The 72,089-nt window shown below is 43.3% G+C and overlaps 1 protein-coding gene across 1 annotated transcript; it reads right to left on the minus strand.

Moving 5' to 3' along the window:
- Positions 1-1,036: 1,036 nt before the first annotated feature.
- Positions 1,037-53,946, minus strand: LOC126355475 (uncharacterized). The gene is made up of 4 exons (XM_050005792.1): positions 53,917-53,946; positions 50,750-50,920; positions 50,455-50,688; positions 1,037-1,162 (listed from the first exon to the last, which is right to left on the minus strand). The coding sequence occupies exons 1-4, from the start codon at positions 53,944-53,946 to the stop codon at positions 1,037-1,039; spliced, it is 561 nt and encodes a 186-aa protein (XP_049861749.1).
- Positions 53,947-72,089: the final 18,143 nt, after the last annotated feature.

Genomic DNA, 72,089 nt, shown 5'->3' on the forward strand with positions numbered 1-72,089 from the left:
TCGGCCAATGTGGTAGCCGCGACGTCTGCAGCCACGTTTTCGGCGTGGAATCTCATTGACCTTGGTTGAATTTGTCTTCAGTGTTGAGTCCCGCTTCGAACTGAGCCCCGACGACCAACGAAGACATGTCGGGATACGCCCAGACAGCGATCTGTTACCAATTTGTTTGTCGTCCCACATACTGTCTGGCAAAAAGTTGAGACGGTTTCGGGTGTCATCTGATTTCATACCAGGACACCTTTGGTTGTCACCCACGGCACTCTTACAACACAGCGGTACGTAGACGATATCGTACGTTCTGCTTTCTTTTCCTTCATTGTAAGCCATCCTCGGCTTACATTTCAGCAAGATAATGCTCACTCGTACACGGCGAGAGTTCGTACGCTTGTCTTAGTGCTCGACAAACCCCGCCTTGGCCAGAAAGGCCGCGAGACCTCTCCGCAGTTGAGAACGTTTGGAGCATTATGGACTGAGCCCTCCAATCATCTCGTGATTCTGACAGTCTGACGCACCTATGTACAGAATTTTTCACGATGTCCCTCAGGAGGACATCCAACAACTGTGTTAATCAATCCCAAGCCGAATAATCGCTTGAGAAGTGCCAGAGGAGGACCAGCGCGTTATTGACTTGCTCAATTTGTAAAGCTTTTTCACTCGAATAAATCATCCAATTTTTTTGAAATTGTGGTCATTCATTTGCATGTTCATGTACCTCACATTTACCGATTGCTGTCCCGTTCGGATAATTCCTTCGTAGTGCGTCCTGCTCTTTCCCATAGAAAGTAAAATGGTAAGAGAAGTAATTGGTAACTATATCGTGGATATATTTTATGAAAACACACAGCGTGCACCACCGTAGCTCCTCAGTTAGTCAGTGCATGTCACAGATATCGATGTGGCCACCGGCAGGATGGGAATCTGCAATATTGACGCCCCAGGTCCTAGTGTAGGTACTGCCCGCATTATGATCATCATTATTGTTATTATTTAGCAGGGACATGTAAACCTCGGACAGCGTCGGTGGGGCATTATTTAATCAAGTGTCAATTTGCATGCCGATGCCGATGCCGGTGCATCTGCTGGCGGCGACTAAGCCTCGGTAATTAGACGCAGCATTGGCGGCGGCGGCGGCGGCGGCGGCGGCGGCGGCGGCAGCTAGCTGCTAGAGCACGCGCCGCTAACGATGTGGTCGTAATTCCCTGAGATCCCGGGAACTCAATTACGCGTCGCCGTATTTTGCGCGCAGCGCTGTCGCCGCCTTCGCCTATGAGGCGGCGCAGCTCGCCGCTTCTCTCCTCAGTGTCTGCCCCGTACATGCAGGACCGTACCACTCTGAAACTGTTTAACCCCAGAGAGCAGAGATATCAGCGAAACTCTACGACGGGATTCAGAGCCACTGATCTACTTCTCCGAAAGTAGTGATGCGCAGGGCACCTTCTACCTTTGACTGGAAAAAAAATTTCGTTTCCGGGCGAAGGCCTTGTGCACCGCGAAACTCTTAAAAATACGATTGCTTTGGTAACATCCACGTAAGCACTAAGCTCAAAATATTTCTGTCGTACTTCTCTCATCAGAATCAAAGGGTTTTCGTCAACGGAGAGAAAAGTAAATTATGTTTATGGTAAATCTTTGATTTTGCACAAATGGACTAGCATTGAATTTTTAAAAAAACCCAGACAATCTCGTTTTTTACCGTAAAAAAATACCCAACGCACAGGTACCCTAGTATACCAGCAAGAAATAATGAGCAGAGTAAAAAATTATAGGCTCTTAGGTGTAACCTTAATCTCGTAGAACCATGTAACAGACCAGGTAAAACGTTTACATTCAGCTATGTTTACCCCCCCCCATGAACCATGGACCTTGCCGTTGGTGGGGAGGCTTGCGTGCCACAGCGATACAGATGGCCGTACCGTAGGTGTAACCACAACGGAGGGGTATCTGTTAAGAGGCCAGACAAACATGTGGTTCCTGAAGATGGGCAGCAGCCTTTTCAGTAGTTGCAAGGGCAACAGTCTGGATGATTGACTGATCTGGCCTTGCAACATTAACCAAAACGGCCTTGCTGTGCTGGTACTGCGAACGGCTGAAAGCAAGGGGAAAATACAGCCGTAATTGTTCCCGAGGACATGCAGCTTTACTGTATGATTAAATGATGATGGCGTCCTCTTGGGTAAAATATTCCGGAGGTAAAATAGTCCCCGATTCGGATCTCTGAGCGGGGACTACTCAGGAGGTGCAATAAGCTTTTTCTGGAGATACTAGATGGTATCAGATAGATTATATAATGGTAAGACAGAGATTTAGGAACCAGGTTTTAAATTGTAAGACATTTCCAGGGGCAGATGTGGACTCTGACCACAATCTATTGGTTATGAACTGTAGAGTAAAACTGAAGGAACTGCAAGAAGGTTGGAATTTAAGGAGATGGGATCTGGATAAGCTGAAAGAACCAGAGGTTGTACAGAGTTTCAAGGAGAGCATAATGGAACAATTGACAGGAATGGGGGAAAGAAACACAGTAGAAGAAGGATGGGTAGCTTTGAGGGATGAAGTAGTGAAGGCAGCACAGGATCAAGTAGGTAAAAAGACGAGGGCTAGTAGGAATCCTTGGGTAACAGAAGGAATATTGAATTTAATTGATGAAAGGAGAAAATATAAAAACTCAGTAAATGAAGCAGGCAAAAAGGAATACAGACGTCTCAAAAATGAGATGACAGGAAGTGCAAAATGGCTAAACAGGGATGGCTAGAGGACAAATGTAAGAATGTAGAGGCTTATCTCACTAGGGGTAAGATAGATACTGCGTACAGGAAAATTAAAGAGACCTTTGGAGAGAAGAGAACCGCGTGTATGAATATCAAGAGCTCAGATGGCAACTCTGTTCTAAGCAAAGGAGGGAAGGCAGAAAGGTGGAAGGAGTATATAGAAGGTTTATAGAAGGGCGACTTACTTGAGGACTATATTATAGAAATGGAAGAGGATGTAGATGAAGACGAAATGGGAGATACGATACTGCGTGAAGAGTTTGACAGAGCACTGAAAGACCTGAGTCGAAACAAGGCCCCCGGAGTAGACAACATTCCATTAGAACTACTGACGGCCTTGGGAGAGCCAGTCATGACAAAACTCTACCAGCTGGTGAGCAAGAAATACCCTCAGACTTCAAGAAGAATATAGTAATTCCAGTCCCAAAGAAAGCAGGTGTTGACAGATGTGAAATTACCGAACTGTCAGTTTAATAAGTCACAGCTGCAAAATACCAATGCGAATTCTTTACAGACGAATGGAAAAACTTGTAGATGTTTGGATTCCGTATAAATGTTGGAACACGTGAGGCAATACTGACCTTACGACTTATCTTAGAAGAAAAAAATAAGAAAAGGCAAACCTACGTTGCTAGCATTTGTAGACTTAGAGAAAGCTTTTGACAATGTTGACTGGAATACTCTCTTTCAAATTCTGAAGGTGGCAGGGGTAAAATACAGGGATAGAAAGGCTATTTACATTTTTACAGAAACCAGATGGCAGTTATAAGAGTCGAGGGACATGAAAGGGAAGCAGTGGTTGGGAAGGGAGTAAGACAGGGTTGCAGCCTCTCCCCGATGTTATTCAATATGTATATTGAGCAAGCAGTAAAGGAAACAAAAGAAAAATTCGGAGTAGGCATTAAAATTCATGGAGAAGAAGTAAAAACTTTGAGGTTCGCCGATGACATTGTAATTCTGTCAGAGACAGAAAAGCACTTGGAAGAGCAGTTGAACGGAATGGACAGTATCTTGAAAGGAGGATATAAGATGAACATCAACAAAAGCACAACGAGGATAATGGAATGTAGTCAAATTAAATCTGGTGATGCTGAGGGAATTAGATTAGGAAATGAGACACTTAAACTAGTAAAGGAGTTTTGCTATTTAGGAAGTAAGATAACTGATGATGGTCGAAGTAGAGAGGATATAAAATGTAGACTGGCAATGGCAAGGAAAGCGCTTCTGAAGAAGAGAAATTTGTTAACATCGAATATAGATTTATGTATCAGGAAGTCGTTTCTGAAAGTATTTGTTTGGAGTGTAGCCAAGTATGGAAGTGAAACATGGACGATAACTAGTTTGGACAAGAAGAGAATAGAAGCTTTCGAAATGTGGTGCTACAGAAGAATGCTGAAGATAAGGTGGATAGATCACGTAATAATGAGGAGGTATTGAATAGGATTGGGGAGAAGAGAAGTTTGTGGTACAACTTGACTAGAAGAAGGGATCGGTTGGTAGGACATGTTTTGAGGCATCAAGGGATCACAAATTTAGCATTAGAGGGCAGCGTGGAGGGTAAAAATCGTAGAGGGAGACCAAGAGATGAATACACTAAGCAGATTCAGAAGGATGTAGGTTGCAGTAAGTACTGGGAGATGAAGAAGCTTGCACAGGATAGAGTAGCATGGAGAGCTGCATCAAACCAGTCTCAGGACTGAAGACAACAACATGTTTACCTTTAGAATAATGGCCAACTTTGTGAATATGAAAGTCACTAAGTTAATATATTTCGCATATTTTCATTGACCGATGTCTTATGGTATAATATTCTGCGGTAAATCTTAGTTTAGGCAACAATATTCAATTGCACAAAAGAAAGTAATCAGTATGATGGCCGCACCTCTATATGCAGCTTGGAATATTAGCCACAGCCTCACAGTTCATTTATTCACTTCCAAAATTTCTTATAAACACTATCTGGATTAGAGAGATGGAGGTATTCGCAAATATAACACTAGAAGGAAAACTATATGCATTTACCTTTAGTGAGTTTAACTTCTGCACAGAAAAAAGTGAAACATGCAACTATAAAATTCTGTTATAATATAACGATCGATATGAAATGTTTGAAAAAGGGCAGGAGCGTTTTCAAATGTCGATTAAGGATGTTACTCCTTAAAAGCTCCTTCTTTACAGTAGAGTAATTTTTGAACAGAAATAACTAGTTACTTTTACCGCAAAAGCTGTAAATGGCCAATATGTTGATCTGTAGTATTTTTCCATCCTCTCTTTAGATATATCCGTGTCCCTCTTAAAAACGTCAAGACGCCTTTTGCTCCGGTGTTTCATTTTGTAAATAAAAACCCCCATTTTACTGGGTGTAACGTACTTTCTTTGTTCGAGATGTGTTTCGCCATTATTTTAAGGCATCTTCAGTGGAACCTACAATGACACATTATTGTTTTGATATGTGATATTTGTAGACTGTAAAACTGTTTACATCTTTTTTACGTAAATAAATGATTACTTACAAGTTCAAATGGGGTTAACATCTGAGGTCATCCTAGAACTCAGAACTACTTAAACCTAAATAACCTAAGGACGTCACACACATCCATGCCCGAGGCAGGATTCGAACCTGCGACCGCAGCGGTCCCTCGGTTCTAGACTGAAGCGCCTAGAGCCGCTCGGCCACACCTGCCGGCTACTTACAAGTAGTCTTTATGTTATCAAGAGAGATTAACCATATCGACTGGTACAAATTAAGGAATTAAATTAGAGTAGTTATACTAACACTGTTTAACGCACTAGAGGAACTGAAAGTTATCAAAAAAAGAAAGAGAAAAAAAAAAAGAAACTGACCAAACGAAGTCTCATCAACACAACATTAAGTGTTAAATTGTTGTGAGACCTTTCCCAATCGTTCAAAATCAAAGCAGGAGTGGAGATGAGATGAATTATCTTAGTTACTGTTCACTTTAGTTCTTATGAAAGTGATCACAAAACAGCAAAATGAAAGTAATGGTGTAAGTGGAGAGTGCAGAGTTTAAGTGAAACAAGTTCATATTTGGGTATTTTTCAATATAACCGACCATTCTGTCGTAAAAACTTGTTGCTATCAGTATGGTATTGAAAGAATTCTATAGTTAAATTTTTAGCCACCAGATGGAATTACACCACTTTACTCACAAATACAGACAATTGTTCCCAAGATATGTTTATAGAGTCCACAATTGTCTTGTTTCATAACACTTTCAGATTTGTTGTGTACCTTCTTGGTTTAAATGTTTTGCTAGCAACCAGCAGAACTTATGTTTTTGATTCAATGTTTTGATGAAGAAGGAAACGTAAAACAACCGCGTTTCTTATCAGCAAGTATTTAAGAAAGAATGCGTGAAACTTCAGACATATTGTTATGTTTTCTGACAAGTTCACGGGACAAAATTGGAGCATCAAAAAGTTCCAAACTCTACTCAAACGAGAGCAGGTTTCTGAAGTGTGGGCTTGAAAATCCTATAATCATGGCATTCATTCTTGCCTAACGATGATGGCTTCGGTATAACCGAAGAAACCTAGTAAAAGAACAACAGATTTACGTGCCAGAGGATTGGGTCAAAATCATAAAATCGGCGAAGAGGAATAAGCCAAAATTCATAGTTTTTTGGTGTTCAGAAATGAACTTCTGAGCAAAACAACTTCGGAAAACTATAAAACTAAAGGAACACACAAGGACAGTATGTCAATTGGACGAACGTATTGTTGGCTGGGATTTGTAAAAGGCTCACTCTTAGCGTACAACGAAACTTCCAACGGACTTTGTACTACCTTTCGAGACACTGACCTGGGAAAAAGCACAAGGAAGACCTCTGCTGGCTAACAAATTAGCATCAAGATTTACTTTATTGCTCAAGAAGAGCAGCAGAAGTGCGGAAGAAAACAAAATGAACCATTGCAGTACAGGTAAACACAGGCTCCAACAACGTAACTTTGCAGAATGAGGTTGACGCTGACACTTTATTAGCAGAATATTAAGAAATAGCATAAAATGGAGGTTCGACAAGCGTAATAATATTACGTGCCTTACATACAATCATGCTCAGAAAAAACAGAATACCTTGAACGACTAGAGATAGGACGTTCGTATTCACAGGACACGTACGTTAGTATGTTCTGCAGAAATGAGCAGTACTTAGGTCACCTCGGTTCAGCATGCGTCCTGTTGCCCAGTAGGCACAGGGTCCATCACGGGCTCTGATAACTTGTTCCATTCGTGATGGTATCGACGGGGATAAGGTGCGAATGGCGTGCTGTGCTGTAGCGTTCACATGGTTCCAAAGTTTATCTGTGGTGGTTGGCATTGGGTCACAGCGCTGCATTCGTCGTTTCACCATATCCCACACATTTTCGATTGGCAAAGCAAAAGGTCAGGACGAGAGGCTAACATCTGGGACACCAAGAAGACACCTGTTCGTGCATCAACCTGTGGTCGTGCATTGTCTTACTCAAAAATTGCATCTGGGGTGTTGTGAAAAATGGTATGGCTACGGGTCGCAGAATATCATTCACGTAGGTCACACTGGTCATAGTGCCATGAACACGCAACATCTGTGATTCGTTGTTGTACCCAACAGCAACCCCACACCATAAGCCTTTGATCTGGCGGTGTTTGTCTTGTGCGAATGCAGTCACTGTGATGATGCTCCCCCCGTCTGCGGCGAACTAAACTGCGGCCATCATTTTCAAAGAAACAGAACCTGGATTCATCCGAAAACACTGCCTGATGCCATCCCCAGTGATGTCGTTCCATGATCCATTGCCTTCAAGCATGCTTCTGCACATTCATCAGAGGTAGGCGGAGAAATGGACGCCGCTCATGTAACCCATGCCGTAATAAACGTACGATGTGTAGTGTACGACGTGTGACACTGTTCTACTGTTGCGCCAGAGCCGAGTAGGACGCAGGTCTGTCCTGCAGTGCCATTCGGATGAGGTGTCGATCTGGTTGGTGCGATGTGACCCATGTCGTCGCGTTCTGCAGCATTCCGTGAACCATTCGGCGCACACCCGTTGCGCTGCCGAAACACTTCGTCCCATACGAGCAGCAATTTCCCGAGTGGATGCGTCAGATTCTGTCATGCCAAAATACGCCGTCTTTCAAACTCACTGATTTGAAGGTACGGTTCGCACATACGTCTGTGAGGCATCCTGCACGTCTGCCCAAGTCACAACAACGAGTGCCGCAGGCACATTTTACCGGTAGGTTGTGTTGTTCTGCGATATCGATGTTGACATTGAACACGCGGTCCGACATGGTTCAAATGCTAATGATTTCTGCAAAACATGATAATGTACGCGTCATGTGAATAAGAACATCCTATCTCTATTCGTTTAAGGTGTACATTTTTTTTTCAATGTGAGTGTCCATCTTCACGACAACTGAGGTTATGAAAGGTCTTTATGTTAATATAATAAGAAAACATTCTGTGTTTTTTGCGATATAAAACCAATATTCATAATAAATATTATATGAACTACACGCTAAAAAATTCGGTACATGTGACGTGATGTACAGACAAACAAATGATTGCAATTTAACAAATACTAGATGATTTATTGGAGCGAAAGAGCTTCTTAAATTGAGCGATTCCATCTCTGACCCTTATGCAACAAATTATTCGGCTTTTATTGATTGTTAGAGTTGATGGATGTCCTCCTGAGGAATATCGTGCCAATTCTGTCCAACTGGCGATTTAGATCTCAGAACTCCGAGGTGATTGGAGGGTCCTGCCATAATGCTCCAATTGTTCTAAATTAGGGAAAGATCCGGCGACTCAGCTGGACAAGGTAGGATTTGGCACGCACAAAGACAAGCAGTACAAACTTTCGCCCTGTGAGGGCGGGCGTTACTTTGCTGCGTCCAATGGCGAACAGCGGGCTACAAGTCCCATCGTTATCTGGGGCGTCTATAGACACGTACTCTGCCAGAAATCTCATTGACCGCTCGGGTGGCAATCCGTGAATGATGGTTTGGGGTGCCTTTGGTTGTCATCTGTGGCACCCATAAAACACTGCTGTACGTCGACGTTATTTTACATCCCGTTTTGTTGTACCTTGTCCAAGCCATGTTGGGCTTACATTTCAGCAAGATAATGCCCGCCCGCGCACGGCGGGATTTCCTACTGCTTGTCTTCGTGCTTTCCTAACCCACCCTTGGCCAGCTAGGTCTCCAGACCTCTCCCCAATTGAGAACATTTGCAGCATTATAGGCAGGGCTCTACAGCTTTTTATATTTTTAGAGAGTACTTTCCTAACCGTTTGAGAGACAAAATGAACCAAAATCCGTACCTCACAAAATTCTAAGCCTCGAAGCAATACTGCAGTGAGTTAATGGGTACAACATAAAAGTGCACTTAAACCCTTACAAAACCTGCAGATTGAAAGCGATTTAAATCACATGGCTAATTAATTCAAATGTTTTGCCTCTTCAGTTCCTTCTCTCAACTTGAATTTAGTGATCTTGGTTCACATTAATTCTGAATAGTCCAAATACTGACAGAAGTCCCCAAAGTAAAATTCGAGTTCATTGTCTAGCGTTTCTTGATAATATTGCTATCTTTTCTAGTAACAGACGAGAAGCAATTCCATAAAATGATAATTAAATCAAGACCCTACGCTGTCGACGGGCTTTGATATACACCAACGGGGACAGTTGAAAATGTGTGCCTCGACCGGGGCTCGAACCTGGGATCTCCTGCTTACGTGGAGACGTTCTATCGATTTTTTTTTTTAATCTCATTTTGTTCGTTTTCATTCGTTGTATCTGCTCGTGGCAGACGTCGCAAGATTCCCGTTTCAGTTCGTCGTTGATCCATTAACTGAGTTTATTTATTTATTTATTTATTTTAATTACAGAGGGCAACTAACCGTCTGACCGAACACGCTGAGTCACTGTGCCGGCAACCATCTGAGCCACCGAGGGCACAGAGGATAGTGCGACTGCAGGGACTTATGCCTTGCACGTTCCCAGCGAGATCCACATTACATTCGTAGTGCTCTGCCCATTACACTCATTACTCGCGGCAGGTAATCTTACCGAGTCCCGTAAGAGTTCAGGCAATACGTGTGCATCCGCACAGAAGAAGGTCAATGGCCGGTTAGCCTTAATTATATGAAGATGGCATCTGTTCTTTCGGACATGTCCGAAGCAATTCGAGTTGTACATGGTACAGCGACAAACACTGTGCTCCGAAATTCATACGAAAAGAAGCTCTATATGGAAATGAGCAAATCGCGGCTCAACAATAAATCTTTAGTCATCGAATTCTGATAAAGCACCCAAGTAGACAAACTGAAATACCTACGAGAAACTATTGGAGCGAGGATGCTAAATAGGAACGCCAACAAAGAAAGGATAGAGGGCTACAAAGAACGTACGAAAAGATGAAACAAGACACGAATAACGCAAAATGGTAAATTTCACTACAACACAGTATCCAAAACAGAAGCTGCGTATGCATATGAAACCGAGGTAAAAATCTCAAGAAAAAATTATTCAAAAACAGAGAGAAAAATGTCTTAGAAAAATCCTAGGACAAAAATGGCGAAATGTATTTTGGGTGCAAAAGAAAACACAAAATATCTGTCAAGTAAAAGAATAAAAAATAGACATGATCAGCAAACGGCGGCCACAGTTTCACATCCTCTTTATGTGCGGTCCAATCACGTTAATGAGACCACCGGCTATGTTCAACGTCAACGTACAATAACCACTCACAGGCAGATGGAAGCACTAGCAGCGGAGGTTGTATAAAGCGTAGACGCAGAAAACAGTGCAGTCGTTGTCGTAATGCGGAAACGCACCGATTTAGCTGACGCCCAAAACCCGAAACGGACCTATATAGCTGACGTCGAAAAGGACATGATCATCGGCCTTCGGGCCAAAGGTGGAAGCATTACTGAAACAGTCTGTAAACTGTTCGCGTGCCGCCGTGGTTAAAGCACACCGCGCTTGGGAAGGTGGAACTACCTAAAACCGGCGCCGAGGCAACTGGGGTGCACCACGAGCCGTGGATTACAGGGGCGAACGACTGCTGCGGAAATGTTTGCAGACGAACAGGCGCTCAACTGTTGAGTATTTGGTCGCCTAGCTGGACCAAGGGGCTACCAACGATGTCTCCTCAACGTCGCTTTGTATGGACATCAGCAGCAGGCGCCTGGTTCATGCTGTTTATCAGTAACGAAGGCTGGAATCTGCACACCAGTACCACAACCGCACGTCCACTGAATGGCGGCAGGTGGCCCTTTCAGATGAATCGTGGTTTATGCTCCAACGAGCTGATGACCGTTGGATTTTCGGAGACGTCCAGGAAGGAGGAGGGAGCGTTATATTCTTGGAAATGGTTTCATGGCAGTCCGTGGGTGATCTCGTCATTCTGAAGATACAATGGATCGACACACGTATCCACATATCCTTGGGCACCACGCGTGCCCCTACAAGCAACTTTTCTCGGCACGATACCATACACCAGCAGGACATTGCAACATGTCACTCACGTATGCTTGTTCGAAGGCGACCAGGATGGGGTTGCCGTACTGCCCTGGTCACCAGTCTGCCTGGATTTCAGCCCACTCGAGAATCTGTGGGAACACCTTGGATGGGCTGTTCACGCCACGGGTCCTCAACTGAGAAATTTAGCGCTGCTGGCCAGGGCACTGCAGCTTGCACGGCTGCACGTCCCTGTCGATATCTTCCTGACCCCCATCGACACTCTTCCCGCACACCTCGCAACAGTCGCCGCTGCAAAAGGTGGTTAATCAGGCTTTTGACAGGCGGTAACATTAATGTGACTGGACAGTGTAGAATGGACGACAAGAGGAGCGCAACGAAAAACTTAAACTTCTCCTTATCGACGAAAAATCACTAGTGGAGACCAAGAAGCAATTGGTATACATTTAGAACGTTAATTTACAAACAGATCTAATTCGTACGGAATTTGCTGAGAAGCCTTCCCGACAAAAGTCAGGATGGAAAGAAGAATTGAAACGAAACACAGCAAGTGAGTGAAGAGAAGGAGAAAAGTTAAATAAGCTCAAACTTGGGTCTTAGTTGATCACGATGATCAAAGAAAAATAATCAGAAGAAAATTACAAAATTAAAGTTTTCTAATATACTTTACTCATGCACAGGCACGAAAACGACGAAATCAAGTAAAATTTCGCAGGGAAAATAACGCTATGTGAAACGTGGCCCCCAAAAACAATAAATACTGAAGCAGAACGAGGAGATTAAATGTAACAGAGTAACTTTGGACAACAATGTCGGTTCATAAAGGCTGATAAGAGTCTTTATTCCAGACTTTAATCGCAACAGTAACGTATCAGTTCATTTTTTAATCAGTAATGTTCGTCTTCAGTAGTGTTCTAGTAGGGGCTATGGCCGCTCGAACAAGTCGAATGTTACAAACACGATGCAGGCTGTTCTTTATGTTGTTGATAATCCTGCTTTAACTGTATTTGTCAAAGGTTTCCAGTGTTAGTCACATTCCTCGCTCATTCTACTCTGGTTTAAGATATCTTTGTCCAATAAATATCAGTTTTTGTTGTTTTGTTTCATTTCTGCAGTATGCGACTCCTGAGAATCCCAAACAAACATTATTCCAGTTCTACTAATTTATTTACACAATTTTTTAGATTGTGTCGCACTCTGTATATTGTAGATGGGGACGATTAACAATGCAGGTAGCAGCGAACATCGAAGTTTACGCTCCATTTAATCCGCCAGTCAACAGGGAAGGTTATCGTGCGGACAGCGCAAGAATAAGAGACCTCCGCCTCATTCCAGAGCAGCGTTGCCAAATCGTCACAGCACCGATACGCGTTACGAAAATTTCAAATACATTTTGTAAGAAACGGTATAAAACTTGCACAACCATAAAACCTTGTCGTTGTTGTTGTTGTTGTCGTCTTCAGCCCTGAGACTGGTTTGATGCATCTCTCCATGCTACTCTTAGTGTATTCATCTCTTGGTCTCCCTCTACGATTTTTACCCTCCACGCTGTCCTCAAGTTCTAAACTGGTTATCCCTTGATGCCTCAGAACATGTCCTACTAACCGGTCTATTCTGCTTGTCAAGTTGTGCCACAAACTCCTCTTCTCCCCAGTTCTATTAAATATCTCCTCATTAGTTATGTGATCTACCCATCTAATCTTCAGCATTCTTCTGTAGCACCACATTTCGAAAGCTTCTATTCCCTTCTTGTCCAAACTATTTATCGCCCATGTTTCATTTCCATACATTGCTACACTCCATACAAATACTATCAGAAACGACTTCCTGACACTTAAATCTATACTCGATGTTAACAAATTTCTCTTCTTCAGAAAAGCTTTCTTTGCCATTGCCAGTCTACATTTTATATCCTCTCTACTTCAACCATCATCAGTTATTTTGCTCCCCAAATAGCAGAACTCGTTTAGTACTTTAAGAGTCTCATTTCCTAATCTCCCTCAGCATCACAAGACTCAATTCGACTAGATTCCATTCCTGCTCAATATACAGATTGAATAACATCGGGGACAGGCTACAACCCTGTCTCACTCCCTTCCCAACTGCTGCTTCCCTTTCATGCCCCTCGACTCTTATAACCGCCATCTGGTTTCTGTTCAAATTGTAAATAGCCTTTCACTCCCTGTATTTTTACCCCTGCCACCATCAGAATTTGAAAGAGAGTATTCCAGTCAACATTGTCAAAAGCTCTCTCTAACTCCACAAATGCTAGAAATGTAGGTTTGCCTTTCCTTAATCTATTTTCTAAGATAAGTCGTAGTTACAGTATCGCCTCACGTGTTCCAGCATTTCTGCGGAATCCAAACTGATCTTCGTCGAGGTCGGCTTCTACCAGTCTTTCCATTCGTCTGTAAAGAATTCGCGTTAGTATTTTGCAGCTGTGGCTTATTAAACTGATTGTTTGGTAATTTCCACATCTTTCAACACCTGTTTTCTTTGGGATTGGAATTATTATATTCTTCTTGAAGTCTGAGGGTATTTCGCCCGTCTCATACATATTGCTCACCAGATGGTAGAGTTTTGTCTCACAAGGCCGTCAGTAGTTCCAATGGAATGTTGTCTACTCCCGGGGCCTTGTTTCGGCTTAGGTCTTTCAGTGCTCTGTCAAATTCTTCACGCAGTATCGTATCTCCCATTTCATCTTCACCTACATCCTCTTCCATTTCCATAATATTGTCCTCAAGTACATCGCCCTTGTATATACCCTCGATATACTCCTTCCACCTTTCTGCTTTCCCTTCTTTGCGTAGAACTGGGTTTCCATCTGAGCTCTTGATATTCACACAAATGGCTCTCTTTTTTTCAAAGGTCTCTTTACTTTTCCTGTAGGCAGTATCTATCTTACCCCTAGTGAGATAAGCCTCTACATCCTTACATTTGTCTTCTAGCCATCCCTGCTTAGCCATTTTGCACTTCCTGTCGATCTCATTTTTGAGACTTTGTATTCCCTTTTGCCTGCTTCATTTACTGCGTTTTTATATTTTCTCCGTTCATCAATTAAATTCAATATTTCTTCTGTTACCCAAGGATTTCTACCAGCCCTCGTCTTGATCCTCTGCTGCCTTCACTACTTCATCCCTCAAAGCTACCCATTCTTCTTCTACTGTATTTCTTTCCCCCATTCCTGTCAATTGTTCACTTATGCTCTCCCTGAAACTCTGTACAACCTCTGGTTATTTCAGTTTATCCAGGTCCCATCTCCTTAAATTCCCACCTTTTTGCAGTTTCTTCAGTTTTACTCTACAGTTCATAACCAATAGATTGTGGTCAGAGTCCACATCTGCCCCTGGAAATGTCTTACAATTTAAAACCTGGTTCCTAAATCTCTGTCTTACCATTATATAATCTATCTGATACCTTCTAGTATCTCCAGGAAAAGCTTATTGCACCTTTATTTGGGAACTACGTTGTGCTCGCGCTGAAGGTATTAGTCGGAACGGAAATAGAAGTACAAGTGTGCTAACACTTAAGAATTTGAATCGCACGTTTGAGAAAACGAGTAGCGTTCATGATGACAGTGTTGGCAATGTCGGTCGTCCAAAAAGGGGGAAACGCCTGAAAACATCAAGACGCGCTGTGTTTCAAACCAACCCCAGGAGATCGATCAGACATGTTGGACAATAGGTGGGAATCAACCGGGAGACAGTGCGATATATTGTTGTTGGAGACCATTATCTATTCCCATACAAAATTCAAACCCATCAGCCATTAAACCCAAGGGCCATGGAACAGCGGTTGTGTTTCGCCAACACTATTGTCCACAGAATCGACGAACACGGCTTTGATGTGAATATGGCTTGGTTTAGTGACCAAGACCATTTTGATTTGGATGGGTTCGTCAATAAGTAAAATTGGCTCATTTGAAGGACTGAAATGCGAAATTTGCGATCGAGAAGTCCCTTCACCCTCAACAGGTGACTGTGTGGTGTGCGATGTCCAGTCACGGAATAATCGGTGCTATATTCTTTGATGGTACGGTGACTACCAAACGGTACGTGAAGGTTTTGGAAGATGATTTCATCTCCATTATCCAAGTGACCCTGATTTCGACAATATGTGCTTCGCACAAGACGGAACTCGACCCCGTCGAAGCAGGAGAATGTTTGATGTCCTGGAGGTGCACTTTGAGCACCGCATTCTGGCTCTGGAGAACCCATAGGCCACTGGCATGGACCTCGATGGCCGTCATATTCTCCGTATCTGAACACATGCGACTCCTTTTTTTTTTTTTGGACTATATTAGAGACAAGGCGTTCAGCAATAACCCCAAAATCATTGCTGAGCTGAAAACAGCCCTTCAGGAGGTCATCGACAACACTGATGTTCCGACACTTCGACGCTTCATACAGAATTTCGTTATTCGTATGCGCCACACCATCGCCAATGATGGCAGACATATCGAACAAGTCATAACCTACATTCGAATTTCTGTAGTGACGTTTACATGTTGAATAAAATTCGTGTACGCCGTAGTTTGTAACTAATTTACCTTTTTTTACATAGTTCAGTAATTGTCACCCTGTAGTTCTTACTTTCGAAATAAGAAGGAAATAGCAATGCCTGTGCCAGACTGTTAAGCAAGTTTAATGCATTAATATTAAAATACTCATAAAAAGAAGCTAGCGTTTTGTCACGTATCCTTTGAATGTATCAGACAATCACAATAATAAATTAAAATTCTGGCGGTGTTTCCTAGGAGAAAGATAACATCTACTGCTGGTATCACTGATTGCGTCCTGCGCATAATTGTGCAGTCTCTAGTGGTGGGTGTTTTGTATTGTCCTTAGGTTAGTTAGGTTTAAGTAGTTCTAAGTTCTAGGGGACTGATGACCATAGATGTTAAGCCCCATAGTGTTCAGAGCCATTTAAACCATTTGAACTCTAGTGCTCTGAGGAAAGCATCTTGGAGCTAGATGTGATGGCTGCTACAGGTATAAATATCACAACTGATATAAAAAACTTGTGGAAGCAGTTTTGAGTCCAATCTCGAGAATAGGTGGGAGTTGCACGTATACTGGCTGTAGTGTGTGTGCCCTCTACACCTGTAGTTGGCAGGAATGTGTACGTATGTGCTAATCAGAAATAAGATGTCAGTAGAGATCAATGTGTCATGAGTAAATACAAAAGAAGATGGCTGAGTCTTCAAAAGCATGTGTATGATTGTGTAGCCTAGTAATGAAATGATAAACAAAAACAAAAGGTAAATGAAATTAGTGTTAAAACGATTAACTATCTAGAAGCAGTACAGTTAATTTCAAAAATAAATTACAAGTTTCGGCGTTCACTGTAAAACTTCAGATCTACAGTAGAGAGAACAGAAAGAACAGGAGTTAAAAACCGACCTATGCAGCTTATGTCAATATCAGAACATGTTAACTACAGTGACGGCATAACGTAAGAGAAAGCAAATTTAGATGCTGCCTGGAAGTGCTGTCGGAGCGAAGGTAGGAAGTGAGCACAAGCTGCAGCGAACAAGACGCCAGCTTTACATGTCCTCTACTGGTCCAAAATAAAATCGCCTGAAAAATAGAACGTCCCTGGATAAATTCAGTGACTTGATTTAATATTAATATTTGCAAACATAAAATAAAACTGCAGTGTCAAACCACTTATAGAATTCGCTGTTGAGTATTCTTCTTCATGTCTGCAGCCATGATGTTCACGTACAAAGATCCTTTATTATATTGTATGAAAATTTTCTTGATGGACCCCATTCTTGGTTAAAAATGCCCTCATTGTCTCCGCCAGTCTGCTTCCTCCGTGATGAGTTATTTTGTTTCCAAGGTAGCAGAATTCCTTCACTGCAACTACTACGTGGCCACTAAATTTGATTTTGATATTTGTGAGTAATATCGTTTGTACTACTCTGAGGGGAGGAGGGCACTGACACCGCCCAGAGTGGCAAGTTTTTGGAGGCGGCAAAATATTAAATTTTAATATGGTTCCAAAATAACGGATTAAACAATTTTGTATAACTGAAGATATGTGAAAACAAGTTGGACGTACAAACAATTGCTAAAATCTACTTTCTTACTTAAATCTGGCTGCGATATTGTGAAATAGGTGACAAACGATGCGCTGGAGTTGGATACCTTGGCTGCGTCTTTCAAAACAGCAATAATTGCTACCAGCAGAGTTGGTAATTCTGCTTCTATCTTGCACCTACACAACCCCTAATAAAGTAATAAAGATAAATGTCAACATATGATGGCCCAACAATGCCTATGGGAGTTTCGCTAAGAAAACCACTGTATAACAAATAAAGAAAGAATAAGCAAAATATGTACTTCCTTTTACACGCCATAGTCTTTTGAATCCAGACGTTGTGATCAAGAGGCGTTTACACACTGAATGATGTATCATCCTTCCCCTAGCACTTCGTCTCCTTTGGATCTGCCATTTCATTGCTCTTCTTCTTGTCACGGTCCTCTAAAGTAATTTTTTCTGCTTTGCCTGTAACCCCTTTTCAAGTTTCTCCCCAGTCTCTTTTCTCGTTGTTGAAGCCATAATCAGTAGATATTAATATTTAAGATGTTGTGGAAAAAGCCTATCAAACCTTATTTCGGAGCGCAAGCAACTAATACGCAGTGCACGAACTTTTTATCCAGTTTCGTCGTATTTCACACTATCAGCTTTCCAACAACTTTATGTAGCATATAACTGTCACTTTTCGCTACAATAAATGAAAGTGCCTTCAAAACTACTTGTTTTGGTCATGGCCCGTCTGTTCAGGGAATGAGAAAAGGTGAACAGATTTTAGTTACACACTCTGCGAGCAACGTAACTTAATTTTGGTAGCATAATTAATTTTTAGTGTTATAATTCAAAATGCATTACACTGAAAACGTTTCATTTCTGTTCCACTGATTGGTGCCCCAAATCTTACTCTGGCCTTTAAGACATATTCACTTCAAAAAGAAGGATGAGTATGCGTGATATGTGAAAATAAAAAATCGTGAAGTCGTGGATGAATGACATTGTGAAAGAAAAGTTGACTGTCTGAAAATGCAAGGAGTGGCGAGTCAGGAGGAGGCGGAGGGAGGGGGGGGGGGGGGGGGGCTGAAGGGAGGAGGAGGAATAGCACTTAAAAATTCCACCCTACCTTCTCATCATTGCGTTTGTCTTCCCTTGGTTTGCTTTCTATCCATACTACGTGCTCACCTATCTGTTCATTCCATTCAAGAGGTCCTTCACCGAGGATATTAGTGACATCAGTGAATCTTATCACCCCGAATTTTTAATAGTACTTCTGAACCTACTTTCATTTTCTTTGTTGCCACCGAACTAGCTGTGTTAACTGCCTAAACTACGAGGGCTGAATCAAAAGACCACATGAACGAGGTCTGGCGCAGAGGTGTGTCGTATCACATCACGGCTTTATTTACAGCGGGTGATGCGGTGAGTGGCTGCCTACACACGGCCTCGTCCCTCTGCCTCATCGTCGTTTGCAGAGCGTCACCTCCAGCTAGGAACGTTCATGTATCAGATTCCTATAACTGTACCAATGCCCCGATAGTATCTGAAGCATCGGTATTGATGTTATCGCAAGTTTTTATGTCTACTTAAGCTTTTACTTAACACAAAATCGAATTTTTAGAACACAAAGCGAAATATGTACGTTTTACTGTTTTTGCATGTCTTAACATTAGTATTAAATTAAATACACTGAGGTGACAAAAGTCATTGGGTAGCTATATACGCATATACACATGGCGGTAGTATCATAAACACAAGGTATAAAAGGGCAACGTATAGGCAGAGCTGTGATTTGTACTTACGTGATTCAAGGGAACAATTTTGCGACGTGATTGTGGCTGCCCGTCGGGAATTAGACTTCGAACGCGAAATGGTAGTTACAGCTAGATACATGGAATATTCCATTTCGGAAACCGTTAGGGAATTGAATATTCCGAGACCCACATTGTTAAGAGTGTGCTGAGGATACCGCATTTCAGCCACTTTCTTTCACCATGAACAACGCAGTGGCCGACGGTCTTCACTAACTACCGAGAGCAGCGGCATTTCCGTATAGTTGTCAGTGCTAACAGACAAGCAACACTGCGTGAAATAAGCGCAGAAATAAACGTGAGATGTGCGACGAACGTATCCACTAGCACAGTGCGCCGTTAACGGGCTGTGGCAGCAGACGAGCGACGGCAGCGCCTCTGCTAACAGCGTGACACCGCCTGCGGCGCCTCTCCTGGGCTCCATTGGACCCTGGACGACTGGAGAATCGTGGCCTGGTCAGACGAGTTCCGATTTCAGTGGCCAAGAGCTGATGGTAGGGTTGGAGTGTGGCGCTGACCCCACGAAGCCGTGGACTCAAGTTTTCAACAAGGCGCTGTGCAAGCTGGTGGTGGTTCCGTATCGGTGTGGTCTGTCTTTACATGGCATGGACTGGCTCCTCTGGTTCAGCTGAATCGATCATTGACTGGAAATAGTTATGTTCTGCTACTTGGAGAGACCATTTGCAGCCTTTTGTGAACTTTATATTCCCAAGCAGCGATGCAATTTTTATGGATGACAATGCACCATGCCACCGGACCACAATTGTTCTAGTTTGAAGAATATTCTGAAAAATTCGAGGGAGTGAATTGGCCACCCATATCGCACGGCATGAATCTCATCGAACATTCGTGGGACACAATCGAGAGGTCAATTTGTGCACGAAATCCTTCACCGGCAACTCTTTCGCAATGATGTATGGCGATGCAGGCAGCATGGCTCAATATTTCTGCCAGGGGCCTCCACCAACTTGTTGAGTCCACGCCACATCGAGTTGCTGCACTACGCCAAGCAAAAGCAGGTCCGTCACGGTATTGGGAGGCATCCTACGACTTTTGCCACTTCAGTGAACATACAAAAGCAGAAATGGAAAAATTTCCAACGGCAGACTAAAATTTAGCTTGCTATAGCTTTAGTGCTACACATAGTGTCGTTATTACAAAAAAATGGTTCAAATGGCTCTGAGCACTATGGGACTCAACATCAGAGGTCAGAAGTCCCCTAGAACTTAGAACTACTTAAACCTAACTAACCTAAGGACATCACACACATCCATGCCCGAGGCAGGATTCGAACCTGCGACCGTAGCAGTAGCGCCGTTCTGGACTGAAGCGTCTAGAACCGCTCGGCCACCGCGGCCGGCGTCGTTATTACAAACAAAACGTTTTCCGTGTGTAAATTCCCCGGGTCGGCATGCGAACGTTAAGAGCTTCTTAAAAGTCTAGTTTTCCTGTTCAGTAGAAAACAAAAATACTTAGAGAGGCGGTAATATTTGAAGACGTGGTTAATTTTATTTGATATTGGTGGATTCAGCCATGAGCTATGTGAAGCTGTACGCTTACTTCATGGGCAGAGGATAAGTGCAGCGATCAATGCGAGGTTATAATATGGGAGAGGTGAAATATTTTATTGTTTGTCTTCCAGTACTTGTAACCCACGGGCGTGCACGACCTTACCGATCAGCTACTATGGAATAAATTATGACAGGGAAGTAACACGGATTCGTGAATGCGCTTTACAGAGCCAGTCATTTCCAAAAGCGATACTTATTTGTGTCAAGGAATATGAAATTAAATGACGGATGTTGCAGTGCAACGCAATGAGTAGAAAAAAATGACATTCAAAACAGTTAGTTAACATTTGTGATTGTTTCTCATATTGCCTAATGCACTTAAATAGAAGTAAAATTAATGTTATTAATTAGTTAATCAACCCACAACACTGCAGCTCTTCGTCAGGCAATTCAGTGTTACAGCTTTGGGGTTGCAGAGGATGGCATCAATCTGAAACAGATAACAGTCGACACGAAGTGCTCCGAATGCTGCCGGCTTTAAACGTCTAGTACTTGGCGGCAGGCAGCCTACTTAAAATGCCCCTGCTATAGCTAGTTTGTTGTTGGCTCATAATATATTAATTTACGTAGCTAACCTGTGGTATCGATAGCTACGATGCCACGGCGTAGGCACAAGTTCGTAAGTTGGCACTACGACACCGACACCCTCTAGCCGGCGCTGTGCAGCTCTACGAGCGCCGCTCCAGATTCAGCCCACTTGATCGAGAGCAGACGGCAAAGCAACTTAGCTTCTCCTTCATAGGAAGCCAGCCGTTACAGACTTTGGCTTTGTTTCTTTAACGATAGTTCGTCCAACTACTAGTAGCTGTTAGTGTTGATAGCTATACGGCTTCGCGCCTACGTGCTCATTTTTGCCAAAGTTAAGTAACCATTATGTAATCATAATTTTGACTATGGTGAAATTGTAAAATCTACTAACAGTACCGAAGTACTTCACCTTCCCTGCTCCTACTCGCTTCCTACATTCGGCCTACCTTTCAGTTTACAGGAGCACACCCATGCTCAGCCTTCCAGGCGGGATACAAATTAACCGGTTAATAATATGTTGATTAATCGAGTTTCTACCGCTTATTCGCGTCTTTCCTGCACGATATTTCAACTGTGTGACTCGCAGTCTTCTTCAGGTGCCGTCTGATACTGATTCCAGTGTGGAACGAGTCCGGTATTTATGCCTACGTTGTGCTAGATGTTCCCTCTGCGGTCCGCGCCGCGTCTGGCGCTCTGTCCGGGTTTTGCGCCGACCAGTAGCAACGGCTGTAGCGTTTTCTTCTCCGCGGCTGTTCCTAACGCTGTGCGGGTACTTTGTGGTTATTATCCGTTGTCAATATAGCTGAATTAAGTTCTGAAAGGCGTCCAAGCTTTGCTACACGTTTTGTCTTCCGTTTGTCATCATTTGAGTACTTCAGTGAATTAGGACGTTCTGTTACCTAACTGTGTCGTGTCAGGCATTCCGTCCGAAGTTCTTGCCCCCCAGGAGCGGCTACAGCGTCATTTTCAGGCCGATTGTGTTCAAATCGTTGCTCGAGACTCGGAAGAGCGTCCTCACATACTTTGTCTGTTGTCTGAGGTGCCATTTCACGTACGTCCTTAGTTACATGTATTGGGCTGTCATCTCTAATTCCATCCTTATACTTGTGTCACTTCGAGTCTGGATGTTGTGTACGTTGCATCTTCAGAAGATCGAGTGCTGGGTTCCAGGACGAGCTCAGCTGGAAACCGGTGTCCCGGTTAATGAGATTCTCCGCAACCTTAATCTCAATAGATTCTTTGATGACGCTATCCCAGTATCCCGATGTCTGTGTTAAAATCTTGGCGTCATTCATAGAATGATTGAGTTCTAAACAATTCCGGCCGCGTTGAACGAACGGTTCTAGGCCCTTCAGTCCGGAACAAGCGGCTGCTACGGTCGCAGGTTCGAATCCTGCCTCGGGCATGGATGTGTGTGATGTTCTTAGGTTAGTTAGGTTTAAGTAGTTCTAAGTTCTAGAGGACTGATGACCTCAGATGTTAAGTCCCATAGTGCTCAGAGTCGTTTGAACCAATATTTGCCGGCCAGTGTGGCAGAGCGGTTCTTGGCGCTTCAGTTTGGAACCGCGCGTGCGCTACAGTCGCAGGTTCCAATCCTGCCTCGGGCATGGATGTGTGTTATCTCCTTAAGTCGGTTAGGTTTAAGTGGTTCTAAGTTCTAGGGGACTGATAACCTCAGATGTTGAATCCTATAGTGCTCAGAGCCATTTGAACCATTTTCTAAATAATGTTCGGCAATCGCTGACTTGGTTGCCTGTATCAGTCTTGTGTGCCTTTGGTGCTCTTTGCACCTGATGTCAACTGCCCTGGTCGTCTGGCCGATGTATGCCATGCCACATTCACATGGTACGTGGTAAACGCCCGGTTTCTGTGGACGCAAGTCATCCTTCACACTCCCTAGCAGAACCTTAAACTTGGTGGGTGGATGGACCTCGCTTTTAATGTTATGTTTACGAAGAATACTGCTGATTTTGGCAGATATCGGCTCAACATATGGCAAGTGTGCAACCTTATGCGTATCTTCTTCTATCTCTTCATGAACATCTCGTGGGGAAACGGGGCTCAGCGTCTTTTGAAGATCTCGAGAAGAGTACCCATTTTTGTAGAACACGGATTGTAGATGTTCTATCTCCGTCGCCAAATTATCCGGATCTGACAGAGTTCGTGCCTGGTGAACCAGTGTTCGGAGTACAGTGTTTTCTGTGTCGGCTGGTGGCAACTGCTGGCCTACAGGTACAAGTCGGCATGAGTGGGTTTACCGTAAACACCGTGACTAAAGGTACCATCTCCCTTCCTCCTAACTAGTACATCGAAGTGCACTAGTGCGGTTCCTGTTTAGTGTTGTTACCAGGCACGGTAGGCCATATAACGTGCGTGAACAGTCTCACATGTCGAATGGTCACCGTGAAACACACGAAGATGTCGCGTACTTGCATAAGACAGTATCAGAACCGGACAGAGTTGAAAATGGGCCTCACGGTGGCTCTCCTTTTGGCCGGCTTGTCACATCGCGCAGTTCCCAGATTTGTGTAGGTGGAACAGTGCGCTGATTCTGGACTGCATGAGAACGTGAGGGCAAGCTCGCTCGTCGTTAAGGTTCCAGCCGACCACGTGTAACACCACAAGGTACGGTCGTCGGACTGTGCACCAAACGCATATTAGCCCCTTCGCCTGTGCGCCTGAAATCCGAGAACAAGTAGTGGAATGCAACATTCTGTGTCATCCCGCACCATTGGTCGGAGGCTATCGGCAGCCGAACTAGGGAATTACCGTCCCGTGCGTAGGCTGTCGTTAACACTACAACACAAACAGCTGTCAAGTACTGAAGGATACAGCAATCAGTCGCGAACGATTTTTATTGCATTTATAGCTTTCGGTAACTATATAGCCATCTTCCGTGCTGTAAATGTGACTGCTTGTACACGCACATAGTCCCAATTGGACTATTCATGTAAGAGGTTGAGTTCATACATACTGTACATCAAAGTTTGTGGAGCCATTGGGTATGAATTCAGGTTACGGATGGTAGTGACTGAGAGAACTCTGACAACACAACGGTACCTCATTTTTCAACACGACAGTTTTTGTCCACACAGGGCACGTGTCTCCGTGAGCCGTCTGCGTGATAATGAGGTGCTCCTGTGGCCAGCGAGCTCCTCAGATCTGTCTCTGATGGAGTACATGCGTGACCGTCTCGGACGTCAACTCCGCCCTAGAACCAGCATCAAGGACATCAAGCACCACATACGACCGTTACGGACTAGTTTGCCTTATGGGAGGCTATAACGGCTTGAAGGCAACCTACTATGTCGAATCACTGCGTGCATCTAAGCCAGAGTGGGTACAACGTCATACTGATAAGGGCTCATACTGCCTAGTTCTTTGTAAATTTGACTTAACTTTATAATCACTGCAGTAACATCACGTATCCACTCAACTGGTGAAGTTTCATTACTTTCCTCCTCCCTTTCTTGGTGCTTCGCTTTTTTGTGAGGCGATGTACGTTTGAAGACTTGGACAACTTTTCTAAGATAATGAGTAAATACTAAATGTTGCTGGCGTATTGTGCGAATTCGGGTCGTGTCAGCCTATTACGCTAATCTTTTTACTGTCAAAACATGTTTCTGCATGTTTGTGCCACCATCACTGGTTAATTTTACTCCGGTCTTATTGATCAGAACGCCAGACTCTGTACGACGTGCTTTGTGGAGTCAAGTAGCTTGCCGCAATTTGTCTCTTGCTCCTTGTCCTCATCCATACGCTCCTCTCCCACAGAACCACGGAAGACATTTTTAATGAACGGGTCTCACAAGCCAAAACTTCTTATTTCTCAGAACTCAGTGTTCACGTTCTTATTTTGTGCTTGGTCCCTATTCACGTTCAACATTCCGCGGGCACATAAATATTGCGTTAGTGAAGTTCAGCGTTTCTGCTTGCAAGGGCTCTTAATTAAAAATATTTGTCGTATTTTCGTGCGCATTTCTGCACGAGAGAAGCCCGCGGATAAGAGCAACAACAACCGAAAGAACTGCGACAAGGTGTATCCATACGTATTATAAAAGTGTATGTATGTATATAAGTACGTATGTATATCTCCCAAACCGCTAGACCGATTTAAACCAATCTCAGTTCACATATCCCTTACTGTCTAGAAGGAATCACTGTAGGGTGAAGAGGATGCGTAGCTCATGAGGTGCAAATAGCCAGGCTATATTCATGCAGTACTTGAGAATGAGAGCACTTTACAACAAACTTTATAATGTCAAACCTTTATGAGACTTTTCTCGCTGACACTCCGCCCCCTCCTACAACAACACCATGAAGGGAAAATAAGTTTATCACTAAATACCTTTTTGCTGCTCATGCAGCTGCCGTATCAGACATGATCTTTTACTTTATTTCTTTTTTATTGATGACTCTACTTGCGTCACATTTTGCAAATAGTTCTCACATATACCGCTGAATCTTCATGAATTATGACTCGTAGTTGAAGAGATATGACGTCACAGGACAAAATGCAGGGCTAAAGTCACTAGAGATACAGGTGAGTTATGTGTACAAATACTGCATGTGTGAAATATGTGAAAAGCTTCTCCTAAACCCCTGGATCTATTCCAACTAAACTTGTTATGCTTATTACTTACAGTCTGGAAGGAAATACTGTAGGGGTAAGAAGCAGAAACCTTTCATTGGAGAGGGCTCGATAACATGGAGAGAGAAGGGGGAAGGAGGAGATGGTCAGAAAGGGGGGAGGAGGCTAGGAAAGGGGGAAGAAGAAATTGTACACGGATAGGGGGAGGATTACATGGACAGTTTAAAGGGGGGGGGAGGGTAAATGCACAGACACGAAAGACGATAAATTGGATAGAAAGAGGGAGATGGATAAGGAGACAGAGGTAGTAAGAAGAGGTTGAGGAGGAGATGCACAAAGCGAGGAGGAGCAGGTGGACAGAGAGAGAAAAGAGGAGCAAATGGACAGAGAGAAGGAATCAATGGACAGAGAGAAGGGGAGGAAAAGGTAGAGGAAGGGAAGAGGAGAAGGTGGGTAGAGAGAAGCGAGGAGACGGAGCAGATAGACAGTAGGGGTGGGGGTGGACCAGATGTAGAGACTAAGGGGGGAGGAGGAGATGGACAGAGAGCGGGCTGGAACACCTTGAGAAAGGGAAGAGGGAGATGGAGGTGGAAAGAGAGAGGCGAAAGAGCAAATCGACAGGGAGAGGGGGAATAGACACATACCAAGGCAATGCCATGTACTCAGCTAGTGATAACATAAAGAAGGTCTTGCAGAATCTAATATTCCTGGGAATAATACCTGACTAAAAGTACCTGCTGATGATAGCACAAATAGTCAGAAATAATGACCATTTAGTCAAAGAGAAGATTTTGCTTTCGTAGTAGGCATACCCAAACCCCCTTACCTTTAAAATCAAACAATTATTATTGCTGGTGTATGTTGCTGAAATCTGCCATCTTCACCAGAGACTGGGAATGGAAAGCGGTTTTTGCTACTGCGCTTTAGTTTTCGAAATACTACTTCCGGTGATCGAAAAGGAAAGCGGTAATGTAGAAGTAATGTACATTTAGTCAGTAAGAAGATTTTGCTTCCGTAATAGGCAGACTCACACCTCCTTAGCTTTAAAATCAAACGATAATTATTGCTGGTGTATGTTGTTGAAATCTGCCATCTTCACCATTGACTGGGAATGGTAAGCGATGTTTTCTACTGCGCCTTAGTTTTCGAAATACTACTTCCGGTGACCGAAAAGGAAAGTGGTACATATTGAAGCACCAATCAGATACTTATGTAACTTTGTGGAGATGTTCGTCAGGTGACGGATATTGAACGGTCAAAATCAGTACGAGGGGTGACCCAAATGGACTCGAATACACTCGTGTACTCATTGTGGCATGGGAGCAAACAGCACCAAATGTAATTTTGAGACATTTCTTAACACGACTCAGACACATGCTCTGTCAGTTAATGAAGAATGCTGGCTGGATGCTTGTGTGAATCATACAAAAGAAGGGATCCATGTATTCCTCAAGGTGCCTTTGGTGTGAACGGCCGTGTGGTGCTGTGAATCCTCCTGTTGAATGTGCTCTTTGGTATCCTGGTCTCGAATGGCAGGACAACAGAGTTTATCATTTTTGTTATATACTGGAGAACATTCAGCCTCCCTTTAATAATGACCAAATCAGTCGTGTTGTCATATAAGTAGACAGAAAGGTATGGGCTTCGAGAACAGCTGCTTCTCACTGGGTCGTCTGCAGGCCCATGACGTCGATATGACCACCACAAACAGAAGCGAGACTCATTGATGAACAGCACAGAATGCCACTAATGTCCCAGATACTCTGGCTCTACACCATGATAGTCTCTGCTGCCTGTGCCGTGACGTCTGCGGTTCAACGACGCATGGCAACACAAGACGTAAGCTCACTTTCCAGTAATCTGCTCCTGTCAGCCTGCTCCCGCTCTCCCTGTAACCTGTGCCCAAACTTCAGCTGCCGACCTCCGTATATTCGCTAGAGACAGTAGAACAGTCCTACGACCTTCTAGTGGTACCTACTCCTCTTGCCACGCAACTGTGTACAGTCCGTCTCGCCCCAAGTCGTTCTGCAGTCATTGCACTACAGTCAGCTACCTGTGTGCTCTGCCGCTATGATGATCCCATGTCCCTCACGACAATGGTTCAGCGTTTCTCAGAATTTGTAAAACCACTACATGGTCCAGCGATATTAGTGTGACCACCGCCTATGTTCGTCTTCACGATCCAATAACCACCTACAGACGGCAGGACAAAAAGCACTAGCAGTGGAGGTATGTAAAGTGTCTTTATAGGGCCAGAAAGGAATAGGGGGGGGGGGGGGACGTGGTAAACAGTGCTGTCATTGTGATAATACGGAAACTGAGCGACTTAACTGACGTCCAAAAGGGCATCATTGGCTTTTGGGCCAAGGATGGAAGCATTTCCGAAATGGATAAGTTTGTAAACTGTTTGTGTGCCAACGTGGTTAAAATATACCGTGCCTGGCAAAATAGCGCTATGCAAAACAGGCTGCGAGGCAACTGTAGTGCATCATAGGCCACAGATGACATGGGTGAACTACGTCTGTGGAGATCTGTACGGGAGAATAGACGTGCACTTGTTGAGCAGCTGACCACCCAGGTGAACCAAGATCTTACCAACCATGTCTCCTCAACAACTGTTCTTTGAACGTCACTCCGTATGCACCTCTGAAGCTGGCGACAGGTGAGTGCACTCTTGCTTACTCCTGTTCATTGCTAAAGAACAATGGAATTTGACGCCGGCAACGCAACTGGACGTCCACTGGACAGTCTTTTCAGATGAATCACGGACCATAGCAATGGAGTTGGAATGGCTCCACATCTCTGGCAGTACCTTCGCGAAGCACACAGATTCTATTCCTGCACGTCTCACAGCGTTCCTCGATATAAAATGTGGTTATTCACACTTTTGACAGGTGGTCTTATTAATGTGATTAGGCGATTTCCAACTGCAAAAATCCTGGATTATTACACACACCAAGAAGCCACCACTCATAGCACTCCGTCTGCAGGTAGGCCATAAATGGGTTGAAAAAACTACCGTCCACTATCCTTGACATCGATTACTTGTAGAATCTTAGAACATATTCTGAAGTCAAACATAATGACGTATTTTGAACAGAATTAGTTCTTCAATGCCAACCAGCATGGATTTCGAAATCATCGATCATTTGAAACCCAATTCGCCATTTTCTCACATTTGGATTAAGGCAACCATGTAGATGCAGTGTTTCTTGATTTCCGAAAAGCATTTGATTCAGTACCGCACCTGCGCTAATTGTCAAAAGTACGATCATATAGTGTATCGAGTGAAATTTGTCACTGGATTAAGGCCTTTTCGGTAGGTAGTACACAGCGTGTTATCTTTGATGGACAGTCACAGTCAGGTGTGGAAGTAACTTCGGGTGTGCCCCAGGGAAGCGTGTTGGGACCCTTGGTGTTCATGTTATATATTAATGACCTTGCAGATGATACAGTTTTCTATAATGAAGTACTATCTCAGAGAAGCTGCATAAATACTCAATTATATCTTGATAAGATTTCAACGTGGTGCTTTCCTCTAAATGTTTGGAAATGTATAATTGTGCACATCATAAAACGAAAAATCGTAGTATCCTATCACTATAACATCAGTGAGTCACTGTTGGAATCGGCCAATTCATACAAATATCTGGGTGTAACTCTCTGTAGGGATATGAAATGGAACGATCATGTAGGTTCAGTCGTCGGTAAAGCGCGTGGTATAGACTTCGGTTTATTGGTAGAATACTGGGGAAGTGCAATCACTCTAGAAAGGAGATTGCTCACAAATCACTTGTGCGACCCATCCTAGAATATTGCTCATGTATATGGGACCAGTACCAAATAGGACTAACAGGTGATATTGAATGTCTACAGCTAAGGGCAGCACGAATGGTCACAGGTTGGATAATCCATGGGAGGGAGTCACAGAGATACTGAAGGAACTTAACTGACAGACTCTTGAAGAGAGACGTAAACTATCCTGAGAAAGTCTATTAACAAAGTTTCAAGAACTGGCTTTATGTTATTACTCTAGGGATATACAACCCACTACGTATCGCTCACATACGGATCATGAGGATAAGATCAGAATAACTACTGCACGCTCAGAGGCATTCAAACAATCAGTCTTCCCGCGCTCCATACATGAATGGAACAGGAAGAAACCCTAATAACTGGTACAATGGCACGTAGCCTCAGCCATGCACCTCACGATCGTTTGCAGAGTGTAGTTGTGGACGTAGATGTAAAACGGTCGATGAGGAGACGCTTTTGGTAGCCCCTTGGTTTATCTGGGCTCTCAGTTGTACAACAGCTGCACTTCCGTTCCCTCCGTACACAGCTCTGCAGTCGTCGGTCGCTCACAGTTGCCCCGACGTCAGTTCTGGATAGCGGAATTTTGCCATGCACGACACACTTTAACCACGGCCTCACCGGAATAGTTACAGACTAAAAAAAGCACCGAACAGACCTTGAAGGCCCAATGGTACCTACCGGCCGCCGTGTCATCCTCACCCTAAGGTGTCATCGGATGCGGATATGAAGGGGCATGTGGTCAGCATTCCGCTCTCTTGGCCGTTGTCAGTTTTCGTGACCAGTGCCGTTACTTCTGAATTGGCCTCACAAGGGCTGAGTGCACCCCGCTTGCCAGCAACACTCGACACACACGGACAGTGACGCATCCAAGGCTAGCCAAGCCCGCAATCTGTTACCACTACGTCAAGTGCGTTGCCGGGGTTTACAAACCAAGCCATTTCGGAAATGCTTGTACCCTTGGCACGAAGGTCAATGATCATACCTTTTTGGACGTAAGATAAATCCGATTCCGCATTACGACAACGAATGCCCTGTTTTCCGTCTCTGCCCAGCGTGTTTCCTATACGGACCACAGCTAGTGCTGTCACCTGCAGTCTACGCCGTGACCGTTGAACAGAGGCGGTGGCCACATTAAAGAAAATGGACCGTGCTTTTACCATTACATTAATAGTGATTTCGATATTCTTACGATTCTATTGAAATTGTGTAATACTTGTTATTAATACGTATCAGTAATACCAGCGCTTCCCTAAATCCAGACTGTTCGTCCTGCCCGCCAAGAACAGCAGAGAACAGGACGGAGAGGCGTAGCGACGCTGTTTCACAGCCCGTCCCCTGCAAACCTCATTAACCGGCGGTAAGACGGCTGCGAGCAGTGTCTCGCACAGGGCCACTGCGCCGCCAGCTCTGGCCCCTAATCAGATTTGCCGCTGTAACTCGCTTACCGGCGTCCGTGCCTTTCGCGCCTGACGAGCGATTGTTTCGACTGGGGTTCGCTTAAGAGTCTGCCCTCTTCTGTGGCCACTTGCCTGACCTCTACGTCACGCCAATTAGTCTGAATCACTCTCATGTCCACATTCGTAACAAGCTGGAAGGCGTAAACGTGTTTTTGGTTTGTATGAGGGTTGGTTCAAAGGAAAGATACGAAACAGCACAGTGGCTGTATTTGAAATCTATTCTAATCAACAGAGGAGTGAACAGATCTAATCCACTGTTTCACGTGCCGGATTCTCGACTCCCAGAGTTGGTGTGGCTGTGACAATTGTCATTTATCTACTATGTCCATCCGTTCGTTCGAGTTGAAGCGCTTCTCTTTGAGATGTTCTTTTAGTGGACCAAAGACGTGGGAGTAGCAGGGCGACATGTCCAGGATGGAGGACGGATGCTCAGGCTGCACCCACTTGAAATTGGGCATTACACTTTGTGTGACCTTGGAGAAGTGTGGACGCACGTTGTCTTGGAGCAAAATCACTCTTTTGTGAGCAGCTCAGGCCATTTGCTCTTGATGGAGTTGAGTAGGCTACGGAGTATCTCACGGTACAATTCACTGTTAAGGGTCTGTGCGTGCTCGAGGAATTCGAGGAGCATCGGTTATCGGGTGGTCGAAAAAGACGGTGAACATAACCTTTCCTACTGAGGCCATTGCTTTGTTATTTTTAGGGGGAGGTTACGACAAGTGTTTCCGTTGCCTAGATGTCTCACTACGGTATCTCAAAGCGGCGTGTGTAATTTTCAACCAGTTTAGTTGTTACGGTGTTTCGGACTTCTTCATCTGAATAACCATTTGTCTCTGGGCTTCTAAATATACACTGGTAAGCAGAACGTGAGCAAGAAAGTAACTTTTGTATGATCTGTCACTACCAAGTAACATAGCTGGATGAAACTTGAGCTATACATAGAAAGAACTGGTACAGAATAGTAGAGAAGGTAACTGAAAGAAATACGCAATGCGACGAGCAGAAATGACCTTTTATTCAAAGACAATAATTACGCTGAAGTCACTGCGATTGATGATGGTCCCCTGGACGTCATGTTTGTCTTTTCGGGAATACACTTGACCCCCCCCCCCCCCACACACACACACACACACACACAAGCGCGCGCGCTCGTGCGCATACACACGCGCGCACACACACTTCATTTTTATAGATGACAATTCGGTACTGCATCGAACAGCTAATTTGGAGCTTTTGGAACGAACATGCAGCAGCTGTCAGCCGCGCCGGTGAAGGAATGCAGTGGTCTGTCGTAAGAATTCCTTACCGACCTTGTCACCAGCACGGGAGCTCGCTGCAGAGCATACACTGCAGTTCATGGTGATCACTAAGTTCATTAAGCTCCATGTCCCGCCTTTTGTAATGTCCAGGAGTACCATAGGGAATCGCGTGACTTCAGTGTAATTATTATCTTTGAATAAAAGTGCCATTTCTGCTCGTCTGATTGCGTATTCCTTTCAGGTTATCTTCTATACTGTACTGTAGCAGTTGTTTCTTTGCATGGTCCGATCTTGATCGAGCTATGTTTCTTGGTAGTGACACATCATGCGAAAGTCACTTTCGTCCTTACGTTTTGCAATCCAGTGCAGATAGTGAACGGCCACGGTGTTCGAGGAGGGGGACGGTTTGGGTTGCATCAACCAGGTTTTCAAAGCGTGTTTGTGCAAAGATGCTTGTCTCGCACACTGCTAAATAGAATCTTCAAAGTGAAGACGTTTCCACTACCGAAATTTACATTTCCATAAACCACTTTACAGTGCATAATAAGTCGCAACAAAATTAGTCATTCTGTAGTCTGTCCCATTCGCGTATAGTGCAGAACCCAGAATAACTGACCTTTTTTTCCTCCAGCGTGAGGTACATGGAGTCAGTTGAATGGTTACAGAGTCTACCTCGAACACCTGTCCTCTAAATTCATCAAATTTATCGAACAGAATTTTGAGGGAGGAACCAGATGATTTTCACTGTTTCCGACCAGCGCCCTTCTTATAACAATAATTCCAAGTGACAAGTCTTTCATTTGGACACCACACCCCGTATTCCTACCGAAAAAGGGAACCTGAGGTTTAAGGTAGAATTGAAGCCAAATGTTGTTCATGGTGAATCTTCACATCGTTGATAGGAGGGCATGTCCAAGGAAAAACCGCAATTTTCCGTTATCTTTTGTTTCCAGGTACATACTTTATAACTACACCACCACGCTAGAACTGCTGCCGCTACCACATTTATGGAAGAATTATGCCGACCTCTCATGATCCTAGAAGTAACTCTCTGACTCCTTCGACGTCAGCTGTCAGTCCTCTTTGATAAAGACCTAAAATACTGCAGCCGTCGTATCATTTCAGTCAATCATTTTCTGGTCACATTCTTCAATAGGCTTTCTTCCGAGTTGGCTAGATCTTTTCATTCGTTCTGATCTTATTTGGCGAGCCTCATTTGTAAATCCCTTTTTATTGTTTGTCGTCGTTTGTCTTTTTTGGTTCAAATCAATTTTCTTTATTTTTCAGTATCTTTAAGTTTTCTGTTTCGTTGTGCAAATCGTCCAAGGTTAATTTTAGCTCTTTTGTATCCTCCCTGATTTCCTTTACCCATCCTTCTTGTTGCTTCACGTTCCAAAGTTTCTCTGTAATTTTTCTTGGTAATTCGGTTTCTGATATCTTCGTAATATGGCCAGAAAAAGAAATCTTTTTCCGTTTAATGTCTGCAATGGATTCCACTTCACTGCACAACTCTTCATTTGGCACTATTCACCATTGTCCATCTTTTTTATGTTTCTTATTTATGTGTATTCTTGCAATCCTTCTGTCTATTTTCCTGATTTTGTCGGTTCTAGTTTTCTGGGTGACTTCGGAAAGAGTTTGACTTCTGTATGTCACATCTGGCTGAGCCATCGTCTTGTAATGTTTTAATTTAGTTTTTATTAATATACATTTTTATTGTATGTAGATCATATTAATTTTTCAGATTTTATCATTTGATTAGTTCTTTCTTGCCCTGCAGATTTCTCGTCCAAGTTGTCTGTTATAATTTCTCCTAGGTATTTAAATTATTTAACTATTTTTACTTTTCTAGTATTGACTGTTATGTGATTGATTACTAGTGGATCTACTACCATTATTTTAGTCTTTTCGAATGATATCTGGAGTTCTATTTTGCAGGTTTTTATTTGATTTCTGGCGTCTTGTATGTTATTAGCTAGTAACGCTAAGTCACCTCCCAATCCAAAGCATTTTAAGTTTATTTGATCTTTCTTTCTCCTAATTCTTATGTTTTTACGATTTTCCTTGCACCATTCCCTTATCACGTACAACAGAGCACAGCTGAAAAGTAATGACGATAAACCGTCTCCCTGTTCTAACCCATCTTCAATCTAAATGGCTCAGATATTTCTCCTCTGAATTTTAGATTTGTTGTTTGTTATAGTTAAGTTTCTCATTTTTATTAATGTGGATGGAGACCGAAATTCCTTAGTATCTGCATCATTGAAGATCTGTGGATAGAATAATAAACTTTCTTTGACTTGTTGTTTTGTCTTCTCTTGTAGCAATCCGTTACCAATTTTAAAGTGATTAACTGTTCTGGACATCTTTTCCGGGGTCTAAATCCTCCTTCATCTTTCCAATGACTGTATAGAATTCTTGTACGATGATTGTATAGAATTTTTGACATGACTTTGTATGTTATATCCAAAACGTTAATTCCTCCAAAGTTGAATAGATTTCATTTGTCTCCTTTTTTGTAGGCTATTATTTGTTCCATATTTTCACTATGCATTGGTGTAATGATATCTTCATTGGTTCTACCGCATATTTCCAAGGTTCCACAGATTTTTTATCTTCTCCGCTTGCTTTGTAGTTTTTGTGTGATTTCAAAGCATTGAAGACTTCATGGATTATGGATGGGTTTATAAGTTCTGCAGCGTTTTACTAGGGTTATCTGTGAAATAGCTCTGGAGAATCTTCTCAGTTTAGCAATTTGTTAAATGTTTTTGCTAAAATTTCTGTAATTTTTTCTCCTGGTATGAGCAATATTATTTTTATACATTAACCATAATGTTGAACGGTCATATATTTGTACTTATATTTGTAGTTACCCGATAAATATTTTATAGTAATCGCTTGAGTTTGTTTTGTTTTTATATCATTACAAGTATATCTTTTTGATATTGGCCTTTAACCCTTTTTATTATTTTTGAATTATCTTTCTTCCTTCTGTGAGTTCTATGTATGATTCTTTTGTTTTATGACTGATGCCTTAACCAGGCTTTGCCTTTATCTACCACTGTTTTATCACACTCATCATTCCACCATGGGTGTTTTTTTTTTCCTTGGATTTGTTGGGGCTACCAGTTCAGCTATTTGTTCGAACCGAAGAACTATTTTCTCTAGAGCATCTGTTAGTTTTATGTTCTACGTTTGTTATTAGTATTCGTTGTTACTTATCAGTTTATGAGGATGCTAGGTTCTCTTCTATTTGGAGTGGTATCGTTCCTTTATCAACAGGGTGAATTTACTTTTTGTTTTTATCATGTAATGATCTGATCCATTATCTGACCCTCTCAGAAATTCCACGTTGTTGATTCCCCTGTGGTGATTTTTATCCCTACAGACATGATTCAGATGCCATTCTTCTTTTTTCCAGACTAGATGTTTCCAAGTTTTGAGCTTTTTGATCTTCTGTTGAAGAATGTCGTGACTTCTGCAGAATACCACTAGTCTCAAGGGATACGTATTTGTTCTTCTTTGTGCTAGTCATTTCCCTGTCGCGTCTCTATCCCTTTTTCCCCTTCCTAACTGGGCTTTAAAATCTCCAATTAAAATTTTGATGTGATTTTTGTTTATGTTTCTTGTTGTCTGACCTAAAAGCTCCGAAAACTCGTTCACATTATCTCTGTCTTTCTTTTTACTTTTTTCATTAGTTGAGGCATGGGTATTTATTATTGCACATATTTTATTTGCACCTTTTATAGGTACTGTTGATAACCTGGGAGATAATGATTTAAAATCTATTATGGATTCAATTATTTTGAGTGTGACCATAAATTCTGCTCCGAATCGTGGACATCACTTCATTACTCTTTTTCCTGTATTCGCTTAAAAATTCTATACCCTTGTGATTCTATTAGGTCCCGATCAGTGATTCTCATTTCTTGAAGTCCAGTTATTAGAATACCTTTGCGATCCATTACACCTGTCAAAATGAAGGAATTTATGTCATGCGTCGCAATGTAGATTATCTGTCCTCTCTTGAAAGTAAATTTTATTCTTTTGTAATACTAGGGTATTTTCAGATGCTCCAACTCATCTAAGTTCTCTCATTTGACTGCCCACCGTGTCCGCAGTTGCCAAGCGGTGGATATATCCTTAAAAGGTTTACTTCCATGTTTGACTTTCAAAGGAAGTCATCCATGTGTGAAGCAAGCTCCGAGTTACAACTACTATTGTTAATCGTAGAAGTTGTTGTGTATTTGGTCCGCGTGAACTCTTTTACTTCGCCCAAGTCCGCTGGCAAGCTGGTGAGGACTTCCATATCCGCCACCTCGGAAACGCCACGTCGGAATATCACCACCCCGCATGCTACGACAGCACAGTAGGTCCGTAGATTTTGATTCTCTATTAAATATGAACCATGGACCTTGCCGTTGGTGGGGAGGCTTGCGTGCCTCAGCGATACAGATAGCCGTACCGTAGGTGCAACCACAACGGAGGGGTATGTGTTGAGAGCCCAGACAAACGTGTGGTTCCTGGAGAGGGGCAGCAGCCTTTTCAGTAGTTGCAAGGGCAACAGTCTGGATGATTGACTGATCTGGCCTTGTAACAATAACCAAAACGGCTTTGCTGTGCTGGTACTGCGAACGGCTGGAAGCAAGGGGAAACTACGGCCGTAATTTTTCCCGAGGGCATGCAGCTTTACTGTATGATTAAATTATGATGGCGTCCTCTTGGGTGAAATATTCCGGAGGTAACATAGTCCCCCATTCGGATCTCCGGGCGGGGAGTACTCAAGAGGATGTCGTTATCAAGAGAAAGAAAACTGGCGTTCTACGGATCGGAGCGTGGAATGTCAGATCCCTTAATCGGGCAGGTAGGTTAGAAAATTTAAAAAGGGAAATGGATAGGTTAAAGTTAGATATAGTGGGAATTAGTGAAGTTCGGCGGCAGGAGGAACAAAACTTCTGGTCAGGTGACTACAGGGTTATAAACACAAAACCAAATAGGGGTAATGCAGGAGTCGGTTTAATAATGAATAAAAAAATAGGAGTGCGGGTAAGCTACTACAAACAGCATAGTGAACGCATTATTGTGGCCAAGATACATACGAATCCCACACCTACTACAGTAGTACAAGTTTATATGCCAAGTAGCTCTGCAAATGACGAAGAAATTGAAGAAATGTATGATGAGATAAAAGAAATTATTCAGATAGTGAAGGGAGACGAAAATTTAATAGTCATGGGTGACTGGAATTCGCGTGTAGGAAAAGGGAGAGAAGGAAACATAGTAGGTGAATATTGACTGGGCCTAAGAAATGAAAGAGGATGCCGCCTGGTAGAATTTTGCGCAGAGCACAACTTAATCATAGCTAACATTTGGTTTAAGAATCATGAACGAAGGTTGTATACATGGAAGAACCCTGGAGATACTAAAATGTATCAGATAGGTTATATAATTGTAAGACAGAGGTTTAGGAATCAGGTTTTAAATTGTAAGACATTTCCAGGGGCAGATGTGGACTCTGACCACAATCTATTAAAACTGAAGAAACTGCAAAAATGTGGGAAATTAAGGAGATGGGACCCGGATAAACTGAAAGAACGAGAGGTTGTACAAAGTTTCAGGGAGAGCATAAGGGAAAAATTGACAGGAATGGGGGAAAGAAATACAGTAGAAGACGAATGGGTAGCTCTGAGGGATGATGTAGTGAAGGCAGCAGAGGATCAAGTAGGTAAAAAGACGAGGGCTAGTAGGAATCCTTGGGTAACAGAAGAAATATTGAATTTAATTGATGAAAGGAGAAAATATAAAAATGCCGTAAATGAAGCAGGTAAAAAGGAATACAGACGTCTCAAAAATGAGATCGACAGGAAGTGCAAAATGGCTAGATGACAAATGTAAGGATGTAGAGGCTTATCTCACTAGGGGTAAGATAGGTACTGCCTACAGGAAAATTAAAGAGACCTTTGGAGATAAGAGAACCACTTGTATGAACATCAAGAGCTCAGATAGAAACCCAGTTCTAAGCAAAGAAGGGAAAGCAGAAAGGTGGAAGGAGTATATAGATGGTCTATACAAGGGCGATGCACTTAAGGAAAATATTATGGAAATGGAAGAGGATGTAGATGAAGATGAAATGGGAGATATGATAGTGCGGGAAGAGTTTGACAGAGCACTGAAAAACCTGAGTCGAAACAAGGCCCCCGCAGTAGACAACATTCCATTGGAGTTACTGACGGCCTTGGGAGAGCCAGTCCTGACAAAACTCTACCATCTGGCGAGCAAGATGTATGAGACAGGCGAAATACCCTCAGTCTTCAAGAAGAATATAATAATTCCAATCCCAAAGAAAGCAGGTGTTGACAGATGTGAAAATTACCGAACAATCAGTTTAATAAGGCACAGTTGCAAAATACTAACACGAATTCTTTACAGACGAATGGAGAAACTAGTAGAAGCCGACCTCGGGGAAGATCAGTTTGGATTCCGTAGAAACACTGACCCTACGACTTATCTTAGCAGAAAGATTAAGGAAAGGTAAACCTACGTTTATAGCATTTGTAGACTTAGAGAAAGCTTTTGACAATAATGACTGGTATACTCTCTTTCAAATTCTAAAGGTGACAAGGGTAAAATACAGTGAGCGAAAGGCTATTTACAATTTGCACAGAAACCAGATGGCAGTTATAAGATTCGAGGGACATGAAAGGGAAGCAGTGGCCGGGAAGGAGTAAGACAGGGTTGTAGCCTCTCCCCGATGTTATTCAATCTGTACATTGAGCAAGCAGTAATGGAAACGAAAGAAAAATTCGGAGTAGGTATTAAAATCTGATGCTGAGGGAATTAGATTAGGAAATGAGACACTTAAAGTAGTAAAGGAGTTTTGCTATTTGGAGAGCAAAATAACTGATGATGGTCGAAGTAGAGAGGATATAAAATGTAGACTGGCAATGGCAAGGAAAGCGTTTCTGAAGAATAGAAATTTGTTAACATCGAATATAGATTTATGTATCAGGAAGTCGTTTCTGAAAGTATTTGTTTGGAGTGTAGCCATGTATGGAAGTGAAACATAGACGATAAATAGTTTGGAGAAGAAGAGAATAGAAGCTTTCGAAATGGTGTGCAACAGAAGAATGCTGAAGATTAGATGGGTAGATAACATAACTAATGAGGAAGTATTGAATAGGACTGGGGAGAAGAGAAGTTTGTGGGATAACTTGACCAGAAGAAGGGATCGGTTGGTAGGACATGTTCTGAGGCATCAAGGGATCACCAATTTGGTATTGGAGGGCAGCGTGGAAGGTAAAAATCGTAGAGGGAGACCAGGTGATGAATACACTAAGTAGATTCAGAAGGATGTAGGTTGCAGTGGGTACTGGGAGATGAAGAAGCTTGCACAGGATAGAGTACCATGAGAGCTGCATCAAACCAGTCTCAGGACTGAAGACCGCAACAACAACAACAACATTAAATATATCACGTGTTTGTTCTGATGGTAATCCACATTAGTAATTTAATGTGCATCGAAATAAAAACCTATGAGGGCTATCGTCTCACCACCACAATAAACCGCTTAGCATGTTTTGCAACACCCCATTGATAATTTGGTCACTGAGCACTCGGAAACACCATCACACTGAAACAACACCTTAGTATTTTATTTATTATATCTGTTAAATAAACGTCGTCCAAATAAGAGAGAAAATTGAGGAAATAGGGTTTATAACTGGAAATCGATATCATACTGCCTAGTATTTATTCAAACTCAAAACTAACAAAGAACCTTGCTGCAATGTGTCTCATGAAAAGCAAAAACACAGGGAACAGGCTTGAAATACTGAAGATAAATATGTGACATCGTTAAGAATGAAAGACGAATAAAATCAGAGTCGCTCATCTGCGCAACATTTTCCAACAAACAAAAGAAATAACCTAAGAACCTTCGCATCCACAACACACAAAGAATCAGTTAAAATGTGTGCTGCTGAAACTGCAGACTCTGAAACATTAAAATAACACACTGCGCAATAGCAAACAGCGACACTTAACATCTTCCTAATGCACCATCAACACGATACGAAGACCAGAAAGCGGCTCGAATAGGACTAAGGGGCTGCCAAGCTTAACGTCCTAGTGCGATGAACAGATCACCACCAACCCTCACTCCACGAGACACTTCTGAGAGGTTTGGAATAAAGACATTGTCGCAAAGACTGGTGATCAGGAACTTTATTGTGTTGTCCATAGAGAAGCGATAACATCAGAATGGGTCGGTGAGAAGGGGTCATTGACTTCGGACGTCCATTAGTCATTGTATGTCAACTAAGTAACAAATCCATCAAGGATCTTTCAGCCCAAGTAGACTGATAGCTACGTCTCTGAAGTGGAGACGCGACCGAACAAACACAGCCAAGACAAGACCAAGCAGACGTCATGAACTGACGGGAAGTGACCATCGACGTGGCGCAGGCTTGTTGTAAGAAATCGCATGAAATCGGCAGAGGGAATAACTTAAAACTTCCAACGTGAGCAGTTATTGCTAATTTCAATGCGACCTGCTTTTAACAGTTTTCATATCGAAACAGTCTAGGAATCTGGCAGAGAACCCAAAGAGATTCTGGTCATGTGAAAGCACACCAGCAGCAAATCTCAATCGGTACCTTCACTGAGCGATAACAATGGTGATGCCGGTGTTGACAGTTCCACTAAAGCAGACTTACTAAACACTGTTTCCGAAACTCCTTCACCAAAGAACTCGAAGTAAGTATTCCAGAAAGCTAATCTTGAAGAACTGCCAGCATGAGTAACTTAGGAGTGGATATCCTTAGTTTAGGGAAGCAGCTTAAATCACATAAAAGGCAAGACATCCGGTACAGATTGCATATCAGTCACGTTTCTTTCAGAGTATATTCGGGAGGACGACGGTTCAATCCCGCGTCCAGCCATCCTGATTTAGGTTTTCAGTGATTTCCCTAAATCGCTCCAGGCAAATACCGGGACAGTTCCTTTGAAAGGGCACGGCCGACATCCTTCCCAATCGTTCCCTAATCTGATGAGACCGATGACCTCGCTGTCTGGTCTTCTCCCCCAAGCAACCCGATCTTTCAGAGTATGCTGATACAATAGCTGCTTACTTAGCAATCAGACATAGCTTCTCACTCGTCGAAAAATCCGTACCTGAAGATTGGAAAGTTGCCCAAATCACACCAATACCGAAGAAAGGGTATAGGAGTAATCCACTGAATTATAGAACCATATCATCAACGCCGATCTGCAGTAGAATTTTAGAACATAAACTGTGTTCGACCATTATGACTTACCTCGAAGAAAATGATTTATTGACAAATAGCACGGATTCAGAAAATATAATTCTTGTGAAGCACATCTAGCTCTTTATTCTCACTACGTATTGACAGCTCTCGACAGGGGCTGTCAAGTTGATTCCATGTTTTTCAGTTTCTAGAAGGCTTTTGACACCGTTCCTCACCACGACTTGTAACTAATTGCATGCCTGTGGGCTATCGCCTCAGGTGTGCAGCTGGATTAGTGAGTTCCTTTCAGAAAGATCACAGTAACTGACGGAAAGCGATCGTGTAAAACACAAGCAATATCTGGAGTTCCCCAAGGAAGAGTTATTTGTCCGCTGCTGTTTCTGATCTTTGTAAACGCCACAGTAGATAATTTGAGCTGTCATCACAGATTGTTTGCAGATGATGCTGTCATTTGCCGTCTCGTAAAGTCATTAGATGATCAAAGCTAATTGCAAAATGATTTATACAAGATGTCTGCATGGTGCCAAAAGTGGCGATTGACTCTAAACAATGAAATGTGTGAAGTAATCAAAACGAGTACTAAAAGAAATCTGTTAATTTCGGTTACACGAAAAATCACGCAAATCTAAAAGCTGTAAATTCAACTAAAGACTTAAGGATTAAAATTATGAATGACTTAAATTGAAACGATCACGTCATAATATTGTGGGGGAAAGCAAAGCGAAGACTGAGATTTATTGGCAGAACACCAGTGCAACAGGTCTACTAAAGAGACTGCTTACACCACGGTTGTTCGTCCTCTTCTGGGGTACTGCTGATGGGATTAGCTTCAGATGGGACTGAAGGACATCGAAGAAGTTCAGAGAAGTACAGCACGTTTTGTGTTATCCCAGAATAGGGGGCAGAGTGCAATGGACATAATATGCAAATTGGGGTGGCAGTCATTAAAACAAAAGCGTTTTACGTTGCTGCAGGATCTTCTCGTGAAATTTCAGTCACCAACTTCCTCCTCTGATTGCGAAAAAATGTTGGCAGACACCTGCGAAATCATCATCATCATAAAATAAGAGAAATCAGAGTTTTTACAGAAAGATTTAAGTGTTCATTTTTTCCTCCCACCGTTCGAGAATGGAGCAGTAGAGAAAGAGCTTGAATCCTCTGCCAGGCACTTACTTGTGAAACCCTCTGCCAGGCACTTAATTGTGAACTGCAGAGTAATCTTGTAGATGTAGATGTAGCAGTCCAGCTACCACAATAACTGACAACAGTCGAGTAGTCCTCATAAGCTACACACATCTGTAGCCAGTGCTAAGCGACACAATCCGGTGTTAAAGGACGATGCCACTGCACGGCGAATGACAGAAAACGAGTCATTTGTAATAATCAGTCACGCTGTATCCTGTGGTAACTCGATGGAAAGGTTTGGATTTGGTGTCTGGAGAAAGATACCTGCCATCATATGTAGTCCCAATAGTGAAGAAGAGAGGAGGTGTTGTCACGGAACGGTGGTCTTTTTTTGTTGTTAGAGAGTGGTCCCCATACAGCACTGAAAAGAACACTAAATGCGGAAGTATATCACGACATCTTACAGCGTTGTGTACTGTGCACAATAGAGGAACCGACCGGAGATGATGATTGTGCGTATCGGCATGGTATAGCTCTCTGTCTGAAGGCAGCATCAATGAGGGAATGTTTTTTGGGCAATAATCGTCCCAAAAGGACTGGCCTGCACATAGTTCCCACCTGAAAACAATGAAACACGTCGACTTCGCTCCAGATCCTAGTGTCCACCATACCACTACCTTCTCTGGTTTTGTCTCTTGAGGAATAATTGGCTGCCATTCCTCCACAGACATTTAGACACCTCATTGAAAGTGTTTCCAAAAGAGTTCACAGCCTCCTAAAGACGAAGGCAGGACATACACCAAATTACTTAATTTTGATCGGATAGTGAATAACCAAAACTGAATTTTTATATTGCATTTAGCTCGTAGTTACGTCTGCCGCTACTGTGGAAAGAGAAGTGTCGCGGCGACCAGCTGAATCCCCTCTTGAGCGACCCAGGCACGTATGAAGGTCAAGAGCAGCGGCCAGGTCTCTGGGAAGTTTGCGGCTGGTGGGAGGCGCCAGCAGCACGCGAGGCGTCGTGCTGTGCTGCTCGGATCAGAACACTCCATTGATAACGCTACACACTTTTCTACAACAGCTCGCAGTACCCTCAAAGATACTGTTAAAAGTATTTTAATTTCCACTGCTGGTTGCGTTCACTGAACATCTTCCGGTGTCAGGGATCTAGGACCTTGCCGAGTGTTTCTGTAGAGACGAGTACAATTTTCTTGGGCAATTCCTAGATACCTGTCACATGAAGGTGCTCAATGAACGTAATCATTATTGGAAAATGAAGGAATTCTTAACTACAGCGAAGGTGATATTTATTTATAGACGAACCAAAATGTTATGACCATATACTTAATAGCATGTAGATCCAGCTTTGAAACGAAGTATAGCCACGATTCTGCATGGCGTGAACTCAAGAAGTCCTTTACGGGCAGGCGATTTATGGTCAAGGAGCTAGCACACTATACTGTGCAAGATATCTTCGATTGATTGCAGATCAGGTGAATTTGATGAGTGAGACGTCAACGTCAGTTCATTATTGTGCTCCTCAGACCACAGCAGCATGATTCTGGCCTTGTGGCATGGACTGTTATGCTGCTGGAAGATGCCATCGACGTCGGAGGGAAACATCGAGGACAAACTGATGCAGGCAGTTCGCAGTAATGTTCACATAGTCCACAGCTGTCTTCGTGGCTTCGACTACCACCACGAGCCACAAGGAGACCCAGACGGAAGTCCTCGGTAGCACAATACTGCCAGCACTAGCCAGCGTCTATAAAGAATCACATGTTTCGAACAACACCTCACCGGGACGACAGTGTATCCGGACACGGCTACCGACATCGTGGAAAAAGAATCGTGGTCGAGCTAACCAGGCCACACATTTCCATTGATCCACAGCCCAGCCTCTAAAATCGTCACTGACAATGTCGTTTGGTAAACATGGGAACACTTACGGTTGGTCTGCTTCAGAGCCCCAAGTTCGACTATGTGCGCCGGACGGTGTGCTACTAGACACCTTGCCACCTACCCTGATTAATAGAGCGGACAAACCTCCGACCTTCACGTTCTGTGATGAGTCTATAATTGCAGCACCAAGTCGTGTACTCGTAGTTACACCGTGCCTCAACCACTTTCCATAGAGGGTATTGACAGCAGAACGCGAACAGCCGACTAGCTTCGCCGATTCCGAGATGCTCGTTCCAAGGAGCTGGGGCGAAACAATGACCACCTTTGTGAAAGCCACTTTTGTCAGTGCGTTTCCCTGCAATTTTTCTTACTTTCGCTGAAGGCAGCGTCATCATCAAATCCTACCATTGGTATCCTAAGACCCTGAATTTCATTCCCAAATCTGAACCTTCACTTCCTTCATAGCTCCTTTGTTGTACAGGTTCAACAGTACTTCAAAATGACCGCTTATCTGCTCTGTTTAATCCAACACTTGTTTTCTAGTTCTCCACATAAACAGAGTCCTTGGTATGTGTACGCTTACTTTATTACCCTTCTTTCCCTGTAGCGTACACCTGCTTATCTGAAAGCTCAAATGGCTCAAATTGTTGAAATGGCTCTAAGCGCCATAGGGCTTAACATCTGAGGTCATCAGTTGCCCTAGACTTAGAACTATTTTAACCTAAGGACATCACACACATCCATGCCCGAGGCAGAATTCGAACTTGCGACCGTAGCAGCAGCGCGGTTCCCGACTTAAGCGCCAGAACCGCTCGGACACAGTGGCCGGCTCTGAAAACTGCAAACATCTTGCACTGCCTTATATTGTCGAACGCATCTGCAAGGTCGACTTATCAGAAGAAGAAACAGATCATTGGAACGACTGTTACGTCATTGAGGAATAGTTAACCTGACAATGGAACCAAAAGGACAAGCAAAACTGATAATAGAGGACGTGTCTTGTAATAGTTATGTAGAGTTGAGATTTTACAGAAAGAACATTGTAAACAGCTTTATCTTGAACCACTTTTATTAATGGACTACCGATTTCGTGGCTTATAGACTCATCATCATACGCACATGTAAACAACAAGAAGTAAGAATGATAGGGATTGAATCCCTACAAATCAATGCAATGCCAGATCCATAATAATGTAATTATGAGAACAGATATAAACTCAAGTGTACTTACAAAAATTAAAACGTTGTAAACAACATGGCGGAGAATATAGTCCATGGTTAAAAGTGTAATGTCCATAGCGCGGTTAGTCAATGAATAAAAAGATGAGCGATAGAAAATATCCTGTGCCATGTAAGAAGGACGCGCCTATAACCAAAGAGCGAAAGTGAGTCGCAGGACCAAAAACAACATACCGTGGCAAGAAGCAGAAGGCTGACCAGTAACGTCAGCACAACGCAGAGCCACCCAGGTGAGCCACAGCGACCACTGGCCGCACTGCAGGCGTGGAGCGAGGCGGCGAGGCGGCGAGGCGGCGAAGCTCAGTGTACGGCGCACGAGTCGCCTCGGTTTTTGGAAATTGTGGTAAGCTCCTACAGGACCAAACTGCTGAGGATATCGGTCCCTAGGTTTACACACTGCGTAATCTAACAAACTAACTTACGCTAACGACAACACACCACCCATGCCTGAGGGAGGACTCCAACCTCCGATGGGGGAAGACGTGAGAACCGTGGCAAGACGCCCCAAACCTTTCGGTTACCCCGCGCTCCATGCCTCAATAAAACTGGTTCAAGGTGTAGTTGATTGCGGGGTCCTTGTTATGAACTCGACCAGGGAGTCGCATTTCGTTAAGAAAATGTAGAGAAAGACGAAGGACAACATCAAACCATCGAAAGAGTGATGGCCTTTTTTGAAGATAAAGAAAACATTTTTCAGAAATACGAACAGTAATTTTCAACTCCGTGTGATCGTCGATCAGTGGTTAATTTCACTTAGCGGAAGAGTGCTGTGCGAGGTTAAACGGCTAACGACAGCGACGCACGAGGCGCCGTGTCAGGCGTTGGAGCGGTGCCAGGAGCGTTCCGCTTTCGTTTAGCAGGGAGCGCGGGGGGGATACTGCCTCCTGCTCGCCGGCCTTTTTACGATGCAGACTGCGTCGCGGGCCCGGCCTACAAATGGATGCAAATGCCAGGGCAGTCACTGCCGCCTCGTCGGGATCGGATTATAGAAACCGGAGCACGGCGACACTGGTTCGTCCTTTCCTGATTACGTACCAGTGTGCTCTCTGTGGCGCCAAACGTGTGGAGCGAAGACAAGTCCCTCTATCTTTCCCAGCATTTAACCCGTCGGGCGGAGTCTGCTTTTTACGGAAACTGACAAATTTGTTCTTCAATTTTAACTTTGTCGCTGGATGCCCTTCGTTTCACCACAGTCTTTATTGAATCTATGTTTTTCCGTTAGTCTTACATGCTCATACGAGACCTGTCAAATAAAAAGTTAAGTATGGACAGAAGCCTTAATATATTTCATAAAGTCGCAAAAGACTGATGGGTGGAAGGTTTATGTACACGCGACACTGTCGACAAGTTGGTACGTGCAGATGCGTGTCACACTTACCTCTCAAACTGAACTCCCCTTCAGTCTACTCTCGGTGACGCTGCAGGTTCCAACTGTTATTTTAGTATGTTTAGTGGTGAGAGAAAATGGCAGACTTACGTCGTTGGGCTCACGAGGGTTCGTAGAGCCGTACCAAAGTTTTCCTTGCCTCTACCAAATCAAATCTGAGGTATATAGCAAACGACAAGACAAACAAGGAATGCATCGTTTATTTAATAAGTACAAGGAAATGATTCCTAAAGCAACAAAAGAAGTGGTCATCAAAAAAGATTAACTCGTTTGGAGCAGTTTACTACAAATAGAGTTCGAAAATAAAAGCGTCCATGCGATCTGTAGCTGGAACGGAAGAAATTTATAAATCTTCTCCGTGGAACTTTGCTCTACTTTTCTTCTTGAACGTCGAACACCAAGACTCGAGAAAATCACATAAAAAGTAATTCGTTCTAACTATTGATTTGATGCTCGTGGGAATATATAGCGCATAAATTACGTGATCTTACAGGAAACCTACATACACTTACTAGAACCCTCGTTAATGGTATTAGTTTTTAAGATGATCTGGACGTAGTAACAAAAGACCTTATAGTTATAAACTGTGCTGGTTCTTCCGGAGGACAGAGCATAAAAGCAACAGAGCTTTCCTTATAATTATCGGTGAAATCTCCCCAGTAGCACAATAAGTTATCCACAACGCAGTAATCCAGTTCAGCCTATTAATAGTTCAAATAGTGATATAATAAGTATGTATAATTCCTCAAGCTTACCAGGAATTTCTAAACACGTCGCTAATTTCAGCAATGATACCTAAACTTACGCGCGCCTAATCTACTTACGAGGTCGTACTGAAAAGTAATGCCTCCGAATTTTTTGTATGAAAACTCGGAAAGCTTTATACGTAAAACAAATCTTATTATCAGTCACATCTTTATTCTTCATGTCTACGTATTCGCAACCCTCTGCCATTAGAGGGCTCCGAGTTGTAGCGTGTAACATGGCGGTGCGTAACGTAACTATGTCGGTGCGTAAGAAACAATGTTCAGTAATCGAGTTTCACGTGCGAAGAGTTTGCGCACACATGGAGCACTCTTTCCTTCAGCATGAAAATGGCAGACCAAACATGAGCGCTGCGAGATCTACAACAATACGGCGCCTTGGATTCACTGTCACCGATCATCCTCCAGACACTCCGGACTTGGCCTCATCTGAGAACTTCACTTAATAATGAAGAAGCGGTTCAAGCAGAGGTAAAGTTGTGGCTCCGTCAACAAGCATTCTACAGCGACAATATGAACAAAGTCACTGGGAGAAATACGGTCGCCAACGGAGTGACTATGTTGAGAAATAAATACGTAGACATGAAGAAAAAAGATGTAGAATGCTAATGACGTCAGTTTTATTTTTTAATAAACCTTGTTTCCATATAAAAAATTCTGAGGCATTAATATTCAGCACGCCATCGCATGGTATATTTTATGTAACTCTAGCCAATCACTACAATCCTTAACGTTGCTGTGAGTCTCTCGTGAGGGCTGATGGCTGCCCTCATGACACTACTCGTACCTTACTTTTCGAATTCTCGGATTACACCATTTCCCCAGTTCTCTTTTTCTTTTGTTTTCTTATCTTTTTAGTGCATGCAGAGTCGTGTTGTGAGTCAGCGTCTGTAACCCTGAAAATTACAGCTATTTTTGATGGACCAAGACTTGATTAGGGCCGTACTTCTTCCAACTAATATTACACTGCACGTCTGCCTAACTATACACTCCATTCTGACACTGACCAGTAAGCCGCTTGAAATAAAGAAAACAGAAAAGGTCTTCCAATGTTTTTTTCAGGTCTCCAAACTAGTCTATACTGTTAAAGACTTTTCGTGTTTCCAGTAATACTATTGTCCGCCAAGACGTCTAAGATGTCTGCACGTGTAGTTGTTATGGTGTCAGATCTCCTTGAGACGCAACTTTTCTTTTATCTTTCCCCATACAGGACAACACACTACGATCACTACATCAAGAAATACTTTTTCTTTTCTCAATACCCCCCCCCCCCCTTTTCAACGATTTTTTTTAAGAAGACGTTCCTAGAACTGAGCACCAAAAGCTTTTCGGAAGTATGTAAACATTAAATTCAGCCTTTTTCAATCGAGAATGGGTCAGATAACATGGTTTGGTATCGCGTGAACGATGTTTTCGAGAGTAGGTGGCATTGAGGAACTTATTCGAAGCAAGTTTAGACTGTGGAGTGTCTTGGCGGATCGTTAACTATGGAAATGTAGGTAACGGAGATTCTGGCCCCCTCTGCGGCCTTTATCTGAGCGATGAGACCGAGTAATTTAACCCCATGGGTACAATGGGTTTTTTACGCCGTGAGAGACGGCTCTTTGTGACAGACTGAAAAACGAATTTTACAGCACTCTGCCGAAACTGGTCACGCGTCAGTCCGAGAGGCAATTACGGTCCCTTTGTTGTTTCATTGTGCAATTAGGACTGCCATCCCCTTTCATCGGCTGTCTGCCTTTAAGAGTGGCTGACACGGCCACAAATGCCCTCATTTCACGCTTAGTCTGATATTAAATTTACGTACTGTTCGCATAGTTTCGAACGTCATTGTCGATATTTTACTTTTGGTAATCTATACTCAAGTATCAAAATGTACTCTTTTGAACGGTATCTGCTACTTTTATCGTAAATAATCTATTCCATTTAACGAAAAACTGGTCACTATATCTGAAAAATCTGCAAACTGTGAAATGAAGAAATTACTGGTCATAATTTTACCAAAAGAGAAACTGAGTTGAATATGATTTTTCAATTTCCTTTATTTCTAGTTTTAGATGAAACTAGTATTCATCCGAAACTTTTATACGGATGTCACAGTAGTTAAAAAATCATCATTATCATCGTAATCATTGCCATCAGCCCTGTAACACTATAAACGCCTCCTACAGACTGATTCAGTTTACGTCTATTTTCCACTGTCATCTACCTAGCTTCCGTTTGGTGGACATCTCGAATTTTCTAACCTCTTGGGAGCAAATAACTTCCTTCGTGTATCTACTAACCGTTGTTGTAGTTACATGTCCCATTAACGACCCTATTATTTTCACTACAGTCATAAATACTGTTGTAACCAGGAATAGCACAATAACCTCTTCAGTCTGGTTTATTAAATCAGAAATCACTTTTTAACAATTATGTTAGCCAGGCGTCTACCCAGGCTCACACTCAGAAGTAATGCATAATTAAAGTAATTATTCCCAAGTCCATTGAAGTTCAGTCTCTCCAAGTGAAGTCGCCAGACTTCCGCCGAGCAGCCAGGCAACCTCGAGTGGTGCGGCGCGTCATCCACAAGCAGCTGGACCACGGCGTGCTGCACTTCCCCATGAGAACTGGCGTTTGCGGCGGCGGCCGGCTTTATATAAGGCTTGCCAGTTAATGGAGCCGTCGGCTGGGGTCGCTGTTTTCCAGGGGAAACCAATCGCAATGTTTCCTGGCGTAGCCAATTGCTGTGTGCTGACAAACGCGCGCGCGAAGGCGGCCAGCGATGGTAGCCGCGAGCCGCCCGGAGAAGTGGGGCCAGCGATGTATTTGGCGGCCACGTAAGGGAGCGTGCGTGTGAAGACGGCCAGCGATGGAAGCAGCGGGCAGCCCAGAGAAGTGCGGCCAGCGATGTATTTGGCGGCCGCGTACTGGGGCGCGTTGTTCGGTGTTTGTTAGAAGTGGTGTATACCACAATTACGTCTCCCACCCCATTGTGTTATTTGATTCTTGGTCACCAGTTCCTCACCATTTTTCGCGCTGGAGGTCTGCTCCTCATTGTCGAGTGGCAAAGTCGGTAATAGAGCATAGATTTTCCATTTCAGACACATCGGAAACTTATTATTGAGAACTCTGTAACATTCCACCTTTGGTTCAAGTGGTGTATGGACAAAACAAGGAAAACAAGTCTAGTAAGCATCGGTTCTAAGGTGGATGCCTTATGACATATGAGCACATCGCTACTGTATAACACATCTAATGAAAGCTCTTTGCTATTACCAACTAACGTTTGTAACAAACTATGTCATTTTTATGATACGTAGATATCATTGTTCTTAGGTGATAACAATGTTTTTAATATTCTGCCGAGAAACTTCTCAGGGCACACGACTGCGTCGTCACGAAGTTATATAGAGCAACGACTCGGAAGCTCTTACAAGTCATGTTCTGCTATGTGGAGTAAATACAAAACACCGGTGTGTGCCAGGGGCCGACACGTTGATCTACAGAATGTAAACCTTATTCACCGTTCTGGGTACGTGCAGCATATGCATTGCATGTGTCAGTTCCAATGGAAGCAGACTGTGTTTTGGTAAGTGTGTGCAACGTTTTTCCTTTGTAGTTTTACCTTTGCACTTACAAGAATAATTTCAGCCCGTTATTCTACACGGAGAATATAAGAGATGATCTCCTGTTACCATCTGGGAAACGCAAGCAACCACCGATCCGGAGCGCGGGTACTAACCGCATAGTTATTCAGCCGCCTTTGCCAGCGAGTAGCAGACTCTGGTTCCGTAGCTCCAACAACGGTGGATCCTGACAGATTTGCACCATTCGTAGATCCTGAAACTAGAGTACGTACAATTCCAGAGTTTTCGAGTCTCCTCTAGTCTGCGTGACCTTGCATACCATGTACAGCGTGTCCAAGCCCTTCGGCCATAAGATCAGCCTGCCAGAATGCAGTTCCACCGGCAGCTGTTGCAAAGAGATGGTGGATATCCACTTTTCGCAAAAAGGATGCTGCTCACAGATGCGGCTGTTTTCACGTGCGATAGTATTGTAAATTTTCAGAACCAGCATGTTTTGTTCCACGCAACTCCACACGCAGTTGAAGAAGCAAGGCAGAGCAGCGCCGATTTTCGAAAAATGAAGGGCGACAGACTAATAATGGTCCGATGACCTCAGCAGTTTGATCCCTTAGGAATTCACACACAGACTAATAGAACCCTACACACTGCCAAACAGATTGTCTGGTGCAAGGTATTATCAGTTCCCATCCAGCGACTTGTCTGTTCTGCTAGACGAAGCGCCATCCAACAACGGCTGGAGATGTGGTTCATGCATGATGGAGCTCCAGCCCATTTTCTCCGAACTGTCAGAAACACCTCACACAGACATTAATTGGCAACGGGTTCGCCGAAGAGGTCCAGTTCTTAGGCCAGTTCTTTTTCCCGACCTTAATCCCTTTGATTTTTGGTAGTGGGGACACGAAATGTTTGGTGTATGAGTGCCCTATTAATGTATTAATGTGCACAAATGCTACGGAACGCGCCATCAGTGCTTGTCCGCGCATCCGTGGCCAACCTGCAGCTTTTCAGAGAGTGCGTGATTCCCTAAGACTTCGGACAGAAGCGTGCCTTACGATGGAGGACACCACACTCACCACACTGAGCATCTCCTTTAACGACAGCTCGTAAGTGCAGACAGAACGTAACAGGAACCAGGTCACGTTACAAGTCTTGATATTTCACAGTACAAGAATAACGTGTACTCGTTTCATTACTGCATTCTTTAAGTCGTTCGTAAAAGCAAAGAGGTTGCAGTAGATTTCTTTCACAGTAGTAAAGTACTCATAGCTCTTAAGGTATGCGCTTTAGAACCGATGTTTACTAGCATTCTTTCCATTTTTGAGTCATTCTGCCATCTCTGAAAATACGGAATGCTTTTTTTTAACAGCCGGTATGTAACTTCGTGACGACAGTCACTTACCCGCAAAAACTTTATTGCAGACGAAACATCCGTGAAAGTCCACGCTCGCATACTGCTCACAAGTTACGTGTGTTGATAAAACTTGTTTTAGCGACAATGGCCACCTTCTTTTCAGATTTCCCATCAAGACTGGTTACCCCTGTTCATGTGTAGCGGAGAGTAGTATCTATACACAGCCACACTCAGTTAATGGTAATCGCAGTTAGCATATATTACTCAATGTAAAAGTTTTATACCTTCTTTTATATGATAACAACACTTCAGAGAGAGTTCTTTTCACAAACGCTGTATCATTTTTCCCCCTGTTAAAAAAGATTCTACTGTAGATGAGCTTTGAGCATTATGGAACAGTCGGGCAGCTTTGAATACCATGATACATCATTCGTCGAGTAGTGCTCCCAAGCAGAAGGTGCGTGATCTACTTCAAATGGTTCAAATGGCTCTGAGCACTATACGACTTACCTTCTGAGGTCATCAGTCGCCTAGAACTTAGAACTAATTAAACCTAACTGACCTAAGAACATTACACACATCCATGCCCGAGACAGGATTCGAAACTGCGACCGTAGCGGGCGCTCGGCTCCAGACTGTAGCGCCTAGAACCGCACGGCCACTCCGGCCGGCATCTACTTCAACATGTTCCCGTGATACTCTATAGTGAGTACAGTTCGCCTGCAGTTATCGTGTGAGTTACGACGCACAATAACGTTTTCGTAGTTTGACAAAATTTTTGAGAAGTAAGTTTTCAAAAATTTTCATAGGTATTGAAAATATATACTAGTTACTAAAACTATATACTAGTTACTGAAACTATGCAATTTATTAAGAGAAAGAGTTGTAGATGACTATGTATTTCTCGATTTTTGGCTATAAGTACAGTCGGTTCTATTGTTATTTTGCGGGGTCCAAGATGTGCATTTCCGGCAATATAGAATACCTGGTACTCTATAAAACCCATCTTGACCATGGTGATGTTGAGAACGTAGATTTTGTGACTTTTACGAATAGATGAATATAAAACCAATCACCGCTATTATATAAACAAGTAATTGTTTCAGAATTTTGTTTCGAAGTTAATAAACGTGAACAGATTTGTTACCGATAAGTAATTCTTTTAAGAGTTTAAATTGAGAGTAGTTTCAGAACTTTATTTTGTGTGCACAAAATGTGTTTTTTCCCAAATTTAAATGATTATCTACATTTTTACAACCCTTTTCCATTTTACTCTACTGTTCAATATTAGCCTGCAAGTTTCATTGAAAAAAGATTTTTCTGCGGTCCTAAGTTTTTAAAATCTTCTTAAGAGAAATACAAGTACGTTTTGCCACACAGTTGAAGTTTACGATAAATTGTGTTTGAGAGATAAGAATAACTAAGAGAACTGAAAAACGAATTATATTCCATAATATTCGCATTTCATCTAATTATATAAGTACATTGGTACTTTTAAAATTTTAGAGCGTGACAACCGTAACAGATGCTCGTGTCCAAAACATATAGCTACTTACATGGAACTCAGTATGAAATATGCAGTACGGATGCTGCAGGTGACACACACTAAAGAAGAACATCTGTTTCCACCAACGCACATACCAAATGTGAACCATAATTATCAAAATGGGAAACCAAGAAACAAAAGAAACCACAGTAATTAATCAGTAGTGCTGAAACATGTCCAAGCTAACGAAAATGAGTTTTATTTTTCATTTAAATATTAATAGGCAAAGACACATATACAATACGTAAAAGTAGTTCGTGTTTCGACAGTAACAAACTCTTCATTCCTTTCAGTGTTCAAATAAACGGATTTGATTCCATACCTACAGCGAAAAAAAAAATAAAACAATGTCACTCACAATTACTAGCTCGAGCTCACATTTTAGGGAGAAAAAAGTACACTTGCAAGGTATCAACCCCAGCAATCAAAGGGGGCTGGTGGACACATCTGTCAAACATGTTGTGAAATCTTGTTCGAGAACACATGTTATTCTATGCGAAAAATAGCTAAGTAAGTTGAGTACGGTATGTAATACGTGAACTTCACGAATATATATGAAAATGTTGAATATATATATATATATATATATATATATATATATATATATATATATATATATGCGCCAAAAATAAAATGAGTAAACCTAAGCAGCTGAAGAATTATTGTGAAATGAAGTTAATTATGTTCGATTTACAATTTAATCACGCCAATCACGTCCATTATTTTAACACTGTCAGTTATAAAATCCAAAGAAAATAATGCACACCGCCTATGTTAATTATTAAATAGCTCTATGCTACTTCTTTAATGACACATCCGTTTCATTCATTTTCTCTCCATTTGTGAATCAATTTATAAAAATGTTCAAAGCAAACAGATCTCTTGTTAGAAACTTCACACTTTCACATAATGAACAAAGCATGTTACCAATGTCACAGCAATATTTTACACACCTCTTACTTACTCCCCTTTACAGGTAGTAAGTGCGTGCCGTAGAATTACAGCCCAAATCTTCGCGCGGGATCGATTGCCGCGGCTGGTATCTTGCAAGTGTGCTTCTTTTCTCCTTGAAATACGAGGTTGAGTTGGTGACGCATCCTTGTGAGATGTTCTGACACTGAACATTTTGTTCCCACCTTCTGCAATCTAACCAGTGAATAATGGTCAACGCAAGCTAATTCCTACTCTCCACACAACATTAAGTTATCCTGAAAACCCTTTCGCTCTTAAATATTAATTTGTGTCCGTATCTCAAATTAAATTCCAAAAATCTCAATTAAATAAAAGATTTCATAAGTTTCTGCGGTTTTCCTGTAAGAAATCTGAAGTTTGTTATCGTCGCAATAGAAATACGCATGCATGTGATATAAATTCAGTTTTTGTAATAGCTGATACACATTCTATGGCCGTTTAGCTTCATATTTGACTAAGATCAATATGAATCTTTCTTTTAATGTCTGTTCAGATTTTCGTCTCCTTTGTGACAATATTCCTTGTGATTGCTATTGTTCCTATTGTATAAGGGAATCATTAACGATTGTCTTTCCTTTTACAGGTAAGACGCACGGAGCTGTTAGAGGCATCAGTTTTATGTAAGTAGTTTAGTTTATTGCTGCGCTTACGCGGCCCTCGTCAGAAATTGTTTCCTTGGAGCCATTTCCTGAAAATTACTGCAACCGTGTCTTTTGGAACGTGTAACCAGTGCATCCAAAACAGTGTTGGACCTAGTTTCCAGTTTCGTCGTTGGATGATCCAGCACAGTACTGCCATAGCCAATTTCTTATTGTCTGTTCTGGATGACAGGTGTTTGAACTATGTTCAACTGCACCAATAGACCGCGTATGTGGAGTGTTGAAAATCCATACTCCACGCTTGTCTCTAACCACCAGCAATGATTCGTTATTAACTTGTGAGCTGACGTTGAATAAAATCGTTCCCGTTGAGTTGTGCGCGTTACCTGGTGGTCACTGGAGATGTGTTGCACAGTTGCTGCATAATGAACCTCTTTTTTCCAGTAATATTGTTCTGGGTGTGTGACCGCATCATGAACTACTGACTTCTCGGTGGCATTCAGGAGGACCGCTATTCGGTGATTTATGTTACTGCTTTATACACTACTGGCCATTAAAATCGCTACACCCCGAAAATGACGTGCTGCAGACGCGAAATTTAACCGACAGGAAGAAGATGCTGTGATATGCAAATGATTAGCTTTTCAGACCATTCATACAAGGTTGGCGCTGGTGGCGACACCTACAACGTGCTGACATGAGGAAAGTTTCCAACCGATTTCTCATACACAAACAGCAGTTGACCAGCGTTGCCTGCTGAAACGTTGTTGTGATGCCTCGTGTAATGAGGAGAAATGCGTACCATCACGTTTCCAACGTTGATGAAGCCTAGCGCGATAGCGGTTTATCGTATCGCGACATTGCTGCTCGCGTTGGTCGAGATCCATTGACTATTAGCAGAATATGGAATCGGTGGGTTCAGGAGGTAAATATGGAACGCCGTGCTGGATCCCAACGGCCTCGTATCACTAGCAGTCGATGTGACAGGCATCTTATCCGCATGGCTGTAACGGATCGTGGAGCTTCGTCTCGATCCCTGAGTCAACAGATGGGGACGTTTGCAAGACAACAACCATCTGCACGAACAGTTCGACGATATTTGCAGCAGCATGGACTATCAGCTCGGAGACCATGGCCGCGGTTACCCTTGACGCTGCATCACAGACAGGAGCACCTGTAATGGTGTACTCAACGACGAATCTGGGTGCACGAATGGCAAAACGTCATTTTTTCGGATGAATCCAGGTTCTGTTTACAGCATCATGATGGTCGCATCCGTGTTTGGCGACATCGCGGTGAACGCACATTGGAAGCGTGTTTTCGTCATCGCCATACTCGCGTATCACCCAGCGTGATTTTATGGAGTGCCACTGGTTACACGTCCCGGTCACCTCTTGTTCGCATTGACGGCGCTCTCAACAGTCGACGTTACATTTCAATGTGTTACTACCCGTGGCTCTACCCTTCATTCGATCCCTGCGAAACCGTACATTTTAGCAGGATAATGCACGACCGCATGTTGCAGGTCCTGTACGGGCCTTTCTGGATACAGAAAATGTTCGACTGCTGCCCTGGCCAGCACATTGTCCAGATCTCTCACCAATTGAAAACGTCTGGTCTATGGTGGACGAGCAACTGGCTCGTCACAATACGCCAGTCACTACTCTTTATGAACTGTGGTATCGTGTTTTAGCTGCATGGGCAGCTGTACCTGTACACGCCATCCAAGCTCTGTTTGACTCAATGCCCAGGCGTATCAAGGCCGTTGTTCTCGGTACTGATTTCTCAGGATCTATGCACCCAGTTTGAGTGAAAATGTAATCACATGTCAGTTCTAGTATAATATATTTCTCCAATGAATACCCGTTTATCATCTGCATTTTTTCTTGGTGTAGCAATTTTAATGGCCAGTAGTGTATATGGGGTGGACGAGAACTCCACCCACGAACTTTCAGAGGTTGTTCAGGGATTGCTTCCGAGTATTTTGGTATAAAGGATCGATGGCCACCTGCTGCTCGTTACTCAGTTATTGCATTTCGGTTCGTATCTAGCCTCCAGTTAGCTTTCTATCGACATTGCACTGAAAATAGTGCACAACAGTGAATATACCTGCATGTCTTGTTTGGAAACAAACTTGTTCCATGCGCCCACGGTGGTTGCTGTTTACAACACTACTGACCACTTAACTCTTCGTCCTCAAGCTTGCTTTCAGTACTGCACTTTTCTGTCTCGGGTTTGTTTTTCCGCCAGTGATGATTGTAGTTTGAAAGTGATACGAAGCAGTACGTGTAGGTTTATTGGTGAACAGTTCGCCGATATACATTTCTTGTATGGTTTCCTTTTAATACAGTGGAAAAGCGGCACAAGGACTCCCACGCTGAGCTGTTCCCGCACAGAGGACAAACACATGGCAGTTCTTTATCTATCTCTAAATAGCCTTCTACGAGAAATGGGATGCGTTGTACGTTTTAGCGATATCGTATTACAGTATTTTCACAAAACCGTAAGATCTTAACCACAGTCGTTGCGTCGTCTTGCAAAATAGAGGGCAAATCCGGTGGCAAAGAAACCACGGCCCTCTGGTCAGAGAATAAAAGACAGTCAAGTAAAACGTGGCGGACAGTAATCTGGACGCCACAAACACTGCAGATTGGGGGGCTCTCCCGCCGGAGTAAAAAACCATGCGTTAAGGGACTGTGCCCGATGCGGAGGCGAGTGAGGAGAACCTCATCCCGCCTGCATGACTGGTAGGACGTACGCCATGGCCGCGTGGTGGCCTTCACCAGACGCAGCTTATTTTAACCGACTGCCAGCCACTCCTCTTCCCACTGAAGCATAACACGAAAACCCAGGAGGGAGGTAACAGCATGGAGGGGGACGGCACATTCAACAACGTGAGGGAGGGAACACGCATCTTTGGCAGCCACATCCGCCAGTTCATTTCCCCAAATACCCATGTGCCCCGGCACCCAGCAGAAAGAAACCTCCTTCCTCTGCCTTTGCAGGTGGAGTAGGGCATCATGGATGTTCTGGACGACCGTATCCGCTGGGTACTAGTGTTGCGTGGTCTGAAGGGCACTCAGGGAGTCAGAACAGATGAGAAACTGAAGACTAAGAACACATCACTTCTCCTCCAATGCTCACAAGATCGCAAACAATTCGGCATCAAAGATGGTAAACGCCGCAGGAAGACGTAACTTGACGACTCGATCAGGGAAAACAACAGCACAACCAACAGAGTCCCCCTGTTTAGAGCCATCCGTAAATACTGGTACATGGTCGGGATGTTGGTGTAAAATATCGGAAAATAAAGAGGTAAACACAAACGCTGGAATGCAGCTCCTCCGGTACTCCGACAAGTCTAAAAGGACACGGGCCTCTGGAGCAACCAAGGAGGCAGGCGGGTAAAACCTTGTCGTTGGGGGGCCACACGCTCCACACCAAGGGACTCAAGCAAATGCTTGGCACGAATCCCAAGTGGTCTCGTTGCCCTGGGACGACTGGAAAAGAGACGTTCCATAGGCAACGGTAGGGTACGCAGGGGAGGTAGAACAGGGAAAGAATTGACACACCCGTCGCACCATGAGGAGTTTCCGCCGGATGGCGAGCGGCGGTTCCCCTGCCTCAGCACACAGGCTGGGGATGGGACTGGTACGGAAGGCACCAGTGGCCAGCCTGATACCCTCATGGTGTACTGCGTCAAGAATCTTCAGATACTGACTCGCTGACGAATACACGGTGATCCATAGTCAAGACGCGTTCAGACGAAAGTCCTATAAAACTACAGCAGACGCGCCCGATCTGCTCCCCAGGACCGATGGTTCAGACACTTCAAAATATTCAGGGCCTTCAGGGCCCGCACTGAGGTCTTTAAGGTGAGGCAACCACGACAACCTGGAATCAAACGTGAGGCCCAGGAACCTCACAGTTTCTCTAAAAGGAAGAACGGTGTCCCTCAGACGCAATTCAGGGGAGGTATGCAGAAAAGGTAAAACCCGTCTTCACAGTCCATGCCTCTAAGCGCTTTATCGTAAGCTGCAACTGCCGACTAGCAGTGACAAGACTGGAGGAAGAACAGAAAACAGCAAAATCGTCCAACAACAAGGAGCATTGGGCAGGACTCCAGATAGTGGACGTGATACTGTTAATAGCGGCGGCAAAGAGGGTGACACTTAAAATTCTTCCCTGAGGAACACCATTCTCATGCACGTACAAATCAGATAGCACATTACCAACCCGATATCGAAAGAGGCGGTGGGAAAGAAAGGACCGAATGAAGATGGGGAGACGGCCACGAAAGCCCCACTCATGGAGTTCATTGAGGATAAGGCGGCGCCAAGTAGTGTCATATGCCTTATGAATATCAAAGAATACACCTAGGCAATGCTGGTTACGTAGGAAGGCCTGCTGGATGGCCGCCTCAAGCAGGGTCAAGTTGTCTATAGTTGAACGACATCTCCGAAAGCCACACTGAGAGGGGCTAAGGAGCTGCCTGGTCTCGAGTAGCCAAACCAGGCGACGGGTGACCATGCGTTCCAACGTTTCCCGACACAGCTCGTCAAGGCAATACTTCGATAACTACTGTGATGCGTTCGGTCCTTGCCCGGTTTGAGGAGGGGAATCAAAATCGCCTCCCTCCACGAGTCAGGGTACGTGCCGGATAACCACATCATATTAACCAATTCAGGAGAACTTCCTTTGAAGGCAGCAACACGTGCCGCAGCATGCTGTACCGTATCTGATCAAGACCAGGCGCAGTATCATGAGCCACAGACAGCGCCGAATCCAGTTCCCACATTGTGAAGGGGCATTTGTAGGGTTCAGAATTTGGAGACCGGAAGTCCAAGTAACCCCTATCGATGGCACTGCGGTAGCGGCAGAAATCTGGATCACAGTTAATAGTGGCGGTAGAGTCCGTAGAATGCTTGGCCAGTGTCTGGGCAATGTCTCTCGGCGCCGTGAGGAAACATCCCTGATGCAGCAATGCCGTGTCAGGTAGCTGGCTGCGTTTCCCAGAAATCCTCCTGATGGCTTCCCATACTTTCGTAGAACTAGTGGAGCGGGAGATGGAGCTCAAGAACGATTGCCATGACCGTCGTTTGCTCTCTTTAATCACTCGCCGCGCTTTGGCCCTTGCCACCCGAAAGGCCGCAAGATTGTCAGATGAGGGACGGCACTTGAAGCTGCACGGCGGGCTCGGATGGCTGAGCGGCACTCAGTGGTCCACCAAGGGACAGGACGCCTCTTGGGATGACCGGATGACCGTGGGATTGGCAATTCAGCAGCGTGGGAGATCACGGCTGTAACATGGTCTACCCATTCGTGGACGCTGGCACGGTGTTCCAAAACAGCCAGTTGGCTGAAAAGTGTCCAGTCTCTTCTGCAGAGGTGCCACCGGGGCGGCACTGGTAATGCCAAAGCCTCATCCAGGAGGTGAATCCAAAGGGGGAAGTGGTCACTAGAATGGAGGTCAGCAGCGACCTCCCACAGAGCAGAATCCGGGAGTGCTGGAGAGCAAAAGGAAAGATCAATAGCTGATGACGACCCAGAAGCAGTACAGAAATGAGTCGGAGCACCAGAGTTAAGGATGCACAGTTCTTCAGACATCATGAGGCTTTCCAGAATGCGACCCCTGGGGCAAGTAGTCGAAGAGTGCCATAAGACATTATGAGCATTGAAATCCCCCAGAAGAAGAAACGGGCAGGGGAGTTGGCTAATAAGGTATGTGGGAGCCTCAGAGTCTATTGCATCCTGAGGCGGTAAATAAACTGAACAGACTGTGAGCCTCAGACCCACAAGAAGGTCAACTGCAAAACTGCTTGCAAGTCTGTAACGAGAGGGAGCTCAGATGAGTGGTGCATGTCATGGACAAAAACCGCAACACCACCCTTTGCCCTTTCCCCGTCAGATCATCTCTTCGATATAAGGTATACCCCGTAAAGAAGGAGCATCAGTGGCCCTAAAATGTGTCTCTTGGAGACATAAGCACAAAGGGCACTCTCGTACAAGGAGTTGTAATTCGGCCACATGCGTCCTGAACCCATTCAGGTTCCACTGTAATATGGGAGCCAGTGATCAGGGTGGCTGAAGTTTCACCCTGCCTCTGTGCTTTGGAGGAGAGCCCGTACTGGCAGGAGATTTATTCCTGGGGCGAGAAGAACGCCTCCGGTCGACATCAATGTCCATCAGCTCCGATGACGACCCACGGGAGATGTCAGACAGTACGATGGCCTCGTCATCGGACCGACGCTGACTAGTCTCCTCAGGTGGCAAAACTTTCACCTTCGGCGTCTTTGTCTTGGAGGGCTTTGAATGCAGGGCCTTGTCAACAGGTGGAGCTTTAGTCGCCTGGGCAGAAGGCGCCATATGGGGAGAGGCAGGAAGTACCCCAATGTCAGCAACCACGGCCTTGTCTGACGTTGTGGGGAGAGCCGCAGGTTTCAAAACAACCGCAGCAGCACAAGTGCACTGGCAAACGCAGGTACTAGTGCTAACACTAGCAACCTCCGTTTGCGTAGCAACAGTGGCCATTTGTACGGGTTTTTTTCAAAGCGGAAGCGAAAGATGTCGTAAACACAGGAGGTTGCATGGCCTTAAAGAGCTTCTTGGCCTCACCATAGAGGATGAGCTTAGATGTTTTAATCTCCTGTATCTTCCGTTCTTCTAGATAGATGGGGCAGATCCAGCTTCAGACAGGGTGACTCCCAGAGCAATTCACGCACTTCACAGGCGATGAACAATCGGCTCCTTCATGGGCAGGCTGACCACATTTACCACAAGTGGCTATCCCATTGCACACCAACGTAGTATGCCCAAAGCGCTGACATTTAAAACAGCGCATTGGGTTGGGGAAATATGGCCGTACTGGCAAACGTAAGAACCCCGCTTTAACATGCTCTGGGAGTCTCGGGCGACTGAACGTGAGAATAAACGAGTCGGATTTGACTAGGTCTCCATCGACTCGCTTCATAATATGCTGCACGTCAACAATACCTTCGTCAGCCCACTCAGATTTTAACTCGTCTGTGGGGATATCCACCAAGTCCCTACATGTCACAACACCCTTACTATAGTTCAACGTGGAGTGGAGCTCGGTCTCGATAGCGTAATCTCCGAGACAGGTTGCTTTCCGAAGAGGAGTGACTTGACGGGAACTAGAAGTCTCAACTAGCAGAGTACCATTGCGCAGTCGCTTAACAGATTTGAGTGTACCTGCAATTCCCTCAATACCCTTGTGGATGTAAAAGGGAGAAACCCTCTCAAAGCTACCCTCCTTCCGTTTAATAATCAAAAACACATTCTGATTATCAGCATGTGCTCTGTTACGACAGTCTGATAAATCTCTAACAACACCAGGCGCTGGAGGACTCGCAGCACGAAGTCCCTTCTTCGATGGGGTGTGTTTTCCTACCAGTGGTTCACCCAAGCCACTGGTAGGGGGAAATGTAGAGGTCGAAGGGTCAATTGCGGTCCCACGAGCAGCTAGGGAACTAAAGGTCCGCTCAGACAGAGCCCCGCGTGCCTGAGTAAGCCTTATACAACTGGGGTGCGGCAGGTGCCCCAGAGGTTGCCCGCTTACGACTGTTCCACCCCAACAGCCATGCATCTTATAGGCGCGGAGCACACCGTAATATTGAGGGGTTTTTAGAGAGGTTGGCCTTCCTCGCAATCCAGGCGGTCAAGCCAAGATTACCATTCCCCGCAGCACACAACATTCCACCGCCGCGCCATACGGTGGTCGCTGAAGCATGTCCGGGGGTTACGGTGACAGGAGACTGGCGGCGCTCACCAGTCCCCAGCTCATGACCCCGGGGTCGCCAAGCCCGTACTCGGCAAATGAATGCTGAACCTTGGGGGCTTCATTAAAATAGTTGGAAGGTATCTCCGACGGATCTCTAAAAATCTGTCGTTGGAGCTCGGATTCCCCCTATACGATACTGATTCGCCAAATGGGCTTGCTGTATTGTTGTTCGATGGCTGAATCAGGAGGACGTTACTTACGATTCTTTTAGTGAAATGATGTGGAACCAGTCACATGGGTTAACATCATATATTATTCTTAGTGCTCACTTTTGTGCAATCAATACTTCCTTTGAAAACGATATGTTATCGCAGAACCTTATTCCGTAACGCATTACAGAGAGGAAATATGCAAAATATGTCAGAAGGTTGACTCGTTTGCTTCCAAGACTAGCAATAATGCGAAGAGCAAAAGTAGCTGAACTTAGCTGTTTGAGGAGCTCAGTAACGTGCTTCTTCCAGTTCAAGTTTCATCAGTATGCACATCCATATGAAATGTCAATGCTACGAACATTTTCTGATCATTTTTGCTGGCTGTCAAGGGCGAATTCGGTGGGGGCTACCACCGTGACAAAGTGCTGCTTCCTTTGTGGCCAGTCGCTGCTGAGACGTGTCGGCGCTCGCTGTTGCTTCTAGTGTTTACTGTGGCAGCTCCGACAGCTGCTTTGCAGTAACTAGACCGCTTATTTTTAGGTAGTAAGGAGGCTCCTTCAGCACGTCATTTAGGCTAGGCCCTGAAAAGTATTATGCAGAAAAACTAAACATAATGTAAAATAGACTGTTGACATGTGAGCATATTATTATTCATTAAAACAAGGAAAATGAGAATATGTACAGTTACACAATATAACAAACATTACACTACTTCAGTGTTCAAACTGATCCCAGTCCTTTTTAGTTCTTCCAAGGTCAAAATACAATATGAAACACATATACCCAGGTGTTGAAATACGCGTAATATGTAATTTAATAAATGCCGAGTAGTGCAATACTTTCATTCAGACCATAGTTGGCTTCGCAGTAAATAACTAAAATCTTTTCTCGGTTTTCCAGAGAAAATCTATAGCGCTCGTCAGTCAGTTGTAATTTGTATGCAGAAAAAGAACGATCTGCATAAATAGATGTGACAGAGATGTGCTTCAATTTCGTCGCATGTTAGACAGGAATTCTTCATTAATTTTCTTTTTAATTTCCTCCATTGCCAAGAAATGTTCTCGTAGATAGGTCTCCCTGAGCATTCCAATTCGGAAACGATTCTTGCCATAAATGTATAGTTGGCTCTAACATAAGCAAGTCCCGTGGGATCGGGGACTCTTTTGCTGAAATTACAGAGGCGACATCCACCGGTAGCTACTCAGTTACTTTCTGGACTGTTGGGAGATGCTTACTGTAGAGCTCCACTGCTGATAACCACGTTCCCCAGTCGGTAACAACAGGATCAGGTGGCAAGGGGAAGTTCTTTGAACACCTAATTCTTTGAAGTGCCTTTACAAAAACTTGCGTTTTTATTTACCTTAGATAATTCTAGCCTTGCCTGCTCTGTCATATAGTTGATACCAGGCGATACACGCTAAATGCTGCATCCAAAGGTACAGAATATTTAAGCAATTGAAGCGCTGCAAGCATACGTGCAGCGGCATCAATAAAAGCCAGAAGCACGTTGCTTCCATCCACGCCATTTGGATATAGCACCTACAGTCCATTGTTGATTAAGTGTGCAACTGTTTGCTGGTTGTCTTTGGAAGATGTCCCGAAAAAATCAAGTAAGCTCTGGATGGCGCATGTGAGTCCAAATTGCCAACAATCAGATTTGCAATGTACCTGCCAAAACTGTCAGTGGTTTCATTAACAGAAGTCCGTAAGTAAGACTCCCCAATACCTTCTCGGTTTCTGTGCAGTGCGTCAGTGTAAGCTGAAACCATATAATTTTTACGCAACTTTGACTCTGCAGGAACAGACTGATGGCAGCACTACCACAATAGCATGAGACAAGTCACTGGAGAATTGGTTCTTTTTTGGTTAATTCATCAGATATCTTTGTTAAAAGCGTTTACTTCATTTCTGATTTTCATACAACATTAATTTTGCCATATATAAGGCTCCATATGAATGCAGAGTTATGTGGGGCTTATAATCACTCGAAATCTAATACAAGAAAGAAACAATATGCTATACAGAAGTGTGTACGAAAAGTATTTGGTGTTGTTAAGGGACACCGGTACTTAATTTAACCAAAACAAAAAATTTAAAAAAAGGGATGCAGTTTGGCAATTTTAGTTTTCCAACTGTCCTGTCACTGAATAGATTTTTGTTACAGCTCAAAACTTAAAAAAAAATCAAAACTTGGTATGACATTTTCAAGTTTGTTTACACTCCCTTGCTATCAAATTAAACTCGGCAACTTAAAAAGATATGAGAAAAAATTCGGCCGGCCGCGGTGGTCTCGCGGTTCTAGGCGTGCAGTCCGGAACCGTGCGACTGCTACGGTCGCAGGTTCGAATCCTGCCTCGGGCATGGATGTGTGTGATGTCCTTAGGTTAGTTAGGTTTAATTAGTTCTAAGTTCTAGGGGACTGCTGACCACAGCAGTTGAGTCCCATAGTGCTCAGAGCCATTTGAACCTCTTTTTTTTTGAGAAAAAATTCGCAATTTCGATATGGCGGGAAAAATGAAGAAACAAAACATAACGTCTAACCACTTTGTTTCATGTTTGACAGAACACAATTTTTCCATCTATCATATAGTGCGGAACCTCTGGCATCCAGAATCTTGTAAGACTACACTTTGAACTAGCTGTTTTCGGCATTTTCTTCTGTTGAACAATCCGTGCACTGAAACTAGAATAGATTTTGGAACAATGAACCTCTTACACTCTATACGTACATCGGTACACTTACGTACTAGCTTAGTCTGGGGAATGGATAACAAACATTCGACAATGGCCACGCTTTCCTGCCATGATTCTATGAGCTACAGACATTTTTTTCCAGATATCGCCTTCAGACCTCCCACCTTCGATTGTCGTATGGAATTCTAATCTTTTGGAAACACAATAATTTTATGATACGTTAAAGGAATAGGTACCTTTTAAGATTTTAAAGCAAAAATAGGCAGTAACGTCGAAATAAGCTGTTTTAGGTGTTATAAAATTAACGGGTTTCCAGTTTAATTTGTAATGAAATGCATAAGTACAAATTTATTTACATCTAGGAACGCAGGAAAAAAATAGGTTTTAACCTAAAGATCTATGGTCGAGTAATAACTGGTAACCGGACGGCGAAAGCCCGCAGCGTAGTCGTCCTCTCGGTTAACATTGGATGAGATGGCCGTTTTTCTGTCTCGACAGATTCTTTGAACTTGCTTTCCGTATATGAGAGTCTATAAGAAACAGCAGACAGCTTCAGATCATAACCTAATGTTGTCGTGTAGATAAAAAGAAAGTGATGGCGTTTCAAAGTAGACAATCACTAACATCTAAAATAGTCTTTAATTATAAAATCTTGGAGCAAGAAAAAAATTTTAAATATCTAGAATGCGACATCACTTACTGATATAACCATGGTATGAACCAAAATTTAAACAAATTTCCTTTAAATTGCGAAATCATCGTAAAAAGTTTGCGGAAAAAGAGCCAGAAAAAATCCAGCTGGAGTTTTATGAAACAATAGCAGTACCAAACCTTACTTATGCAAGAGACGAAGAAATTAAAATACAGGCTAACTAATGAGATTTCTAAGAAGAGTCGAAGGATGTACAAGAGAAGATCGAAAAAGAAATGAGAACATAAAGAATTATGTAGAAATGTATAATCTAAACTAAAAATAAAGGAAAATAGTTGAAACTGGAAGGAACATGTAGACCATATGGGTGGAGAAAGATTCCCGGTAAAGGCTCTCAGATATAAATGCACTGGAAGAAGAACTGCAGGAAGACTATACACTACATTCGCTACCGTAACAGCCAATTTGCCTATTACGTGAAGCGAAAAAGGAGAAGCAGAAGAGTAATTGGCTCCCTGAATTGTTTAAGTTGTTTCTGCCCATTACATTTGTCTTTGTGTTCTGCCACCGCTGATTTAGTAGACAGACCAAGCCGTATATACTGTTACTGCCTCTCAGCATGTGTGTCTCTTGTTGCTTGCGAGAGTATATAGTTTTAACAGGACGGGTGTTAATGTCATTGAAAACAGATGCCCTCATTGTTGAATTGGAAGGGAATGTACTGCCCAGTGGCCAGAGCGAGCGCCGGACCTCACTCGCATGATTTTTTTTTTTTTTCGGGTTCAGGTGAAGATTTTTGTGTATGAACCATCAGTAGAAACATAAGAGAAACTGGTTGAAAAGGCTCACTCTGCCTTTCTCATTGCATAAGCGACAACAGAGATTTAGATCATTAGTTCCTTATGTCAATCACCAGCTTAGGAATCCCTACTGTCGGTATAACTCTAAGGGTTTTGAACACAGTTTGTACAATTCAGTGATTTACACGGTCTGTGTTCCTCACACTATTTAACACCTATTTTAACCTGCTAGAAGACGACGCACTTTTCTTAAAAAACATAGAAGTCAGTGCCATTACACTATGCTAATTATTATGATATCGCTCACTAAAACGAATAGGAGAGAGTTGCCTAAATATAGCACTTTTGACATTTTGTTTTTAAAAGGCTAAATAGTAAATTACTAAATTATTTAAACAATGACGCCTTCAAATGCAGGTTACTGTTCTTGGTATCTGATTTAAATAATGAAAATTCGGAGAAAAATAAACGCTTTACACTTAATTTCCTAACAGTCTGTAAGCTGTACAAATTAGGAACGTGGTTTTCCAATCTGTACTAGTTGGTGAGGAAATTGTACCACCCTAACAAAGTATGTTACACAGCTTGAAGACAGGTACTAGAAATGGAAATGTTCCATATTTTAGTTCTTACATCACTATTTGCGGGCATTGCAATGTAATTTCTTCACTGCTCCCCCCCCCCCCCCCCCCATCCTCCCTCCCCTCACCAGCGCACTTTGCATGCAATCACGTTTTGTATTTCATGCATCTAATCATTTATTCCATTATATCTTCCTCGCACAACTCATACCACTTCTGTGGTTTACGAAAGAGTTTGTGTGGTGGCTTGCTTCCAGGTATCCGAAACACTTCCTTTTCACAGAAAGAGATTCAAAATTTCTTCTCCTTTGCTTCTGTTAATTTTTTTCTGTTAATTTTTTTAGTCTATTTGACTACTCGTAGAGGTGTGTTTATTTATTTATTTTTTTTTTTCTTGGGTCATCAGTCTACTGCCTGGTTTGATGTGGCCCGCCACGAATTCCTCCCCTGTGCTAACCTCTTCATCTCAGAGTAGCACTTGCAACCTACGTCCTCAATTATTTGCTTGAAGTATTCCAATCTCTGTCTTCCTCTACAGTTTTTGCCCTCTACAGCTCCCTCTAGTACCATGGAAGTCATTCCCTCATGTCTTAGCAGATGTCCTATCATCCTGTCCCTTCTCCTTATCAGTGTTTTCCACATATTCATTTCCTCTCCGATGCTGCGTAGTACCTCCTCATTCCTTACCTTATCAGTCCACCTAATTTTCAACATTCGTCTATAGCACCACATCTCAAATGCTTCGATTCTCTTCTGTTCCGGTTTTTCCACAGTCCATGTTTCACTACCATAGAATGCTATACTCCAGACGCACATCCTCAGAAATTTCTTCTTCAAATTAAGGCCGGTATTTGATATTAGTAGACTTCTCTTGGCCAGAAATGCCTTTTTTGCCATAGCGAGTCTGCCTTTGATGTCCTCCTTGCTCCGTCCGTCATTGGTTATTTTACTGCCTAGGTAACAGAATTACTTAACTTCATTGACTTCGTGACCATCAATCCTGATGTTAAGTTTCTCGCTGTTCTCATTTCTACTACTTCTCATTACCTTCGTCTTTCTCCGATTTACTCTCAAACCATACTGTGTACTCATTAGACTCTTCATTCCGTTCAGCAGATCATTTAATTCTTTTTCACTTTCGCTCAGGATAGCAATGTCATCAGCGAATCGTATCATTGATATCCTTTCACCTTGTATTTTAATTCCACTCCTGAACCTTTCTTTTATTTCCATCATTGCTTCCTCGATGTACAGATTGAAGAGTAGGGGAGAAAGGCTACAGCCTTGTCTTACACCCTTCTTAATACGAGCACTTCGTTCTTGATCGTCCACTCTTATTATTCCCTCTTGGTTGTTGTACATATTGCATATGACCCGTCTCTCCCTATAGCTTACCCCTACTTTTTTCAGAATCACGAACAGCCTGCACCATTTTATATTGTCGAACGCTTTTTCCAGATCGACAAATCCTATGAACATGTCTTAATTTTCTTCAGCCTTGCTTCCATTATTAGCCGTAACGTCAGAATTGCCTCTCTCGTGCCTTTACTTTTCCTAAAGCCAAACTGATCGTCACCTAGCGCATTCTCAATTTTCTTTTCCATTCTTCTGTATATTATTCTTGTAAGCAGCTTCGATGCATGAGCTGTTAAGCTGATTGTGCGATAATTCTCGCACTTGTCAGTTCTTGCCGTCTTCGGAATTGTGTGGATGATGCTTTTCCGAAAGTCAGATGGTATGTCGCCAGACTCATATATTCTACACACCAACGTGAATAGTCGTTTTGTTGCCACTTCCCCTAATGATTTTAGAAATTCTGATGGAATGATATCTATCCCTTCTGCCTTATTTGACAGTAAGTCCTCCAAAGCTCTTTTAAATTCCGATTCTAATACTGGATCCCCTATCTCTTCTAAGTCGACTCCTGTTTCTTCTTCTATCACATCAGACAAATCTTCACCCTCATAGAGGCTTTCAATGTATTCTTTCCACCTATCTGCTCTCTCCTCTGCATTTAACAGTGGAATTCCAGTTGCACTCTTAATGTTACCACTGTTGCTTTTAATGTCACCAAAGGTTGTTTTGACTTTCCTGTATGCTGAGTCTGTCCTTCCGACAATCATATCTTTTTCGATGTCTTCACATTTTTTCCTGCAGCCATTTCGTCTTAGCTGCCCTATTTATTTCATTCCTCAGCGACTAGTATTTCTGTATTCCTGATTTTCCCGGAACATGTTTGTACTTCCTCCTTTCATCAATCAACTGAAGTATTTCTTCTGTTACCCATGGTTTCTTCGCAGCTACCTTCTTTGTACCTATGTTTTCCTTCCCAACTTCTGTGATGGCCCTTTTTAGTGATGTCCATTCCTCTTCAACTGTACTGCCTACTGCGCTATTCCTTATTGCTGTATCTATAGAGTTAGAGAACTTCAAACGTATCTCGTCATTCCTTAGAACTTCCGTATCCCACTTCTTTGCGTATTGATTCTTCCTGACTACTGTCTTGAACTTCAGCCTACTCTTCATCACTACTATATTGTTATCAGAGTCTATATCTGCTCCTGGGTACGCCTTACAATCCAGTATCTGATTTCGGAATCTCTGTCTGACCATGATGTAATCTAATTGAAATCTTCCCGTATCTCCCAGCCTTTTCCAAGTATACCTCCTCCTCTTGTGATTCTTGAACAGGGTATTCGCTATTACTAGCTGAAACTTGTTACAGAACTCAATTAGTCTTTCTCCTCTTTCATTCCTTGACCCAAGCCCATACTCTCCTGTAACCTTTTCTTCTACTCCTTCCCCTACAACTGCATTCTAGTCGCCCAAGACTATTAGATTTTCGTCCCCCTTTACATACTGCATTACCCTTTCAATATCCTCATACACTTTCTCTATCTGTTCATCTTCAGTTTGCGACGTCGCCATGTATACCTGAACTATCGTTGTCGGTGTTGGTCTGCTGTCGATTCTGATTAGAACAACCCGGTTACTGAACTGTTCACAGTAACACACCCTCTGTCCTACCTTCCTATTCATAACGAATCCTACACCTGTTATACCATTTTCTGCTGCTGTTGATATTACCCGATACTCATCTGACCAGAAATCCTTGTCTTCCTTCCACTTCACTTCACTGACCCCTACTATATCTAGATTGAGCCTTTGCATTTCCCTTTTCAGATTTTCTAGTTTCCCTACCACGTTCAAGCTTCTGACATTCCACGCCCCGATTCGTAGAACATTATCCTTTGGTTGATTATTCAATCTTTTCTCATGGTAACATCCCCCTTGGCAGTCCCCTCCCGGAGATCCGAATGGGGGAATCTTTTGCCAATGGAGAGATCATCATGACACTTCT

Source organism: Schistocerca gregaria, chromosome 3 (assembly GCF_023897955.1).
Source record: "Schistocerca gregaria isolate iqSchGreg1 chromosome 3, iqSchGreg1.2, whole genome shotgun sequence".
Classification (NCBI taxonomy): Eukaryota; Metazoa; Arthropoda; class Insecta; order Orthoptera; family Acrididae; genus Schistocerca; species Schistocerca gregaria.

What these genes read in the sequence shown, in the direction of transcription:
- LOC126355475 (XM_050005792.1), bottom strand. Translation starts at nt 53,946, where the DNA reads ATGGTCAAGATGGGTTTTATAGAGTACCAG. An exon ending in TGGGTTTTATAGAGTACCAG is followed by an intron (nt 50,921 to 53,916) that starts GTATTCTATATT and finishes AACGCGCCCCAG; the next exon opens with TACGCGGCCGCCAAATACAT. An exon ending in ATTATGCATTACTTCTGAGT is followed by an intron (nt 1,163 to 50,454) that starts GTGAGCCTGGGT and finishes CGCGTGCTCTAG; the next exon opens with CAGCTAGCTGCCGCCGCCGC.